This window comes from Pipistrellus hanaki (assembly GCF_964339955.1).
Source record: "Pipistrellus hanaki genome assembly, chromosome: 15".
NCBI classification, from domain to species: Eukaryota; Metazoa; Chordata; class Mammalia; order Chiroptera; family Vespertilionidae; genus Pipistrellus; species Pipistrellus hanaki.
The window spans coordinates 2226550-2295111 of NC_140517.1; the positions used below are offsets into that span (position 1 = coordinate 2226550).

Below are 68562 nucleotides of genomic sequence, written 5' to 3' on the forward strand. Positions count from 1 at the left end.
CCCCTGACCACCAGGTTGCTTCCCTCCTGAGGGCTCCCGGACTGTGGGAGGGAGCAGGCCGAGCTGAGAGACCCTCTCTCCAGTGCATGAATTTTCATGTGCCGGGCCTCTGAGAGTCCTATATAAGAAAAGCCTAATAATGCAGATTGTCCCCTTGACCGGTTATTGACCGGGAATTCGACCAGGGGGCGGGGCTAGCTTGCCAACTGCCTGTGGCCTCTGCCCACCTGGCCAATCGGTCCCGATTGGGGTGGGCAGGCCGGCTGGGCCCCACCCGTGCACGAATTCGTGCACCCGGCCTCTAGGGAATAGTCCTTAGGCTACTGTGGTTTACTTTCTATCAGATTTTGAGGGTTAGGATTGCTCAGTCAAAGACACTCTGCACATGTGTTTAAATGCAAAGTTATCATGTCACCCCTGAAGCTTTGATTGGTGCTGCCAGACTCCGTCTCGAAAAGATCGTAATAATTTGCATTCTCGGCGACCGCATGCGAACGTAGCCCTTCCTGCCGTCCCTGCCCGAGATGGCGCGATGGTTCCTTTAGATTCCCCTCTGCGGTATCTCACTGTCCGCTTCATTTGCGTTTTCCCTGACCACTAATGAGTGCGAGCATCTTTTCATTTGTTTGCGGCCGTTTGCCTTCCTTCTTTCGTGAATCGGCCCATTCATGCTCTCTGCCATCGTTTCTTTTTGGTGGTTTGCTCTTTTCTCTCTGCTTTGTGAGAGCCCTTTGTGTGTCATAGATGGAAGCCCTCTGCCCTCTGCCCTCCGCATCACGATCATCTTTTCCAAATACGTTGTGTGTCTGTCCACGATGCTGACGGTCTCTTACCCGATCAGAGAGGAGCGTCTTTACCTCGTCACGTGTGTCTGTCTGTTTAGATTCTATGTTCTGGGTTTGCATGTTAGGAGGTTTCTCCTCACTGGGGGCCCTTTACGAAGCTGCTGTCCTTTCATGGCTGTGACCCGGAAGTGCCTCTCCCTTCTGCTGGGCGTCTGCAGCCACCGTGCTGCTCCGGCCCCGTGAGGACCAGGGCTCAGACCAGGGGGAGCTGAGGACCTGGCTCACACGGATGAAGGCTGGGAGGCAGCAGGACCCTGTAGGGCGGGCCCTGAGCTTGGGACCGGGAGCCCGGCCACCAGAACTGTCATGCGTCGCCGCTGTCACCTTGGCCGGATCCCTTGGCCTCTGTGCTGCTGACTTCCCGGGTGCCGTGGGCGGTGAACATGAGACACGGCGCGGGAGCTGAGATGCAGCGAGGACGGGACAGGGACATCACTGCGTCTAGGCCGTGAGCGGCGTTCTGCTCTTCATCTCGTGAACCCTCGGCAGTGCCCACAGAGGCACGTGCACTCTCCTTAGAAACAAAGAAAACACCTGGCCAGTGGCTCAGGGGGTTGGAATGTCGGCCCCCAGATGCCAAGGTTGCTGGTTCAGTGTCTGTCAGGGCAGGTACAAGAGTCAGCCAACGAATGCACACACAAGTGGAACAACACATCGATGTCTCTCTCTCTCTCTCTCTCTCCCCCCTTTTCTCTCTCTCACATCAATCAATAAAAAGAAAGAAAACAAAGGCACAGAGTGGCTAAGCTACATGCTCAAGATTGCACAGCAGATAGGTACAAAGCGAGAGTCCAGGATGTGAGTCATTCCTAACTTGTGTGTGTGTGTGTGTGTATGTGTATATGCGTGTGTGTGTATATGTGTGTATGTGGTGTGTGTGTGTGGTGTGTGTATAAGTGTTTGTGTGTGTGGTGTATGTGTATGTATATGTGTGTATGTGGTGTGTGCGTGCATATGCGTGTGTATAAGTGTGTATGTATGTGTTTGTGTGTGTGGTGTGTGTATGTATATGTGTGTATGTGTGGTGTGTGTATGTGTGTGTGTATGTGTGGTGTGTGTATAAGTGTGTGTGCGGTGTGTGTATGTATATGTGTGTATGTGTGGTGTGTGTATGCGTGTGGTGTGTGTGTGTATATGTGTGGTGTGTGTATAAGTGTGTGTGTGTTTGTGTGTGTGGGGTGTATGTGTATGTATATGTGTGTATGTGGTGTGTGTGTATATGTGTGTGTGTGGTGTGTGTGAGGCTGGTGAGGAGAACTTGACAGTATTTCAGCGAGAGGCCAGGCAGAGTTGAAGGCAGTGTGAAAAGCGTGGGAAGTTTTGTAAGGCACTCTGGGCATTTCCTGGGAGGGCACCTTCCTGGCACTCGAGTTATTAAAACTTGTCCAAGTGGACGGGGTGGCCTTGGAGCAAGACGGGTGCCAGGGAGGCTGCGGGAGCCTCTCCTATGACATGGACCCAGGAGAACGGGGCAGGCCCAGGGAGGACTGGCCGTGGCGGACACGAAGGCCCCAGGGTCTGGGGCTCATGGGGCTCAGCTGGGCTCACACCGGGCTGGGGCTGGGGCTGAACTACCTGGCGAGTGAGAGACAAGTGGCCCGTTTCCACGGACCCTACACCCCCACGTTGCCATGACAGTGCACACAGTTCACGTCAGCACGCACAGACAGGGGCATGCACCGCCCGTCCTGTGATCAGAGCCCCGGGTCTGGCTGCACTCATTCGCTAACAGGTCTCTCTTCTGGCACCTGCCACTGTTTAAAAAAATATTTTTATTGATGTCAGAGAGGCAGGGAGAGGGAGAGAGAGAGAGAGATAGAAACATCCATGATGAGAGAGAATTGTGGATCGGCTGCCTCCTGCACGCCCCCCACTGGGGATGGAGCCTGCCACCCTGGTGTGTGCCCTGATCAGGAATCGAACCATGACCTCCTTCTCTTTAATGCTTTCTTCAATGTGGCCGTATTCTTAGGCAGACTCTCCCTGAGAGATGGCAACGGGGTGCCCTAGCAGTGCTGGGCTGACATCCGTCCAGCTTGGCACCCCAGCCAGTGGAAAGCCAGTACCCATGACCCCGTCTGTCCACCCGGACTCCCATTGGCCCGCCATCCATCACATGACCAACTCTGAAGCCAATCCCCGTGGCCAGGGGCTGGGCTCTCTGGCTGGCTGGCCTCGATGGAGGCCTAGCCCTAGAGCCACAGGTGGCCGAGGGGGGCGTTCCCCAGAGGAAATGAGGGTTATTGGGTTCATGGGTGTTGTCCAAGGAAAACGAAGAGGTGCCCGACACCATCCCTGTGGGTTCCCCTGGCTTCGGGGACCGGCTGGGCCCCCAGCCCTGAGCCCATAAGGAGCACCCCCAGAGGGCCGGCCCGCAGCCCCCGCCTCCAGAGACTCACCCTGAGGGGCCTGGGGGGGAGGCAGCAGGAGACACGCAGCCTGCCCGCCCCTCCAGCCGCCGTGCCGAGCTCCTGGCCGGGCTCCTCGCAGCGAGCTGGATCGCAGAGCCTGGAAGTGCGTGTTTGGGATGGAAACACAGACACGCAGTTAATTATGGCGTCCTGCTCGGCGCCACCCTAATTAAGGCCATTCCCCGTGGGGGCCAGCTGTAATGCTCTCTCTCTTTTATAGTGCGCGGTGGCCAGGGGCGGCCCGTCCCTCCCCTCCCTCTCCCCTCCCTCTGATGCGTCCCGGCTGGCCGGCCGGCGGAGGGAGGGCCGGTGGGGAGGGCGGCCTGGCGGGCGGGCAGGCGGGCGGGCAGGCTGGGGAGAGAGGCTGTCCAGGCCCCAGTGGAGGGACAGACAGAGCTGCCCTCCCGGACAGGGCACTGGGCAGGGGGGTCAGCGGGAGGGGTAGTCCTGTTCATGTTGGCCGGCTCCGCCTGGGAGGGGCTGGGTGGGGTGGCCGGATCCCACTTGGAAGGAAAATGCCAGGCCTCTCCGGGCTCCGGGGCCTTCCAGGAAGCGGGCAATGGCCTCCAGGTGGCCCGGCGACACGGCCGGCCAGGAGGACACTCAGCGGCCGGTGCCCGGCTCCACGGCCCCCGGGATGGAAACGAATCAGGGAGGGCAGCCCTGCTGCCAACAGCGCCTTAAAAACCCCGCGGGAGTCTCTGGGCGCCAGCGGGTTCCCCTCTGCCGTCCACGGCGGAGAGCGGCCCAGTCCTCTCTCTGGAGTTCATCGGGCCGCAGCGCGGTGGGACACAGAACCACCCCACGCCCTGGGCGGAGAGGAGGAGCCACGGCAGAGCCATCTCCCCGAGATTCCAGAGTGCAGGCGTGAGGGACCAAGGATGGGGCTGCCGATGGGTACGGGTGACCGATGCCAAAGAGTGGATGGGTGAGTGGTGTGATCGGAGGCCTTTTTCTTGCTCAGTAGGGCACAGACTCTTTTTTTAAAATTTTTTATTGATTTTTTTACAGAGAGGAAGGGAGAGGGATAGAGAGTTAGGGACATCGATGAGAGAGAAACATCGATGAGAGAGAAACATCGACCAGCCGCCTCCTGCACACCCCCTCCTGGGGATGTGCCCGCAACCAAGGTGCATGCCTTTGACCGGAATCGAACCTGGGACCCTTGCGTCCTCAGCCGACGCTCTATCCATTGAGCCACACCGGTGAGGGCACAGACTCTTGATCGATTAGTGATGCCTACCACGGGCACTGGAGGGGGCGCGGTGGTCCCTTTGCCACGTTGTGGCCGTCCTCCCCGGGGGTCAGAGGGATGCGCTGAGACAGGCCCCGAAGGCGGGCGGCCTCGGAGGGTTTGGGCTGGGAAGAAGCCGGAGGCGGAAGAGGACGGAGGAGAGAGGCGGGCGCCCACGCGGCTCCCGGTGGACTGCCATCGGGCTCCAGCGGGGTCCGTGTTCGGGTCTGCACAGTGGGAGCGTTCTTGCTCTCTGACCGGCAGGAATCCCCTGATGCAGCGTGGCTGGGGGTCTGCGGTCCTGCCCGTGCAAAGGCTTCTGGGAGCACTCCTTCCCGGGAGGGCGCTGTGAGTGGGGGTTTCTGCTCCTCGCGGCTGAAGGCAACCTAACCACCTAACGCCGGGGTCGGCAAATCGCGGCTCGCGAGCCACGTGCGGCTCTTTGGCCCCTGGAGTGTGGCTCTTCCACAAAACACCACGGCCTGGGCGAGTCTGTGTTGAAGAAGTGGCGTTAGAAGGAGTTTAAGTTTAAAAAATGTGGCTCTCCGAAGAGATTTCCATCGTTGTCCTGTTGATAGTTGGCTCTGTGGACGAAGGAGTTTGCCGACCGCCGCCGTAGTTGGAGAGAAATAAAAGCCCACGTTCAACGGAGAAGCAGCGAGGTGGGACCCTCTGCCTCTCTCATTTTGGGGGCTCCCTTTGGCCGTGGGGAAGCACCGGGCCCCCTGGAACCCTCCTAGAAACGCCTTCCTTCTGAATCAGTGCGCCAGGGGGTGCGAGTCTGTTTGGCCCGGCTGCCCTGCTGGGCACGGGGTCCGGGTGCCAGGGCGGCTCGGAGCCCCGGCCCGCGTGGAGAGAGGCGGCGGCCCCTGCGGCGTTTTTCCCCTGGTGCCTTCGAACCCCCACTGGGAACCGGGCGCCCTTTTCCATCCCAAATAAGGGCCGGGGCTGCGGGAGGCGGGGAGGCCCGGCCAGCAGGCATTCCAGGCCGCCCCTGCGCCTGCCAGCCGAGCTGGACCTTGGCCGGGACCCTCTGCGGGAGCTACTTTTAGCTGGGAACATTCTTCCCAGACTCGCGAAGGCCGCTCTGGAAGGACGAAGGCTCACCCCACAAAGATGCCAAACTGGCGGGGGCATTCCTTCGCCGAGGCGCATGCCCACCTCCCCAGCCTCCCCTCGGAGCCGAGGAGGCCAGGGAACCGGGCTCTCTCCGGGGGTCTCTCTCTTATTGACTCTGGGCCAACGGCCTCACACGCTGGGGTCTGCTTCCTCACCTGGGAAGCGGAGATAATAACAGTCAGGCCCACCTCCAGCGTCGTGGCGAGGACGCCGCTGGGGATTCGTTGCACATTCTAGGGTTTGTATCCGTCAGTCGGGGCGAGGCTGTGCTGCCGTAACAAACATCCCCCGGAGCCACAGAAGTCTCTCTTACGCTCTTGCCAACTCTGCTGTAGGGATCCGCCAGCCACACCCTGCAGCCCCATTTCCCATCGGTGAGCAGTGGTGCACGGTCATGAGCTTGTGAGAATCCCCACGGACGTCAGAAGAGCCCAGAGGAAGAGGCGCGAGGCGGGACCCGCCTTGCTTTCCGTGTGAACCGTGTCCGTGAAGCTGTGCGCGGCCGCCGCCGGCCCCTGGGCTTCGCCCTGGCCCTCCCAGCCAGGCCTCCCCGCAGGGAGCCAGAGCCTGCTCCTCTGTCTGCACAGGACCTGCTCCCCACACCCGGACATTGTTTTCCACTTTTCAATTAAGGAATTATATGTGTGCATATCTTACCATTGCCCCCCACACACACACCCAGACATGCCGTGGACGGGCGGCTCGCAGGCGGAGGTGGGTGAGCGGCCCTCCCCTGGGCGGGCGCAGGCTGGGCGGGGCGGGTGCAGACGCTGCAGGGGTGTCCCATGCGGACCGGAGGCCCCCAGATCTTGCTCTGCATTCGGGGGAGCTTCCTCTTTCCTTCTGCGCCTCCCTCACCCATGGCCCTCCGGCTGGTGGCCGCCAGACGCCACCCTCAGTCCCGGTGCCTGCTCCGTCCTTTGTCCTCCTGGGCTCCCCACGGGTGCTTATCTCAGGGTGCCCGCCCCTCTGGTGCCCCTTCCCCTAGAAACGCCGTCACCGTACACTCCCCGCAGCCACCCTGGGGAAGATGCCATCTGTTCCTGCCCGGCCCTCACTGGCACACACAGGGAGGATGGGGGGACCTTGTGCGTTTATTTGAGCCTTACTGTCGACATGCCGGGAAGCAGAACCTCAACGGATTGAGATAATGCTCCGAAGGATGGCGGGTTACATTTCTCTATTTATACACTGAAATCAAAGGGGGGACATAGGTGGGTGACATGAAATTCATCGGTGATGGAGTAAGGAGGCGGGAGAAAGCCAAGCGGTGGGAAACCCCTGTGATTGGCTAAGAAGTAAAATGACGGACGTGTACTCAGGTGCGTGCAGGAACAATTAACAGGATAACGAAGGAATTTGAGGCATCTGTCCTGGTGCCCACCCCATTTGGTTGTGCCCCAGGGGCTCCGGAAAAAGGGAAGTTACAAGTTACCCAGACAGCTCATAGATTAAGTTGGTAGTTTTGTTTGGCCCACAGATGATGCCACGGCCCACCGATGTCCAAATGGCCCTTGGCAGGGCAAAGGGTCCCACCCCTATTCCAGGCCCTTCCCAGCCTCCTCCCTCCTCCCTCCCCCTTCCTCCCTTCAGCTTCCCGGGCCCCATCAGCCATGTCAGAGAGTGCCAGTCGCTCCCTGTGCCTGCCGGCACTTGGTACTGTCACGTTTCAAAAAATGTAGCCGTTCTCCTAGGAGCCAATGTCATCTCCTTCGGTTTTAATTTGCGTTTCCCTAACGACTCATGATGCCGAGCATCTTTCCACTGGTCATTTGCCATCTGCGTGTCCTCTTTAATGCCGGGTCCAAAGCTCTTTTGTTTGGTTTGTTTTCAATTAGGCTTTGGAAGTAATTTATATTTTCTGGATACAATACAAAGCGTTTCTGTGTGTGTGTGTGTGTGTGTGTGTGTGTGTGGTGTGTTTAAATCAGAATCTGTTTATAATATTTAAAGAGATTTCAAGTGAAAAAGTTGGATTTCTGGGTTAAAGCTTTTGACTGGAGGTCTGGCAGGGTAGAGGCCAGCACCCCACATGGCAGCAGTGACCGCGCCCTCCCGCCTCCGGCCTCCTAGGGGCCAGCCTCGCAGGCCTTTGAGCCGGAGGCCCTCTGAAGGCCTTCTTCCTTGTCCCACCTGTGCCGTGTGCTCTCCACACGGACAGCGCCCCCTAGGGCTGAGCTCAGGTTCTGCACAGTTTTCCCCGCCATCTTCCCCAAGGCTCCTTACCAAACCCACTTACTCAGATAGACCCCCCGTGAGCCCCTCCGGTCCTCGATGTTCCTCTCCTGGCTGGCCCTGTGGTGCCATTCACGGGCTCATTATGCGGATGGCGCCCCCTGGAGTTGTGCATACACGCCAGCCCGGCCCTTTGTCCCTGGACCCCAGCCCCATGCCAGGAGGAAGGGTCTGATTGGCCCGGCTTGGGTCAGGTGTCTACCTGGTCCAATCAGCTGTTTCAGGGGGAGGTATGGGTGGGGGTGGGGATAGATGTGTGCTGAGGGAGGTGCAGGCCTGGGAGGAGTGGGCTCTGAGCAGGGGACCCCACGTTGTGTACGCACCCCTGGGGCTCTGAGAAGGAACCACTTGCCCCGTTTGGAGCTGGGCTGACCTGGGTCTAACGCTCGGCCTCACTGTGTGAGCCCCTAAGCCCGGGAAAGGGAGAAGCTAGAACTCACCTGAAAGGCTTGTAGTGAAGGGTACCTAACGCCGACACAGCCAAAGGCCCTAACAGGCTCCCAGCATTAGCGTCAGGTGGCCCTAGGCTATGGGAAGGCCCCTCACTCTGTTTTTATTTTATTTTATTTTATTTTATTTTATTTTATTTTATTTTATTTATTTATTTTTTACCAAGAGCCACATGGACCATAATATAAAATGAAAGAGGTAGATCCATGTTAGTCCCCTTTGTCTTCTGAGTCTTATTTCTTGAGCCTGCCATGAACCTCTCTGTGACCTCGGGCTGGTTACTTGAATGCGCCTCAGTTTTCCCATCTGTAAAATGGGCACAGCCGTCTCCCCACTAACCACCGCCTCTTCCAATGCAGAGGTGAGGTTCCCGTCGTGGGCCCAGGGGTATAAAATCTGGGACGTCCAAGGAAACCAGTCGTTTGCAGGATTTGTTAAAGAGAAACAAAGGTACTGGATAGAGCTGAAAACTCAACGCCCTGAAGATCATGAAAAAAAAAAAAAAAAAAAAGTTCAGAAAACTGGTTACTTCACTCCATTGAGGCCCAGGATTGCCAGATATTTAAAGAGAAGTTAGGAATAAAACATTCTACTTCTTTAAGAAATATTTAAGAGCTAATTACACACACACACACACACACACCCACACACACACATATATACAATATATATATTAAAAGGCCTGTGGCCATAATGCCATAACAACCAAAGACCAGCATGAGTGGGCAGGGCCATGCAATATTGATGTCAGAGAGGAAGGGAGAGAGAAACATCAGTGATGAGAGAGAATTATTGACCGGCTGCCTCCTACATGCCCCCTACTGGGGACTGAACCCGCAACGTGGGCCTGTGCCCTTGACCAGCATCGAACCTGGGACCCTTCAGTCCAAAGGCCGGTGCTCTATTCCCTGAGCCACACCAGCCAGGGCAAGACCTGATGCATTTTTAAACCTTTTAATATTTGCATTAGTACTTAAGCAAAAAAAAATCATCACGGGGTCACATAAGACCTCCGGAGGGGCCGCCCATGTGAGACGCCCCCCCCCACCCCCCGGGACTGACGGGGTCGGGGGAGGTTTGGGGTTTTCCTCTGACAGCTCTCTCCCCCCCCCCCCCCCCCACTCTGGCTCGGGTCCAGCCTCCCCCAGCCGCGGAGCCCTCCCCCACGCAGCTGCCTCCGCCTGGTGCCAGGGATGACTTCAGCGGGAAGACAAAAGGGCCTTCATGTTCAAAGGCCAGCACCACGCTCATCCTCTGCCCTCCGCAAACACACAGCCCTTTGATCCGGCGGGGGCGGGGCCGCGCTCCCTTCAGGAGGCCAGCCCGGACGGCCGGAGAGCGTGTGTCATACAATAAGAGCGCCACGTCTCATGGCAAAGCGGGTCCCCGGGGCTCTGGGGCTGTCCCTTTGGAAGTGAGGAACCCACTGGCATGGGAAGGGGGGCTGGGGGGCCGGTGCCCCCAGGCTGGGGGCCCGGAAGAGGCAGCGGGACCCCGTTTCCTGAAGCAGGCCCCTGCTCACCTTCGCAGACAGTGCCCCTTCCTCCGGGGGTGACCGCAGCCCCTCAGGGGAGGCAGGGGAGCCAGGACCTGCCCCAGGGCCCTCCCGCGGGGCCGTCGCCCTGCGGTCCCTGCCCGTCCCGTCCCCCGGCTGGGGGTGCTGGCCTGCTGGAGCCTGGCCCCCAAGTTTGGTCCCCCTTCCCAGCAGGGCACGGGACGGCAGGTCTCTCAGCGTGGAGGGAGGGCCCGGGGAGACGCTGAGCCGCAGTCCGTGGGTGCTGTGCCAGTTTCCGCGGAAGGAGGCACAGCCTGCACCTCCAGCGTGCCAACCGCTCTGTGTCCATCGCCCGGGCTGCCGCGCTCGGCTGCTCCGAACGGCTGAGGGTGTGACTCCTTCCACAAATCCATTGAAGAACATTTGTATTGCCGAAACCGGTTTGGCTCAGCGGATAGAAGGGTCAGGCTGAAGGGTCCCGGGTTCGATTCCGGTCAAGGGCATGGACCTTGGTTGCGGGCACATCCCCAGTGGGGGGGTGTGCAGAAGGCAGCTGGTTGATGTTCCTCTCTCATTGATGTTTCTAACTCTCTCTCTTCCTTCCTCTCTGTAAAAAAATCAATAAAATATATTTTATATATATATATATATATATATATATATATATATATATATATATTTATTTATTTATTGATTTCAGAGAGGAAGGAAGAGGGAGAGAGAGAGAAACATCAACGATGAGAGAGAATCATCCATCAGCTGCTTCCTGCACACCCCCCACTGGGGATGGAGCCTGCAACCCGGACATGTGCCCTGACTGGGAATCGAACCGTGACCTCCTGGTTCATGGGTCCACGCTCAACCCCTGAGCCATGCCCACCAGGGCTCTTCCCCCCCCCCGTCGCCTCCCCCTTTAATCGGTGATTCCATTCACCTGAGAAAGCCCCCTTGAGTTCTGTCCCAGACTGTCTCTGTCGCTCCTCCCTGGCAGGGACCCTGAGCAGACGCTTCCTGGGGAGATGGGGACCCAGGTCAGCCCGCCGGCTCCTGGGGCTCCGTGGAGAGGGAAATCCAGGAGGAATTCCACCCCTCTCTCCCGGACCGGGGTCCGGCTCCCGGGGAAACTGAGCTCCGTCTGGGTTTATTGGTAACGGGTGACTCTGAGGAGGCGGCAGCCTCCCATCTTGGTGAGGGGAAGAGGGGGTGTCCCAGAAACGGGGTTCTGGAGAGGGCACCCTGATTTAGCTCTTGGAGCCAAGGAGGTCCCTGAGCCTGGGAGGTGGAGCCAGTGCCGGACAGGGAGATCCAGGAGGCCAGCCTGGAGGCGGTGGCAGACACCTGTGGGGTGTTTTTTTTTTTTTTTTTTCTCACGGGTTGCAGATGTTTGAAATCCATCCGCTTCTGAGTGAGGCTCGAGAAGCCTGACCTCTGTCCCCTCACAGGCCACCCACGTTGCTGCGTGTCAGCCCAGCTGGGACCCGGGGCACAGAGCGGAGGGCCCCCGCCTCCCCGGTGTGCTGGGTGCTGCCGGCTCCTTTGCTGGTGGATTTCAGCGGGCTGCCCACCCCCACCCCCGGCCTGGGGAGGCCTCTGCTTCACCCGGGGGCCAGGTTGGTATTCTCATCCGAGCCCCCCCACTTCACACCCAACGTGATGGATGAGCAAGCGTCTGGCACCCCCGTGGCCGAGTCCATGACACCGGGGGGAGGGGCTGCGGAGGGCTGTTCTGCCCAGCTCTCCTGGCGGGCGGGGCGGGGCGGGAGCTTGCCCAGGGTCCTCCTGCCACGTGGCGCCAGGCAGTCCCGGGCCCAGCTCCGCTGACCCGCACAGAGCTGTGTGCCCGCTCGCCCGCGGCCCTCCGGGTAGGGCCTCTGACGTCTGTGCAGGAAGGGCTGTCCGGCACCATCTCCCTGCCAACCGCTGCCCCGGCCCCGGAGAGACAGGACGAGAGACAATGTGGTGAGTTGTTTGCGAGGCTCCGTGCCCTCGGTTCAGCAGCTGCGTTCCCTCTGCCATGATGTCCTTCTGCTTTTTGATATTCAAATGCCTTAGGAGTTCAAATGCTAGATGCCGTGCGTGTGCACACGTGTGTGTGCATGTGTGTACGCATGCGCATGCATGTTCGTATGCTCATGGAAGGAAATGCTGAAGAGGAACTTGGTGCGGTCTGAGAAGGCCTGGGTCCCCCTGACCTTCTGTGGGGTTGGCAAGTCAGAGCTAGCTTCCTAATGACACTGAGACGTCCTGTGCCGTTTTGCTGTGTGGACATTTGCCCTGATGGTGCAGGAGCCGGGGGTGCAGGAGGTGGGGGTGCAGGAGCTGGGGGTGCAGGAGCCGGGGGTGCAGGAGGTGGGGGTGCAGGAGCTGGGGGTGCAGGAGGTGGGGGTGCAGGAGGTGGGGGTGCAGGAGGTGGGGGTACAGGAGCCGGGGTGCAGGAGCCGGGGGTGCAGGAGGGGGAGTGCAGGAGCCGGGGTGCAGGAGGTGGGGGTGCAGGAGGTGGGTGCAGGAGCCGGGGGTGCAGGAGCTGGGGGTGCAGGAGCCGGGGGTGCAGGAGCTGCTGCTTTGAGAAGTCCCGGGCCCACGGGAGCCCTCCTGTGCAGGAGATGTCTGATCACCCATTTTTAAAAAAATATATTTTTATTGATTTTTTACAGAGAGGAAGAGAGTGGGATAGAGAGTTAGAAACATCGATGAGAGAGAATCATCGATCAGCTGCCTCTTGCACACCCCCGACTGGGGATATGCCCGCAACCAAGGTACATGCCCTTGACCGGAATCGAACCTGGGACCCTGCAGTCCGCAGACCGACGCTCTATCCACTGAGCCACACCGGTTTTGGCTGATCACCCATTTATATTTCTCTCTCCTCACACTCTAGTTCCCTTTCCCAGTCGCCAACTCCAAAATCCCGGTGCCATTCCCGTGCAGGGCACTTCCACTGGCTCCTCACACAACCAGGCCGCTGAACCCTGCCTGCCGCCGGGGGCTGTGCAGGGAAGCGCTCCAGGGCCCGGAGGGACCAGGATGCTCAGACAGCACATTTTTCTTTAGTATTCTCCAGGCCATAGTCGTCTTCTTCTTCGTCTTCTTAAAATATTACTTTATTGATTTTTAGAGAGAGAGGAAGGGAGAGATAGAAACATCGACGAGAGGAACATCAGGCCTGCCTCCTGCATCCACCCTTACTGGGGATGGAGCCCCCAACCCGGCATACGCCCTCACCCCGACTGGGAATCGAACCAGTGACCTCTTGGGTCAATGCTCAACCGCTGAGCCATACCAGCCAGGCCCCCAGATCATATTCTTGGCAGCTGCCCACTCTCTTGCTGACCACTGCACACCCAAGGGTCGGAGGTAGGGCTGGGCGGGCTTCTCTTGTTCTGTGGAGAGCGCCTCCTATGGGCAGGGCTGGGCACTGCATCTGGAGCTGCCGGTCAGGCAAGACGCCAGAGGCGCACCCGGTGGAGAAAGAGGAGGAGGGACCTGGCCTATTCAGAGTGTCAGAGCTCCTAGGTTAGAAGGTCAGAAGGGCTTCCTACAGGCAGTGGGTTGAAGGGGGCCCGATCGGATGGTTTAACCCAGGGGCCAGCATGGGGTGCTGTCCTGTCCCCCCTCCACTCCCCCAGCCTCCAGCTCCGCGTCTGACAGACTTCACCTCAGCCAGCCTCGCCGAATCTCAGGCCCCAGGAAACCGTTTCTGCAGTAATCTCTCTCTTATCGCTCCCTCGCCTTCCTTCCCCGTTCTCCTCCCCCGAGGAGGGGCGATCTTCAAAGGAAAAGATGTGCCACTGTGAGTGCTCAGCCCGAAAAGTGGGCCCGATAAATTATTAAAACATGAAAAGACAGTGCGCCGTGGCTCCGGAGGCCGGCGGGGACCACAGAGCCACCCCGGGAGGGTGGTGGGCTGCTGGCCCCTGGGGAGCCGCTGCTCAGAGCCCTCACTGGGCTAAGCTTCAGCACCAGGCCCATCGCCCTGTTTCCTGCCCAGGGCCAGGGGCGGGGGGGTGGGGGGGGTGTCCCCATGCCCCCACAGCCAGGGCTGGGCGCTTGCCGGGCTGGGGGGCCGGGCTGGGGGGCCGGGCTGGGAGGGCCGGGCTGAAGGGGGGGCGGCTTTGTGTCTGGCTGGACAGTGGGGATTTACCTCCCCGAGACTCAGGCTGGTAACTGCGGAGTTTGAGTTGCTGCTTTTATCTCTGTTTGAACTGCAGAGAGAGCCTCCCGGGGGCGGGGGCTCCTTTTCTTCACGAAAGAAGAAAGCTGCGGCCGGTCTAAGGAAGGAGCGGGCGCTGAGCCCCATGAGAAAGAACACGCAGAGCGAGGCTTTCGTGTCCACGCGCCCTGGCCCGCGGGGGGCGGCGGGGGGGGGGGTGAGAGAGACACACAGCAGCCCCCGCTGACGCTGCTCCCAGACACGTGCCCGCCCCCCCGCCACCGCCCTGCCGTCCTGCCCTGGCCGCCCCCCAGAGCCCAGGCTGCTCACGTGGGCACTGCGGACCCGTGGGGCTGGAGGCCCTCTTTTCGGGGCCCCGTCTTGTCCACTGTGGGGTGCTTAGCAGCAACCTTGGCTTCTTCCTGCCGGATGCCTTCAGACCTCGCCCACTGTCCCCACACACGTGCGTGCGTGCGTGTGTGTGTGTGTGTGTGTGTGTGCGTGCGCGCGCATCGAACCCCTTTCACAGGGGCCGCCTAAGGCCATCGGAAAGCACAGATATTTACATTACGATTCATAACAGGAGCAAAATGACAGTTAGGAAGTAGCAAGGAATATCGTGTTGTGGTTAGGGTCACCACAGCATGAGGAGCTGTGTGAAAGGGCTGTGCATTGTAAGGCGGAGAACCACTGGTCTAAGGGAAAGGAGGTCAGGGCCCTGACTCAGTAGTCAGGTGTGGGTGTTTGAAAACTTCTTGCATGGAGACTGGTTTGGCTCAATGGATAGAGCGTCAGCTTGGGGACTGAAGGGACCCGGGTTCGATTCTGGTCAAGGGCATATACCTTGGTTGCAGGCATATCCCCTGTAGGGGGTGTGCAAGAGGCAGCTGATTGATGACTCTCTCTCATCGATGTTTCTAACTCTCTATCTCTCTCCCTTCCTCTCTGTACAAAATCAATAAAATATATTTTAAAAAAAATTAAAAAAAAAATAAAAACTTCTTGCAGTACACCAGTTGAAATTCACTGACTTAGACAGCGGCTGGCCTGTGGTAGGTACCGATAAAGAACTGCCATGTAACATGGACAGCGACGTGCCTGCTCATGAGATCGGCCTTCGTTCCCTCCAGGAAAGCGTATGGAGGAAAAGGAAGCGTGGAGGAGGGCACTGAGCCCCCTTTGGGTGAAGGGTGCTTATGACTCCGGTGGCCAGGCAGCCCCCCCAGTCCTCTGGGGCCACGTGGCAGCTCCTGCGCCGAGCTGTTCGGGACAGTGGCCACCAGCCACGTGTGGCCTTGGGCACTGCCACGTGGTTGGCCTGTTGCGACGTAGTCTCCGTGCAGAACACACACCGACTTCAAACATGGAGCACAAAACAAAGAATGTGAAATCTCTCATTATATGCTGAAACTACAAAATTTTGAATATAGTAGACTAAGTGAAATGTAGTATTAAAATTAATTTCCCCTGTGTCTTTTAACTTTTTAATACCCCCCCCCCCCCCACACACACACAGGGAACTGAACCGTGTGGCTCAACCACTGGGCAACACTGGCTGGTGTATTTATTTTTAATATTTTTAAAATTTATTTTAGACAGAGGGGAAGGTGGAACAATAGAGAGAAACATCAATGAGACACATCCATCAGCCACCGCCCCCGCTGCATGCCCCGCACATTAAAATTTCTTTAAAAATTTTAAAGGGAGAGGGAGAGAGAGGGGGGAGAGAGAGAGAGAGAGAGAGAGAGAGAGAGAGAGAGAGAGAGAGAGAGACATCATGGATCGGCTGCCTCCTGCAAGCTTCCTCCTGGGGGATCCAGCCTGCAACTGGGCCCTGACAGGAAATGGAACCAGCGACCTCTTGGTTCATGGGTCCAAGCTCAACCCCTGAGCCACACCGGCTGGGCTCTTTTAACTTAAAAAACAAAAGTGGCTACCTAGCACATTGAGAATGACGCCTGTGGCTCACCTAGCTTCCCATTGGACAGGGCCACTCTCAAGGGTGGGCAACCGGGAAGACGCGAGCCCCCATTTCACAGATGCTGACACTGAGGCTCCGGGAGAGAATTCAGGCCCAGGGCAGCGCTGGCCTCCCCCGGCACAGGGTCCTTTCCCCATCCCCGGGCTGTCCGGTACCAGGACGAGCCTAACCCCAGGCCTGCGATGTCCCCAGCGGAGCGGCGTCCTCTCTCCTGAACCACAAAGGTGGGCTGGAACCCCTTGATGTCGCGCTCCCCGCGGCGCAGAGACCTCCCCAGACAAAACAAACAAGCCCTCGGTCTGGCGGACGGCAGCGGGGAGCGGAAACCCAGGGAGATCAAAGCCCCAGCGGTTACCCCCTTCCGGACCCGCGGCTGGCGGCGCGCCCTGACCCCCGCGGCACCCACGGGCCTCCGGGCGGGGGGACCCCAGCGCTGGGCTGGCACCGCGCGTCCCTCCAGCACTTTTCCCGCCGGGAGCGGGCTGGGCGCACCGGGCTGGGCGCACCGGGCTGGGCGCACCGGGCTGGGCGCACCGCCGGCCGTGGGCGCGGGGGAGCTGCGCCCGGACTCCCCGATCCAAGCCTGGAGGTGCCCCGGGTATGCACAGGTGCCATCTCGGTGCCATCGCCTGCAGATGGCAGCTCCGCGTCTCGCCCGGCCGCTTCCAGGGAGCACGGAGCGGAGGGAGGCGCTGGGCGGAGCGACTGGAGCGACAGGACAGAGCTGGTCCCCAAGCCTCCCACCAGGTCCCAGCCCGAGTCCCTGGCCCCCGGCACCCGCCTGGAGGGGGCGCTGTGTCAGGCTGGCAGCGTCTCGCCGCGCCCCGCCCCCAGCTCGCTGGCCACGCCCCCGCCTCTGGCCTCGCCCCGCCGCTAGTCACGCTCCAGCCACTGACCACGCCCCACACACGGCACGCCCCTCTGGCCCCGCCCCCGCCCCGCCCCCGGCGGCCGCCTCGCCTTTGATGCGCCGCCCTGGCCAATGGGCGCGCGGGGCGGCGCGGGGGCGGCGGGCCGGGGGCTCGGCGCCGCGGCGTCAGTCGGCGGCAGGAGCTGGTCCCGGCGCCGCCTCGGGCTCCGCTGGGCTCGGGAGCCGCTCCCGGAGGCGGAGGAGGCGGAGGCGGAGGCGGAGGAGGAGGAGAGCCAGGCGGGGGCGGCAGCCGCGGGCCCGCGGGCCGGGCGATGGCTTAGGGCGCCCCGCCGCCGCGCCCCCAGCATGGGGAAACTTCACTCCAAGCCGGGTCAGTGTCTGTTCCCCGCCGCGCCGGCCCGGCCCCGGGCCCCGGCCCCCGCCCCCGGTCCCCGTCGCCCCCGCCGCCCGCCGCCCGCCGCCTCCGCCGCCCGCCGCTAACTCTCTGCCTCTCCTTTCTTTCCGCCCCGCGATGTGCCTGCAGCCGCCGTGTGCAAGCGCAGGGAGAGCCCGGAAGGTAGGGCGCGGGGCGGGGGCGGGGGATGGAGGGGATGGAGGGGGCGGCCTAGCCCGCGGGATCCCATTACCAGGCCGCCCCCGCCCCAGCTCCGGCCGCCGGTCCCGCATACCCGCCCCGGAGCAGCCTGCGCGCCCCCTCTCCGCTCCCGCCCCCCGCCCCGCGGTCCCGCGCCCCCTCCCTCCTCTCACGGTCCCCGCCCTCCGCGCTCGCTGCGCCCTCGCTTCAGACCTCCCAGCCCTTTCCTCCCAAACCCCGTCCCCTCTCTGCCAGGGGGTGGCTCCTGCGCCCCCTGAACCCCGTGCACCCCTTCCCCTGACCCTCAGCTCCCTCTCCCCCCGCCCCTGCTCCTGCACCCCGGTCCCCGCGGTCCTGGCCTCCGGGAGGCTGGCGCTTCTGTTCCCCAGACCCTTCCTCCTTGGGAGGGCACTGCCCCCGCCCCCCTTCCAGCTCCCCTCTGGTCCCTGCTCTCGGGCTCCTCTGAACCCCCTTCTGGCTGCCTGGGCGGCCTCTCGGGTTGTGCCCCGGCTCGGAGCCCCCTCCCAGCCCTCGCCTCCCGGTAACTTTGGGGCTGTGTCCTCCCGCCAGGTGACAGCTTCGCCGTGAGCGCCGCCTGGGCCCGGAAGGGCATCGAGGAGTGGATCGGGCGGCAGCGCTGCCCGGGCGGCGGCTCCGGACCCCGACAGCTGCGGGCGGCGGGCACGGCCGGCAGAGGAACCCGGGTACGATCCCCACACCCCCTTCCTCCGCCTCCGGGTGGGTCTCCATCCCCACCCCAGCGTTCTGCACCCTCTGGGCACCGCTGAGCCCAAAGCCCCTCCCCCGCTGCCCCTGCCCCCCGGCATGCCCCCCTGCCCCCAGGCCGGCGGGAACCTCACAGGTGGCTGGGTGGTAGTCCTCTGTGTAGCTGGGGACAGGTCCGAGGGAGCAGGTGGGGCAGGTCCGGCCGATGATGGGGAGCTGGTCTGAGCTGCGGGACGTGGGGTTCTGCTCTGACTGCCTCTGTGGCCAGCCCTCCCAGGGGGGCTTACTGGTGGGGCTGGAGCGAGAGCAGAGGCTGAGGGGTGTCGGGGACGGAGCTGGCTTCCAAATAGGATCCGTGTGTCTGTGCGTCCATCAGCCCCGTCCGCCCGGGAGCCAGCGGGCCAGGCTGCCATCTGGGTGGCAGAGCGTGGGGGCCGCCGAGAGCCGGTGGAGCCCCCCGCCGGCCCAGGAGCAGAGGAGAGAGAGCTCTCCGCATTGGCCGCTCGCTGGGGGTCCCCCTCCTGCGGTCCCCGCGGTGGGATGGCTCCTGGCCCCGGTATGTGTGCGGGGAGTGAGTCTGCACCGCGCCCGGCCAGGGACTGGCGCTCACACAGGCCCGCGGAGCGCCGAGCGCGGCACGGGCTCTCAGATGGTCTGCGTGCCACTCCGGCGAGCCCAGATCAAAGCCGGATCCACTTTTTGATGTGACATTTAATTTTTTTTTTTTTTAACTTCGAGGGGAACAGGCTGAGTCTCAGGTCTGGTTAGTGCTTTGGTCTTGTCCGCGGGCTGGGGAGGGCCTGTGGAGTTCTCAGATGTGTGTGTGCGTGTGCGTGTGTGTGTGCGCGTGTGCGTGTGTGTGTGTGTGGTGATGGTGGGACCGGGCTGGGCGCAGCTCTGTGGCCGGGACCAGGGGTGGGAGGTGAGCCCAGGGAGACAGCCGACTCCCAGGCGCAGCTGGAATCGCCCCTGATTCCGGGAGAAGCTCGCACCTGCCCCCTCCGAGGCCTCCGCTTACCCCGCGGGGCCTTTTCCCGGCCGCACGTCTGCACCCCGAGGCCAGGCGGGTGGGGACGGGCGCTGCTGCTGCCCCTGGTCCGGTCAGAACGTGGCGGGTGGGGCACGGTCGCTGGGCTCTTTGAAAACAGACCCGCAAACCCCCCCCCCCCCAGCATCGCGAGTTTACAACCCACATCTTCGTTTTAAAGCCCAGTGAAAGCGACCCGACGGAGCCACACGCACACACGCGTTCGTGGCCCGAGACACAGGCCAGCCGAGTGGCTTTCCATTAATCAAGTTTGGTTTTTTCCCGCCTGTTTATTTTTACAAAGTATTCCTGCAGAATGACAGTTTTTTTTCCTGCAGGCCCTCCCCTCTCCCCCCCACCCTCCCCCCATCCCCACCCCCCTTTCCCCAAACGGCCGGCAGCCTGCCCCGCGCTTTAGGGGAAACCTGAAATACATCGAGGCTCCCTCCAGCCAACTTTTATCTTCAAAGCCGGAACAAATGTTCCCCGCATGTGTCTGGTGGGTCTCCTTGGCACCCAGGCCTGGAGGAAGGACGGGGGGAAAACAAAAGTCTGTCGTTTTTAATTAAATAGTGGCGCTCACGGCAGAAGGAATGCGGGCCAGTAAAAGTTGCCATGGGGGGAAGCCAGGGCGGGCGGGGAGGGGCCCCGGCTGGAGTCGGTGGCTTTGGTGGAGGCACGGAACTGTGCTGCCTGGTCTGTCCCCCAGCTGGGGACGGCATGGGACTGCCTGCCCTCCCCCCGCCCCCCATCTCAGAGAGACACGGAGGGGTCATTACTGTTTGTTCAAAGCACTTTTGAAGATGTGAGGCATAGAACCATGAGCGTGACACATGTTGGGTGGTGGGTGGAGGAGGGTGGAGGGTGGGGGTGGGGGTGGGGGTGGGGGTGGGGGTGGGCCCTGCCCTCAAGATATTAAGGGGAGGGGACCTTTGCTCCTTGAAGTTGTGCTTGGGACTGGGACCTGCACACCTGGCTGTGCACGGGCCCAGGCCCAGCTGCTGAGCTCACAGAGGGGGACGTAGAACATGCACAGAGGGAGGAGGTCACGTGCACAGAGGGGAGAGGTCATGTGCACAGATGGGGGAGGTCATGTGCACAGATAGGGGAGGTCACGTGCACAGAGGGGAGAGGTCATGTGCACAGATAGGGGAGAGGTCATGTGCACAGAGGGGAGAGGTCATGTGCACAGAGGGGAGAGGTCATGTGCACAGATAGGGGAGGTCACGTGCACAGAGGGGAGAGGTCATGTGCATAGAGGGGAGAGGTCACGGGTGCCCAAGGCGGCCCGCACGGTGGTTTCAGGTGGTACCTGGAGGAATATGCTTAATCCTGACAGTTCCGTTTTCTTTTATCTAAAGAAAAAGAGCTAGGACATCAAACCCGTGATGTCACGGACGCTCTTGCGACTCCCAGATAAAGAATGAAGTGCCAGGGGTCAAAACGATGGCTGTGGGGATGGAATGCCCAAAGTCTGGGAGACACAGGGACCCCCCCCCCCCCGCCAACAGGACGGCGGTGGGCAGCCCGCAGTCTGGTTTCTCTCCGTGACTCCCAGAGGCAGGGGGAGGGGCCGCAGGTTCTCCCGTAATGTCGTCTGGACGGGGCAGGTGTGGGCTCCCATGCCTGTGGCTCCTAGGGCTGGCGGGGTGCCCCCCCCACCAGCTGCCCCAGGCCTGCCTTGGGGTTGGCCTCTGTCTCAGCCCCTTCACGGGCCTTCCACCGAAGTGGCTGGGGACATGGTGGTGGCTCATTGGTTCCTCTGATTATTACCGCAATGGTAGCTACTGCTTATTAAGTGTCTGTCGAGCACGAGGCCCACCTTATCTTAACCCTCCCCATAGCCGGGGGCTTAGCAGCCAGCCGGGGGGACTCTGTCCCTTTCCGGAGCCCCTTCTAGGACGTCGAAAGCCCCAAGGTGAGGCAGGTTTTGGGGTGAGGCAGGTTTTGGGGTACACAGATGCGGGAGGGGCCCCTGCTTGCCCTCATTCTCCCTGATGGCGTCTGAGTGGCTTAGTAAGCGTTCAGGGCAGGTCCGGGTCACATGCAAGATCCTGGGGTGTCAGAGGGGGGCCCCCACTGGCACCGACCCAAGCCCGTCTTCCCGAATGCCCCACGAGCCGGTCAGCTCGGACGAGCCACGTCACCTTCGTACACCTCGGTGGGCTCGTCTGCAAAATGGGTCTAAGACGGTGGTCGGCAAACTCATCGGTCCACAGAGCCAAATACCAACAGGACAATGATTGAGATTTCTTTGGAGAGCCAAAATTTTTAAACGTAAACTTCTTCTAACGCCACTTCAACATAGACTCGCCCAGGCCGTGGCATTTTGTGGAAGAGCCACCCTCCAGGGGCCAAAGAGCCGCATGGGACTCCATGAGTCGCAGTTTGCCGATCACAGGTCTAAGAAAACCACCCCTGGCCGGCCTCCAGCAGATGACAAACCGGGAGGGTCACTGAGACACGGGGAGGGGTGGAGATGGGGACCCCAGATTATGAGAGCAGAGTCCCCCATCCCTTACCACTGTAGACTCCCTTGGAGGGACACAGGTGCTTCCGTGTCCTCTCCGTGGGTTCAAGGTCACGTCCAGGGGAACGTGAGCTCAGGGGAGAGAAATAATGAGGAACGGGAGGTGCATGCGTCCCACGAGAGGAACAATAAAAGGGGCGGTCATGTGCCCCAGCAGCGTGCCCGAGGGGAGGGTAAAATAAGCGCAGAACGGGGTCCCGGATGGTCTTGGATGCAGGAGGCAGCACCAGGCGGCCGGGGGAGAGCCTGCTGCACCTTTGGGATGTGGGAGCTGGACGGGGTGAAAGAGGAAAGCTTAGCAACACAGAGACCTCGCTGGAGCAGCCCTGAGTAGCAGGGCGTGTGTGCCTGTGTGCACACACCTGCCGCGTGTGCTCGTGTGTGTGTGTGTGTGTGTGTGTGTGTGTGTGTGTGCGCGCGCGTGTGTATTGGAGTCGGCCTCCTCCCCACGCCCGAGTGGCCCTTTTGTTCTTTAAAAAAAAAAAAAAGTATATATATATTTTATTGATTTTTTACAGAGAGGAAGAGAGAGGGATAGAGAGTTAGAAACATCGATGAGAGAGAAACATCCATCAGTTGCTTCCTGCACACCCCCTGCTGGGGATGTGCCCGAAACCAAGGTGCATGCCCTTGACCAGAATCGAACCCAGGACTCTTCAGTCCGCAGGCCGACGCTCTATCCCCTGAGCCAAACGGTTTTCGGCTCTTTTGTTCTTTTCCGTGCAGGGAGCTGGGTCCGGGCAGGCCGGGCTGCCTGGAGCAGAGGGGCTGCCAGGCTGTGTGGGGGTGTGAGGCGGGGACACCCCGTGCTGCCTGCTGTTTGGGGGAGATGGGGAGGGCGCAGGCCGGGCTGGGGCCCGCGGGTCCCCAGGGGCTGGGCGCTGAGGTTGGAGGCGGCCCAGCTGCTGCCCTCGCGCCGGATTCCCGGGGAATTACCCTTGAATGATACCAGTTGGCACAATTAAAAGGCCCATGTCTTCGGCATATGGAAAGTGTTAGGCCTCCTTACGTGGCTCCACAGCTATGTGCCGGGAGGTGGACTTGACATTTGAGGTAAAGCATAAATTAAATATTTGGTGTTTTGGAATTAAGAGACGATTTGCTTTGAGGCTGGCGGAGGCATGTGGGCCTCCGCTCGCTGGCATCTTGGGGCGCTCCCCGGAGGGCTCCCCTGCCCGGCACCCCGGCCGGCCGGTGTCCAGCCCTGCCCGGAGCTTGCGCTCCCCGGGGCGGCGGGAGGAGGGCGGGCGGCCGGGGCTGGGCCCCGCGCCAGGGCTGGCTTCTGGTTTCCAGCCCCTCAGGATGCCGCCCCCCTCGGAGAGCCTTTGGCCTGGAGGGTGTCCTTCCGCCTCTGGAAACTTCTCCTTTAAGAGGAGCCCTGCTCCCCGCGGAGTGCACAGTCCAGTCTCTTGGCCTCGGGAACAGTCCCCTGCTTTTTAAAAAATATGTTTGGCCGAAACCGGTTTGGCTCAGTGGATAGAGCGACGGCCTGCAGACTGAAAGGTCCCAGGTTCGATTCCGGTCAAGGGCATGTACCTTGCTTGTGGGCACATCCCCAGGAGGGGGTGTGCAAGAGGCAGCTGGTCGATGTTTCTCTTTCATTGACATTTCTAGCTCTCTATCCCTCTCTCTTCCTCTTTGTGGAAACTCAATAAAATATATTTTAAAAAAATATGTTTGTATTGATGTCAGAGAAGGAGAGAGGGAGAGGGAGAGGGAGAGAGAGGGAGGGAGGAAGGGAGGGAGAGAGAGAGAGAGAGAGAGAGAGAGAGAGAGAGCGGGAGAGAAACATCAATGATGAGAGAGAACCATGGACCGGCTGCCTCCTGCACGCCCCACACTGGGGATCGAGCCTGCAACCCAGGCCTGTGCCCTGATCGGGAATCAAACCTTGACCTCCTGGTTCATAGGTCGCCGCTCAACCACTGAGCCGCTCCGGACAGGCATGCATTTGTATTTTGTACAAACTGAGATAGACCCGGGGACAAGCCGAACCCGAGCCGGCCTCTCCCAGTGGGGATGGCGGTGAGCGGGAAGGTGGGCGGGGGGCGGACAGAAGGGTGCCTCTTTGTCCCAGGGAGCTCAGGCACCACGCTCCGGGACTGAACTGTCCCCCGGTGAACTCAAAAAGGCCAGGCCCAGCCGTCAGCGAGGACAGAACGGCCTTCTGGGTAACACATCTTCCCTGCAGGAGCCCGACGCACACAGTGGGCACGCACACACTGCTCGCTGTATGAATGAATGAATGAATGGGCAGAGGAGAGATTCGCTCACCATATCCCTCCCCCCCACCCCCCTTCCCCTGCCCGATGGCGCTGGATGGCGGCGGCGGGGTTAGGCCTCCTCCTGCAGGCACTCAGCTCTTCATTAATCACACCCACAGCGAACTGTCACTCACTGTGAATTCCCGCCCTGGGCCGGGCATGAACGATACGGTAGCCAACAGGAGAGGTGTGGTCCCTGGCCCCCTGCAGCTTCCGGTCTAAAGGAAGAAGCCAGAAAGCGGGCCTGTTGTTCGACAGCCGCTCAGGAGGAGCTGTGAGCCGCGAGGAGGCCGGCGTGGGCAGAGGGCGGGCACGTGAGTGGGGAGGTGCCCCCTCGCGCTCTCCTCTCCTCCGGGGGAATGGGGGGCGGTCGGGCTGGGCCTCCAGAGCATGTGGGCTCACCCTGTGTCCGCAGCCTGCGGGGACCGGCCCTGTCTCCTGGTGTCGGTCTCTCTGGAGAGCCCTGTGCCTCCGTGGCTCTCGGCACGTTGCCCTGGACAGGTGTGCGGGGTGAGCTGGTGGCCGCCAGCGCCGCCCCGGCCACCAGCAGGCGCCTCAGAGCGGGTGCCCAGGGAGTGTCGTGTGCGTGGGGCCGTCCTCCAGCTGTTCGGAGGGATCGGTGACCCCCGCCGCCCTGGGATGGGGGATGGGGGGGCTGATGGGGTACGGGGAGCTGGCAGGGGTGGGAGGTGGGGGGGGGGCTGCGGGGCTGGGATTGGCTGGCCGAGGGCCAGGGGGCTAGAGGCAGTGACAAGCCAGCCAGAGGGAGCTCACCCGCCCCAGCACCGCTGTGAGCCCCAGGGGAGAGGGCCTTTGTCTTGTTCACCAGATGTGCCCGAAAGGGGGTGTGGGGCGACCCTCGGGGCCCCTCTGAGGTCCCCTGGCTCTGGCGTCAGGTGCCCCGCAGCCTCCTCGTCCGGGGCTCCTTGCCGCCTCGCTCGCCGCTGGCTGTGGGCTCACCGTGCGCTTTGGTTTGGAAACCTCTGCAGTTTTCAGGTTGCCTGTTGGATTCCAAAGCAGGCACTTCTGGCTGCCTCCCCGACTTCCCTCTCCCCCTTTTTTTTTTTTCTCACTCACACATGTTCTTTTTGTGGCTCTTGTCTCTCACAGACATTCCTTCTCTTCCTCCCGCTCTCACTCCCCCTCCCGGTCCCCCCTGGAAGGAAAAAATTCAGACTCGCACAAACAAAATAGCTGCCATTCCATGAGCGAGCACTGAGGCCGGAGCCCAGAATACCCCGGAATCCGCGCCAGCGCGAGCTGAAGGCCCCGTTGTTGGACGGCCCGCGCCCGCCCTTTGATGTCCCGGCTCCGTTTATGCTGGGCCGCTGCCCGCTCCTTTACGGCGGCGGCAGCCACCCCACGCTCAGGCCCCCGGCCGGCCGCCGTGCGCCGCTCCTGCCAAGCCCAGGTGGGCGGGCGGAGGGCCGGCCTTCTCCACACACGGTGCCCGGACATAAGTGCCCCTGTGATAGCTTCCCGGGAGGCCCCGGGGCCGTGTCCGCGTGGGCCCTGCCGGGGCCTCGCTGCGAAGCCTCAGGTGCCGCCACCGCCGAAGTCACCCTCGGCCCCGGGAAAGGGTGCCCGCGGGCCCGCCCCAGGGTGGCCCCGGGGGTGTTCGCTCAGAGAGCAGCGTGCCGGCTGTGCTCCCTCGGTGAGCCGCGTGGGCCGAGGCCTGTGTGTGGTGTGTGTGTGTGTGTGTGTGTGTGGTGTGTGTGTGTGTGTGGCTGTGTGGTGTGTGTGTGTGTGTGGCCGTGTGTGTGGTGTGTGTGTGTGTGTGTGTGTGTGTGGTGTGTGTGTGTGTGTGTGTGTGGTGTGTGTGTGTGTGGCTGGCGCCTTTTGGGGGACCCTGGGGAGGCGGTGGGCTTCCCCATGGGGTGGCATCGGCCGGAGGGGCCCTCCCTCCTTCTGGTTCGGGTTTCCCAGCTGAGAAGCAGGAGGAAGCGTTGATTAGAGTCTAAGGTGACCAGACGTCCCGCTTTTGGCGGGACAATCCCAGTTTTTAACAATTTGTCCCGCATCCCCAGGCGTTTTGGTGTTTTTCTTTCCAAAAATCGGGACTTTTTAAAAACGCCGCGGGACGCGGGACGCGGGACAAATTGTTAAAAGTCGGGACTGTCCCGCCCAAAGCGGGACGTCTGGTCACCTTATTATAGTCCAGCAGCTCCCTATTGAATAGATACACTCCCTTCAAGTCATCTGTGCGTCTGTGCGGGACACCGGGGCCCTGCCTGCGGCCAGGCGCACGTTTGCTCGATCAGTCGATGAATCGCGTGTGATCCTCGCTCCCGTGGTGCTTCCCCTCCCGCGGGAAGTGTTTTTAAAAACAGATCGCACCGTCCTCGCGGTGATCGATGTGCCCCAGAGGAGAAGTCGGGGTGCGCTGAGAACATCTCACGGGGGTCAGACCTCGTGGGGTGGCTGTTGGTCCCACACGTCTCCGAGGCACTCGGGGTGCTGTGGACCCTGAGGGACAGGACCCCGTTCCTCCTCAGAGGCCGTGGCGTTCCGTGGGACCCGACGCGCGTCTGCCTCGCGCTGGTTTTTCTTGCCTGATGGCGTTGGCTGCCATCTCCCGTGCTGCTCAGTAACCGTGAGAAGCGATGGATGCTCGAAGCTTTCTTCCGCGCCTGGCTTGCTAAGAGCATGTACAAGCGGGGATGCTTGTGGCATTTTTACGAACGGCTGCTGGGGTGCTGATGGAGGCTGCCCTTCTTCCCAAGCTCAGGATCTGTGTGTGTGATTGGCACCGGTGGGCTTCCTAGTGCTCAGCTGTCCACACGCCCAAATCCTTGTCACGGGAGAGCGCTGTTTTACAACGCTTCTGTGTCTGATCCGCTGATACGTCACGTTGGGGTTTTGGTATGGAAATTCATGTTAGACCCGTGGTCGGCAAACCGCGGCTCCCGAGCCACATGCGGCTCTTTGGCCCCTGGAGTGTGGCTCTTCCACAAAATGCCACGGCTTGGGCGAGCCTATGTGGAAGAAGTGGCGTTAGAAGTTTATGTTTAAACAATGTGGCTCTCCAAAGACGTCCGTCGTTGTGCTGTTGATATCTGGCTCTGTGGACTGGTGAGTTTGCCGACCACTGGGCTAGGTGGTTTGGCTTGTAGCTTGGAAAGACAGATATGGAGCAACCAAGGCCCTATGAAGGGGCGACTAGAGGTCGCCCTGGGGACGCGGAGGCTCTGGAGCCACAAGTGGCAGCTGTTCTGGTGTCAGAGGTGGTCTCGAAGGGGCGGTGAGTCAAGTCCAAGGTGAGCGGGGGTGGAGCGCTGGGGAGCAAGGCCGGGGGAGGGAAGGGGACAGGCCCCCCGAGTGCCTGCGGGGTCGGCCGGCAGCACGTGGGGAAGATAGCGGTGCACCTGAGACGGCGATTGAAGCTCCGCCCCTCGTCTGCAGTACTTTCCTCACATCCTCTTTCTGCTCTTGACCTCTCAGCAGCGTCCAGGTCAGACCACCCCGTGACCGGGCTCCCTCTGCAAGCCAGACGTGGAGGGGCACCCCTAGTCAGCGCCCCGAAGCTAAGGGGACCAGACGTCCCGCTTTTGGCGGGACAGTCCCGATTTTTAACCATTTGTCCCACGACACGAGGCATTTTTAAAAAAAAAAAATATTTTATTGATTTTGTACAGAGGGGAAGAGAGAGGGATAGAGAGTTAGAAACATCGACGAGAGAGAGTCATCGATCAGCTGCCTCCTGCACACCCCATACTGGAGATGTGCCCGCAACCAAGGTACATGCCCTTGACCGGAATCGAACCCGGGACCCTTCAGTCCCCAAGCCGATGCTCTAACCATTGAGCCACACCAGTTTCAGCTGTCCCACGACCCGAGGCATTTTAAAGAAGTCCCAATTTTTGCAAAGAGGGCCCTGGGCAGCCGGTGGCAGGCCAGCCAAACAGCCTGCCTCCTGCCCGCCCCGCACCGGGGATGGAGCCAACCTGCCAGGCATGTGCCCTCGCCGGGAATCGAACCGAGGCCTCCCGGGTCATAGGCCATTGCTCAACCGTGAGCCGGGGGTCCCTGTTCCTAAAGCCCTCTGTACCAGCGGATGGGGACCTGGTAGGAAAGCTGGGGGCAGGGGGAAGGGATGCAGGCGGGGGGCAGGGCTGGGGCCGGGATGGCACTTGCCGCCTGTAGACTGTGGATCCAGTGCGTGGCCCGGTGGAGAAGCTGGCACGGTTCCTGGCTGTGCCATGCTCTCAGGCGGTGCCCGTCTCTCCTATGCCCTTCTCCATGGCTGTGGCTCCTTAGACCTGCCAGTGGCCTTGGCGCCTTCCGGACAGCCATGGTCACCCGGCCCCGCCCCCGTGGGCTGCAGGCCCCGCCTCCTCGCACAACTTCCTGTGATGGCGGGGATTGCCTGTCTGCCCCGCCCTGGGTGGGAGCCGTAAGCCACCCGTGGCTCCGAGCACTTGGAACTGAATGCAGATGTATTTTATTTGGATCGGCGTGGCTGTCCATTTACCTAGCACAGCTCTTGCCCTGACCGGTGTGGCTCAGTGGATAGAGTGTCGGCCTGCGGACTGAAGAATCCCGGGTTCGATTCTGGTCAAGGGCATGGACCTGGGTCGTGGGGACATCCCCAGTGGGGGGTGTGCAGGAGGCAGCTGATCGATGTTTCTCTCTCATCGATGTTTCTAACTCTTTATCCCTCTCCCTTCCATTCTGTAAAAAAAAAAAATAAAAATAAAAATAAAAATTAAAAATTAAAATAAAAAATTCTTAAAAAAAAAAATAAATAGCATAGCTCTGGACCGATGGAGAAGACCCTGGCACCGCAGTGCTGCTGGCTAACCCTGACCCTACCATAACCCTAACCATAACCCTAACCATAACCCCAACCCTAACCCACACCCTGACTAACCACAGCGCAGCTGATCCCCCTCCTGAGGGCCGTCCGAGGGGGTGCCTGCACAGGTGGCCCCCGGGAAGCCCTGGGTGTGCCCTCTGGGTGCTTCCCGGACCAGCTCCTGGGAGTCCCGGCTCTGCTCCGGGCGGGTCACCAGCGTGTCGGTTGATGGGGTGATGGGAAGGGTCCTGGGGCACCTTCTCCTGGTGCCACAGACCGGGCCTTATGACGTGGCGGTGCTGGTGGCTCCTGCCTCTGGGTGCTGGGTGCTAGGTGAGGACTCGTCCCCTTGGCTGTGGTCTGGGCGCTGCAGGCAAACCCCCGGCTGGGGTGGGGTGGGGCTGGAGCCGCGCCGAGGGGGCCGGCTTTTCTCCCGGCGGGAGCTGGCGAGTGTGCGGAGCGCGGTGGTGTGCCGAGTCTTCCCCCTTCTCCTGCAGCCTCCCCCCTCAGAGGGGCCTGGCGGACCAGGGCAGGGCTTCTCTCCCGGGACTTAGAGTGACTGACCGTGATGTCTGTGAGCCTCGGTTTTTCCATCTGGGCAGTGGGTTGCTGGGACGGATGTAAGACCTGCCGCGCGCTGTGTGCTGAGCGTGGATGTGGCTGGAGGCCCTGTGCCAGGACAGGGGTTTCTGCACCGAGAGCTGGTCCTGGCGGCTTCGCTGGGTCACGGCACACCCTCCTGGCCGGCCGTGCGGGTGTCCGGCCACCGGGGCCCTGCTGGGCTGCGCTGGGCATCGCCTCCCGGGGCCGCCCTCTGCGGGAGAGCCGGGAGGGAGGCGGGGCGGGCGGAGGGGCTGCCCGTCGGCTGCTGGACACAGGCAGTTGGGTTAGAGACCTTCAAGGCCTTGGCCGCGGTTGGTGACACGGGGACTGCGCTCGGCCCCTTCCAGTAACAGCACCACAGCCCCTCTCGGAGATCACGGAGTGAGAGAGGCTCCGAGGCTCCTCCTGGGGGGAGATGGAGAGGCCGGTGGGCGGCGGAGCGGGGGCCCTGCCCGGAGCACCCGGGCGCGTGGCAGCCTTTGGGGCTGCGGGGGGCGGGTCTTGGGAGTGTCAGTGCCTGAGACCGGTCCCTCCTGCTCGATAGCCCCCTCGGGGTCACTCACACGCTCCCACAGCACCTGCCCCCCCCCCCCCTCCTGCACCTCCCCGAGGCACGTGAACATCGCGGTCCAGGCTCAGCTCAGAGCCTGGAGGGCTCATCTCCCCGCCCTCCGTGAAGAGCCGTTTCTGGGACTCAGTGAGTCTCGTTTTTCCCCTGCTCGTGGCAAGCCCCCGCCTGAACGCACGTGGAGGATTCCATGGCCTCGGATTGATCTGTGTTCAGCCAGGCTGTCCTACGGTGCCTTTAGGGTTTTACAGAATCGCACTCCTACGTAACCCCAGAGCGACTTCCCAAGACCTTCAGGGGCCGGGCGGGGCGGGGCGGGGGCCTCCCCACACTCTCCCGCCTCTCCTCCCTGCGGCCTCCTCCTCACCACCCCCTACCCCAGGGCCTTTGCACATGCTGTTCCTTCTGCTTGAGATTTTCTTCCCAGTACTCTGTGCCCGGTTCTCCCTCCGCTAGTCCGTCAGGATTCAACATCCACATCACCACCTCCGAGCAGCTTCCAGGGGCCCCGCTCAGAACCAGCTTCCTTCCTCCCCGTCCCCATCCCCATCCCCGTCCCCGTCCCTGTCCCTGTCCCCGTCCCCGTCATCCTCAGGTGCTCACCACCCGTGCTCATCAGGGATTTATCCAGGTGGTGATTGAGTGACAGTTCCCTGCCGGCAGGAGCATCAGCCCGGTGGGGTGGGGTGGGGCGGTTACCCCGAGCCCCGAGCCTGGTGATTGAAGCTGCTTTGCTGTACCCTTTGGACGAGGCCCCTCTGTGCTCTCGGCTGAGCCATCCTGTTTGTAAATGGGGGGGGGGGGGGATAGGACCCAGGCACCTCTAAGGTGCTCCCACCTTGGACTTCTCTGCGAGTCACCCTGGGCTTTGTCCTGGGCCCGTGGGTCACTGGGAAGGTTGGGCGTTCAGGGTCCCGTGCCCCACCCCCTTCCTGTGTGATCTGGCTGGACAGGCTTGGGGGTCTGCTGTGGGTTCCCGGGAAATAGCAATATTCTGTGGCCCGGCTGGTGTGGCTCAGTGGTTGAGCGTCAACCTAGGAGTCAGGAGGTCAGGGTTCGATTCCTGGTCAGGGCACATGCCCGGGTTTCAGGCTTGATCCCCAGTGGGGAGGGGGGGCGTGCAGGAGGCAGCAGATCTAGGATTCTCTCATCATTGATCTCTCTCTCTCTTCCTCTCTTCCTCCCTCCCTCTCTTCCTCTCTCTCTCTCTCTCTCTCTCTCTCTCTCTCTCTCTCTCCCCTTTACTCTCTGAAATCAATAAAAGCATATTACTAAAAGTAAGTAAGTCTCTGTGCACCCACTGGTCCTCCCCTCAGTGTGGGTGCTCAGCACCCCAAGGTTCCTCTCGTCCACCAGCTGGGGCGCAGCACGGCACCGGGGCTCCAGCGAGCCTGCGCCCGGCAGACCTGGGCGGGGATCCCAGAATGCGCTGACCGCCGGGCAGGAGAGGGGGACACTGGGCTCTGGAACCTGCCACTGGTGTGACCTTAATCAGCTCTCCTAACCTCCGAGGCCTCAGTCTCCATCTGTGAGACGGGCCTGGAGCTGCCCTCCCTCCTGGGGCTGGTGTGTGAGCCCCTAGGCCTTGCCCGCCAGCCCCCGTGGGCGGCTCCGTCCGGTAGGCGAGGTGCTCCGTCCGGCTGCGCGGTGACAGGAATGACATTGCTCTGGGGGGAGGAGGCAGAGTCTTTCTGGAATCCCCCTGCCGCCGTGGAAAGGTCTCTGTGACTTCCTTCTGGGAACCCCCTGCCCTCAGCACCACCCTCTCCCCGGCCCTCCACTGCCCCCCTGCACTCCATGTGGCCACCAGGTAGCTCATTGGTTTGTCCAGGTGGAGGGCTGCTGTGGGGACTTCCCAGCGCTGCATCTGCCTGCGGATGGGTGGATGTCCTGTCACCGCCCTGCCCTCCCCCAGGGGCTACGTTTGGAGTCTGGGCCTCCCCCCCCCCCGCCCCCCGCCCCCCTCCAGCTGCCCTGCAAGGCCTGGCAGCGCTCTCCTGGGTCAGAGCAGAACCCGCCTCTCGGACCTCCCGCGGGGCTGGCTCCTGCGGGTCCGCCCTGCAGCCCTTTGGGGCCTGAGACCCGGGATTACCCTCTGAGCGCCGCACGGAGCCCCCTGAGCGAGCTCCTGTGCAGTGGGTGACCTGGGGCCTTCTCCGGATCACCTCGCTCATCCCGTGGCGACACCGGCTCAGGGGTGCCCCGGTCCCTGTGGAGACGGCCAGGCCCCCCGCAGCCACGGGGACGGAGAGGGGATGGGGGCGGGGTGCCCCGCTGCACCGGCGACAGCTGCCAACTATCTATATCTGGGTGCGGCCCCGGAGTCTCCTTCTAACACACACACACACACACACACACACACACACGAGTATATGTGTACGTATGTGTGTTTACCTATGCATGTGTGAATGTTGCATGTGTATACATACCTAGACATCCCTAAATGTTATTTGTGCCTTATCCCAGCTTTTTGAACTAAACATCCTTGCTCCCATTTTACAGAAGGTAAAAGTGAGGCCCTGAGGGACAAGGTCCCTTCTTCCGGGTCATGGGTATCAAGTGCTGGATCTTTGTTTTTCTTTTAAGTCTATTTTTATTGATGTCAGAGAAGAAGGGAGAGGGAGGGAGGGAGGTAGAGAGGGAGGGAGGGAGGGAGAGAGAGAGAGAGAGAGAAACATCAATGATGAGAGGGAATCATGGATGAGCTGCCCCTGCACGCTCCTCACACTGGAAATGGAGCCCACAACATGGTCACGTGGCCTGACGGGGAATAGAACCGCTCTCTTCCGGTTCATAGATTGGCACTCAGCCCCTGGGCCCCCCTGCCCGGCTGGAGCGCTGGGACTTGACACTGGATTCTCACTCAGGACGGCCCGTGCTCCCTCCGCTCCCCACGCCCTCTCCGGGACTCGGTGCTCCTGCCTGTCAGATGGGCCCATGGCCCTGGCCTGGGCGGACAGCGCTTGGCCAGTGGGCATGGGAAGCTGCTGCCCACCCCAGGCAGGGCCTGGGAGGGAGAGTCTGTTTGCACTGGTTGACATTTCTGCGCGATGCTGGGCCTCACCCGTGTCCTGGCCGAGCTGACACAGCTCGTGGGGGGGGGGGGGGGGGAGGGAGGGGGCTATATTTAGGGTTCCTCGGCTGGTGGCCTGTTTCTGGAAAGTCGCCATTCTGTTCCTCCCGCTGCTGCAGCCGAAGCTCAGGCCCGGCCAGGGGTCTGTCCTACACACGCTGGGCCTGGATCGATCCGGCCGAGTTCAGCAGCAGCCGGCGTGCGGGCCTGGCGTCGGTGGAGGGGGGATGGGGGTTAGGGGGGGTTAGGGGGTGTGGGGGGGCCTCGCTGGGGGAGCAGCGGCCAGGGGGCCCTCCCCGCCGTGCAGGCAGGGGTGCAGGCAGGGGCCCTCCGGCGGAGGCGCCGGCTTCGCTTTGGCACCGCTGAGCGAACGGCTCCCTCCCCTCTCCTTCGGAGCCTGTGAAAATAAAACTTAAAAGACCCTCAGGTTCCAACAGTAAAACCAAATACACGAAACCAAGCTGCTTCCAGGCGGCGGGGCCCAGCCGAACACCCAGGGCTGAGGCTTCCTCCCGGCGGAATTTAAGGAAGGCTTGGAAACTTCTCCTTCCCCTCGAACGGCGGACTGGGCCGGCATTCTTTAAAAGCAGAGCCGGCTGCTCACAGCTTGGTTCCGTGCGGCCCGAGCACAATAGTGACTCTGAGCCGCTCCCTTCACAGCCCAGCTCCTTTCCTGACACCATCCGCAGGGTGTGTGTTCCTCCCCCTTCAGCCGAGAAGTGTATTCTAAGATTTATCAGATCCCCCCGCCCTCCCCTGTAACCCAGATTCTCGCTGGGAGAGGAGGAAGCTGGCTGAGAACACGTCCTTTGACCAGGGGCTCGGAGACGGGGGACCAGTCCTGGGCGAACATCAGCTCTAAGAGATGCAGCAGTGGCCCCGCCGGCGTGGCTCCGTGGTTGAGCGTCGACCTAGGAACCAGGAGGTCAGGGTTCGATTCCCGGTCAGGGCACAGGCCCGGGTTGCAGGCTCCATCCCCCTGGTGGGGTGTGCCAGAGGCAGCCGGTCTGTGATTCTCTCCCATCATGGATGTGTGTCTCCCTTCCTCTCTGAAATCAATGAAAAAAAATATTTTTTTAAAAAAATTAAAATAATAGCGGAGGCCGGTTTGGCTCAGTGGATAGAGCGTCGGCCTGAATACTGAGAGGTCCCGGGTTCGATTCCGGTCAGGGGCGTGTACATTGGTTGCGGGCATGTCCCTGGTGGGGGGTGTGCGGGAGGCGGCTGGTCGATGTTCCTCTCTCGATGTTGCTGGCTCTCTGTCCCTCTCCCTTCCTCTCTGTAAAAAATCAATGAAATATATTTTAAAAAATTAAAATAATAAACTAAAACAAACATAAAAGATTCCCGTGGTGCCCAGAGGCTGGGCTCAGGAGCATTTGCTTTGTAGACCAGACCCTCTGGGCTGGGGCCTGGGGCAGGGCAGCGGGAAGGGGGGTGGGTTTGGGGGAGGAGCCGGGGCTGAGGGGGGTGCGGACGTTGGGGAGGGAAGTCTGCCTTCCTGCCAAGGGGGGGACCTGGGTTGGTCAGCCGTGTTCACAGTCCCCCCCAGAACTAACTGGGGTCCTCGGGGTCTCCGCCGTGGTGTGTGTCTCAGGTCTGAGGGCTCCTTCCCGGGGCTGTGGGGCCGAGTTCCGCCTTTAGGATGCTCGGGGGCTCCCTGCTGGGGAGCAGGCCCTGTCCTGTCTCTCCCCCCCCTCACCCCCCTCCATGGAGCCGGGGCTCAGCTGGGGACCTGCACGTGTGGTTCTGGCTCCTACAGGATAAAGTAATTGTTTTTAATCCGTTAGTTGCCAGCATTTAACGATTGGACATTTTACATAAAAGTCCAGATAGGAGAGGACGGGAGATCTGCAAACACCGGGCATACGTGTGGGCGTGGCCACCAGGGGGCGCCATGTGGAGCAGGGCTGCTTAATGGGACGGGGGGGGGGGGGGGGGGGGGCGCTGGCATTCGGGAGACATTCCTGGTTATGCTAGCCTGGCGGGGGGCTGTTACTGGTACCTGGTAGATGGAGGTCGGGTGCTGTAAACATCCTGTAGCACAGGATGGCCCCCCAACCCCCACATCCATTGGGTTCCCCTTGGCTCCAGAGCTTCCCAAACCCACTCCTGGCTTCTGGAAGATCCTGAGTTCCCGAGATTGGTTGCTAGCCCCTTGTCTTATTCCTGCCTTTTGTTCAAAGTTGAGACGAATTGCCCACCCCCTCCAACAGCTTGTGAATAACTGTTTTCCCCCAAAATAAGTTCTTAGTCCTGATCAAGGTAGGAGGCATGGCTGAGCGCCCCGGGGTCTCGGCGCTGACTGTACTCGGAGCCTCGGGGGGCTGCGTGGAGGAGGCAGGCTGACCGGTGCAGCCAGGGAGCTTTCCTGCATTGCTCTGGCCTTGAGCTGCCCACCGGGGGAGGGTTTGTTCTCTAGACTCACGGCATGACTTTTTTTCCTTTCTTCCCCTGATGTGGTCTGGGTAACCCTAGTTGTTATCGATACCAATAAAAGCGGAATACGCTCATTAGACCGGACGTCCTTCCGGACAAAGCCGGGCCCGAGGGAAGCCCGGGTCCCGGGTGCCGGAGGGGCAGCCGGGGGAAGGAAGGCTGCTGGCACGGACTCTGTGCATCGGGCCTCTCGTACAAATACATCTTGGTACTATGGCGGCTGAATACATCAGCACAGGGGTCGGCCACTGCGGCTCACCAGCCACAGGCGGCTCTTTGGCCCCTTGAGTGTTTAGCAAAGGCCAGCTGTGGAAGACCCTAATGAAGTTAATAACAATGTACCTACCTACATAGTTTACGTTTAAAAAATGTGGTTCTCCAAAGAGATTTCAGTCGTTGTCCTGTTGGTAGTCGGCTCTGTGGACTGATGAGTTTGCCGACCCCTGGCCTAGGATTGTACGTGCGCCTCACATACCTGTCTGAAGCAGGCCTCCTGGCGGCAAGGTGACTGCCACTCAGGTCCTGATTTCGTGGCCCAGGCTCCTTCCACCTTCTGGCTCACTCATCGGCCAGGGCTTCCGAGTTCTCTGCCTGGAGCTGATGAAAGGGGAATGAGAGAATGGAAAATCTCTACCTGCTTCTCAAGATCCCTGGGTGCGAGGTGGCGCATAGCACCTCATCCCATGGCCCCATGATGCAAGGGGTGCTGGGAAATGTAGTCCCATCCGGGCAGCCACCTCCCCGTGACCCCCCCGCACTGTGGAAGGGGGAGAGTGAAGGAGTGAGTGGCTCAGGTACCTAACGCCGCCCCAGCCCCACGGCAAGTCCCGGGATGGGTGCAGCCGCTGCCTCTTGCATTCACTCCGCACGGGTACCACACCCGTGGGTGTGCCTCTCTCCTGCCCGGTGCCCCGAGGGCCTCTCTGCCTTTGCAAAGGTGTTGTCTTCTTCGAACTCCTCGCAGAGATTTCGAGTCCTCCTTGCTGTGTGGGAGCCCCCCGCCCCTCTCCCCAGCCTCTTGCTCAGAAGCAGCTGTGTTGGGAGAGCTGGCGGCCCAGCCAGCGCCCGCTCCCTGTGGTCGGTGTGTGGCTCTGGGCACTTAGTGGGCTGCCACAGAGCCGGTGGCTGGTTTTTCTGATCCGGGATGCTCTTGGTCTGTTCTGCAGCCCCGCTCCGCGGCTGTGAGTCTCCAGGGCTGGAGGAGTGGGACCTGGAGGAGGGGTGCAGGGGGCGGGGGGGTTAGGGTTAGGGTTGTGGGGGGATCGTGCAGAGGGAGGCTGCCAGCTCGGTCGCCCTGAGCTGAGCGGTGGGAAGATGTGCTTCCCGCCCAGCGATGCTTCTGTCTCTCTGCCCGGCCGTAGCGAGGCCACTGCTGGAGCAGATGCCAGCCTGGATCGGGGAGCTCCCCGGGATGCTTCTGGAGGCCGGAGTGCATTGCCCGCCCAAGGATGTCTCCGCTAATTAGCCCATTAGAGCCGACGGCCTCAGATCGTGCATCGGGAGCTGTCTGCTCATCACGCCTCGGAAGTGATTTCCGCTAAACGATTGAGGGCCCTCCTGCGCCCTCCCGGAGACAGCCCCTCGGGCCTCTGCCTGAGCTCCTGCCAGGATGCGGCTCCGACTCCGCTCTGTCCCGGGAGAGACCTGCTCCCCCCACCGGGGCCGGGGGAGGCTGGGTCTGACAGGTGGCGTCTCCAGACCCCAGTCTTTGCAAAGAGCCTGGCGGCCTCACACCTTCCAGCCTGGGGGGTCCTTCCCGGGCTCCCCGGCAGGTCAGGCACGCTGCTGCCTCCGGGAGGTGCCGCTCTGGAGAACAGAGAGGGGTCGTTTTCTTCTTGTTGTTGTTGTTCCCTTTCCTTCAAAACGTGGCCTTTCCAGAGATTTTATTCCAGCGGATTTGGACCAGGCGGTGCCGGCCCCCGTCCGGGCGCCAAGAGGCCGAGGCCCTCGCTGGCGTTTGTGCCGAATCTGAAGCCGGGACCGGGGCTGGGACAAGGGCAGTTTCAGGCTGGTCCGCTCGGGAGCGGGGGGCTGGCCGGGCCGGGGCGGGAGCAGAGACGGCGCCCAGCAGCTGGGCTCTGTCAGCCGCTCGGAAACGTGGTCCCCGCGGCCAAGGAATGCTGGGCCCGAGCTGGGATGAAGCTGCCCTGGACGCACATCCCGGGCCCTGGAAGGGGCCGAGCAGCCCGGGCAGCGGGCCGAATGGGGACTGGGGCCGGGATGCCGGGAACTGCGAGCTGGCCTGACTTCTGAGGCCGGGCTGGCTCTCCAGGGGCCTCCTGCCTCCAAGACCCGCCGCCAAGCGCCGGCTCAGGCGGCCGCCCCTCCTCCCAGCGCTCCCCCCTGCCCCCCCAGCCCCCACCGCAGGCGGCCAGCCCTCATCCCTCATCCCTGTCTCTGTGCCTCAGCCTCCCCCTCTCCTCCCCCCCCGGGCTGCATCGGAAGATCACGGGCACCGAGTCCTCTCCCTTCTCTTCGGGGAGAACCTGCGATGGTAAAACCAGAGCAGCCGAGCGGCAGGAACGGCTGCCGTGTATCCACGCGCCCTCAGGTTCCGTGTTTCCTCCCGCCTCTGGCTGCGGAACGCACACGCCCAGGAGGCTCTCGGCTCCTCCGTGGGCTGTTTATCGGATGGGGTCAGTCCGCCAGGCCCTGACCTCCGTCCTCCTGCCGGCTCAGCCCACCCGAGGCCCCCGCCCACGCACAGGACCACGGGCCCACCTCCCGGGACCGCCGGCCTCAGGGGCGGAGCTGCTGTGGGGAGCAGGGCGGCCATCTGTGGATCCGGATGTGTCCCCCAACCAGGCTGGACCAGCCCTGCACCCTGCTCTCCGGCCCCGCGTCCAGCCCCACAGAGACACGCAGCTCCAACTCAGAAACTGCAAACAGTACGTTTGTCCACAGCGTGTGTGTTTATCGGATGCGGCCCCACTGTGCGCCCGGCTCTGTGGTGCTGTCCCTGTCCTCGTACGATCGCTGCTCACAGTCAGGCTCCGGAGCACAGCGCCCCCTGCAGGCCTGGCGGGCGCCCCACGGGGGAAGCAGAAACACCCACGTGTTCATGCCTCCTGCATGCCAAACCGACACACGCTAAAGGCATTCCCGCGGGGTCATCCCTTTGGGGGGAGGGAGGCCATCCTGCTTTTCTGTTATCCTTCCTGCACTTCCCACGAGCGTCGCTCGCACACAGGTCTAGAGTGCTTCCAAGGAGCCAGGCGCTGTCCTCAGTGCCCTGCGAGTGTCACCGAGGCCCGGCCTCCCGCCGCCTCCATGGCGTGGGTGTTGCTGCCCTGAGGAGGGAACTGAGGCAGGGGGAGGGGAACACCTTGCCCAGCATCACACACAGAGCCAAGACCCAAACCCCAGGCAGCCCGGGGCGGACGCTGGGCCCCAGGCCCCTCGGCAATGCTGCTGGCTCCCTGTGGCCCCACTGTGCGCTCAAGACCGTCAGCACTCAACCCGCTGTGGGCTCAAGACCGTCAGCACTCAACCCGCTGTGGGCTCAAGGCCGTCAGCACTCAACCCGCTGTGCGGGTAAGGCCAGGGGGTCCTTCCTGGGTGCTTCAGGCAGCGGTGTGTCAGCCCTTCACTCCACGCACAAGTTGGTTTGCAGTGTCTGAGTTGGAGTTGCGTGTCTCTGTGGGGCTCTGTGCCCACGTGCTGGCTGGGGTGGGTGGGTGAGAGGAGGCAGACTGGGCAGGACTCCTTCAGCCGTTCGGTTCGTAAGAGAAAAGCAGCGCACGCTGGCTCAAGCACAGGGGGCGAGTTAGTGGTTCATGTCCTCGGAAGGCCCAGGGCAGTGTTGGCAGACTGCGGGCCTGTGCCAGGCAGGTGGCCCTGACTGGAGGGACCCCATGCATTGGGGGGCAGATGACAGCGCCGTCTGTCCTAGCAGTCTGGCTCCCGGCCACCCTGCTCAGCAGGGCACACACGCCGGACCCTGGCAGCAGTGCCAGGCCTGTGCCCGGGCCAGGAGCCGCTGGCAGAGGCAGTGCCGGCTGCTCGGAGATCGGAGCCCGTCCCAGCCCCTGTGGCCTCTGCCGTTACCACCGCGCGGCCGCGCGGTGCGGGAGGCGGTGGTGGCGGCTGGCTGTGTGGCGGGCAGTGGCAGGGCGGGGTGGGGTGTGTGGGTCAGGGGCTGGGGCAGGAGCCGGGCACCTCCCTTCTGGAGGCCTGGGGCTCCTCGGGGGAGAGCACCGGCTCCCAGGCCGCGGAGAGCTTGGCCAGGCCCTCCCTGAAGGAGGGCAGGGTGTCCTCACCTCAGGGCTGTTGTGTCCGTGACCTCGGTCACTGCCACCAGCCCGTCTGACCCTGCTTCCCGCCGGGCAGCTCGGAGCACCGGGCGGGGAACCCCGGTGATGCCAGCCCCCGGGCCGCCCGCCCCGGACGGCCTGCCTGCCCCGGTCGTCCAGCTCCGAAGTCCCGGCGGCTGGAGGGTTCTAGGTGACACCAACCTGGCCCCTTCCCTTCGGCGCTGGCCGGTCTCCTCCGTGCCCAGCGGTCACATTCTGGAATCGGGTGCTGGGAGCCTCCAGCGCTGTCTCCCCCTCACCAGGTGCTGCCCCCTACGGCCCCCTTCCCCACCCCTTCCCACCTGCTGGAACCAGCCCGCTGGCTCAGGGTGGGGTGGGGGTGGGGGACCTCCGTGCTGGACTCTTCACAGCGCCTGGATCCCCGAGTGTGACCCACAGGACACGGCGTGGGGGTTGGGGGGCGGCTCGCGTGTTTCAATCCTCTTCCAAGGGCATTTCCGCCGATTTTTTTTTTTTTTTTGAGAGAGAGAGAGAGTGGAGGGGAGGGAGGAGGAGAAGGAGGAGAGAGAAACATCGATGGGTTGCCTCCTGCACAGGCCCGGGCCTGGGCTAGGGATGGAACCTGCAACCCAGATACGTGGCCGTGACCAGGAATCGAACCCGGGACCCTTCAGTGCTCAGGCCGGTGCTCCAGCCACACTGGCCAGGGCATGTGTTATTATTTAAAAAAAAACAAAAAACCCACTAGGACCTCACACACCTCCGATTTTACCCATCTTATTGCTTATGGCAAGAGTTTTTTTTTTAGAGAGAGAGAAAGAGAGAAAGAGAGAGACCCCACGGTGGCAGCCCAGATGGGACCCAGCTCTGGGGCTCGGGGGTGTAGGGAGGAGGGTGTGTGGCTGCCCTGGAAGCAGACTCTGCTGGCCGGCTGCCTGTGGCCCCAGGGCGGGAGCCCTTCCTGCTAGGCTCTGCCGTCAGCCCCCCACCCAGGCCCACCCACCTCCAGGCAGACCCTGGAGTCCAGAGAACAAGTGGGGCTGCACCCCCGGGTGCGGGAGGCTCCCCAGGACCAGCGGCTACTCTGCGGGGAGGGAGGGAGGAGAGCTTGGGAGCGGAGGGGGGAGAGCTCGCCAGGAATGTCCTGGGGCGGCTCCAGGGCAGGCTGCTCAGCGGGCAGGGAAGGGTTTCAGGGTGGCCGGCCCTGCCTGCAGCCCCCGCTCCCCGCTGGCCGGCCCAGCCTTGCGCATTCCTGGGGCCTCCGAGCTGAGCTGGCCCCGCTCTGCGGGCACCGGAGGTTCCTCTGAAACCGGGCACCCACATCTGGTAGCTCTTAGCGCGCAGAGAGGCTGAGGGAGCGCCGGGGGCGGGCGGGGGAGCCGTGCGCTCCGAGGACGGAGCCAGCCGCGCAGACAAAGGGGAAGGAGCCGGCTGAACTCCAGCCCGCTCCCCGAGGCCGCTTTGATGTGGTTCCCGTCCCCCGAGGCCTTATAAGGCATCCTGCCTGCGCTGTGGGCCGGCCTGGTGCTGGCTGCACACCCGGAGACCAGCCGGAAGCTGGCCTCTCCCCCTGGGGCCCCGTGCGGGCCGAGGGGGGCAGTGCCGGGGTTCGGGAGGGAGGCAGGTCTGGGCCCTGTGGCCCGAGAGGCCCCCAAGCCCGGCCACTGCGGGGGAGGCAGCCGGGCACCAGGCTGGGGCGGGGGCAGAGGGTCTGGGGGCCCAGGGGGTCTGGGGATCCAAGAGGCTTCTGATGAGAACGTGGAGCAGAGGCTGGGCTCACCGCCCTGGCGGCCAGAGCAGAGCGGGCCTGGCACCAGCGGTGGGGGCTGGGCAGGGGGTGGCTTCCTGTGGGGCGGGGGGAGTAGGGGGTGGGGGGTGGGGGCGAAGGGCGTGGGCGCTGGACCCAGAGGGCTTGCCTTCCCTCCTGGCTCTGACTCCAGCCGAGTGACTGTCTCACAGGCGCCTTCGGCCGGGCCGGGAGCCGCCGTGCAGCGAGCGGAGGGGTGGCCCCGCAGCTGCCGGCGTCTAGGTGTCCCGAGGACAGTCCCGGCTCCTGGAGGAAGTGCCGCCCGTGGCCAGCCTCCGGCGGAGGGAGGCGGCATCGCCCAGGGAGGGCGTGAAAGATCAGCCCCGCTCGGCTGAGGGCCTGCCCCTGAGCCTGTCCCCGTCCTGTCACCAGCTCCCGCTCCCCTGTCCGTCCGGCTCCGTGAACACAGACAGACAGTCCGCACGCCCCGGACATGGTCCGGGGTTCGGCCATGGCGGGGGGCGGGGAGGGAAGCCCTCCTGGGCCAGGAGGCAGGGCTGGTGCTGAGCCAATGGCCACCTCGCAGCCACCTTTAGGGAGGAGAAGGCAGGGCCCGGGTGATGTGAAAGAAGAAAAGGGAACAGACCCTAAAATGCCAGCTGTGTCCCCTCCCAACAACAGCAGACAGGAGAGGGGCCCCGGCTGAGCCCAGTGGATAAGACGGAGGGACCCCGAAAAGTGATTTTAAATTTTTAATCATTTTTTTGTTCATCGAGAGGAGCACTGGTCTTTCTTTCATTCTTAAAAATATATATATATATTTTATTGATTTTTTTACAGAGAAGAAGAGAGAGGGACAGAGAGTTAAAAACATCGATGAGAGAGAAACATCGATCAGCTGCCTCTTGCACACTCCCTACTGGGGATGTGCCCGAAACCAAGGTACAGATCCTTGACCCGAATCGAACCTGGGACCCTTGCGTCGGCAGGCTGACGCTCTATCCACTGAGCCAGACCGGCCAGGGCAGCACTGGTGTTTCTGTTAAGCATCCGAGAGGCAGGACTTTCCCCTGACTTTCTCGGAGAGGGTGCTTTCCTGCTCCTTTTGTTTCTCAGGAGGGAAGCTGGGACAGCCGCGGGGTCTGGGCTCCGTTTCTCGCTTGTCGCTCCGTGGGTGCAGAGCTCGGCCCGTGCCCTGGTGGGCGCCAGGAGCCGTGAGGCCGTGTAATCCCCCCAAAAAACTCACCGCTCCCGGACAAGAGGAGGTTTCTCAAAGGGGGCCCCCCCGGCCTGCTCCTGAGGAATAAACCTCGGGGTCTGACGGGGTCGAGGGATGCCGCGAGAGGGCCACATGATGCGGTTGTCCACGGTGCCCGTTGCCATAGTGAGTCCTGCAGGAAGGGGCCTGGTTTCACTTTGTTTAGAATCATCTTTTCTGATCCCAGAACTCCTCTCGGCAGAACACCAGTAAGTACAGAAGACAGTGTGTCAGCTCGTCTTAGCCTTCGGTCTGGAGTCGTCCTGCTGGGCTGGGGCCGAGACGTGGCCTCTGTGGGTGTCCCCATGGGGGCGGAGGTGGGGTGTGGATATCCCCAGCCATTGCCCAGCCTGAGGACAGACCACGCTCCTGGCCAACCAGACAGCCCGAGGGGCAGCCCGACCAGCTGAGAAAACTTACCCACACACAGCAGTGTGACAGTCAACTTAAAAAAAAAAATATATATATATATATATATATATATATATATATATATATATATTTATTATATACACACTTTTATTGATGTTAGAGAGGAAGGGAGAGGGAGAGAGAAATATCCGTGATGAGAGAGAGTCATGGACCGGCTGCCTCCTGCACGCCCCACACTGGGGATGGAGCCCACAACCCGGGCAGGTGCCCTGACCCGGAATCGAACTTTGACCTCCTGGTTCATAGGTCGACACTCAACCCCTGAGCCACACCGGCCAGGCTGATGGTCAGCTTTTCAGGTGGACGGGCCTGCCCCATGGGCCCGCATTCCCTCGGACAATCACGGGGCGGGGGGGGGGGGGGGGAGGCTTCCTCGCCACCATGCAGGCACATGCTCACGACCAGGCCAGGTGCCACCTGACCCCCCCTCCCCCCAGGCGCCCTTCACACCCTGTCTTCCCTTCCCCCAGGAGCTGGTGGGCGAGGTTTTCAGAGAGACGCTCAGCGAGGAGGAGGAGGAAGACTTCCGACTGGAAGGTACTGGCTCCATCACTTTCTTCCCCCCCCGGGGGGGGGGGCAGAGGGGGTGGGCCTTCTGGTCTACCACACGCCCTGCACACCCTCCAGAGCTCCGGGTCCGGGGGGAGGGCAGGGCTCCGGGGGAGGGCTGGGGAGCACGCGGGAAGTGTGGCTCCCACAGTGCAGGCCCCGAGGGGAGCGGGGCCACGGGGGTCCCCGCTGTGGGGCTCGGATGGGCTGTTTGACCTCAGCTGCTCCGCAGGGAGTGAGTGTAGTGGCTCCTCATGCCCCCTCCCTCCCCCCCATCACCCTCCGTCACCCAGCATCAGGCATGCCGTGAGTGCTCCCTCCCGGAGCTGTTCTGATCCCCACTCTCCACTCGTCCACTCCCCTGGAGCACACACATGTGGACTCTCTCCCCACCCCACCCCCATTTCACCTCCCTCCTCTCGGCTGTCACGCCTCCTCTCTTCGAGGGGAGGCCCTGCGTGGAAGACAGAATGGGACCCAGAGGAGGGTTTGGACCGGGTTGTTCTGGTCAAGCTGTTCGGCCCCTCCCTGCAGACGAAGGCTCACACAGGAGCCCGGGCCAGAAGGCGGTTAGAGCAGAAACACGCCACGTACAGACGGCTCTTGATCCTGTATGGAGCCAGGGCCCCGGACCCCCGTCCCTGTGCACAGGTGTAGATGCCTCGTGGGTGCTGCTGAGGAGCTAGAGGCCGAAACACAAGAGCAGCCGCTCCGGGCACGGGAGGAGGAGCCTCGGGGTGGGGGTGGGGTGGGGTGGGGGGCAGAGAATGGCGCAGGGGACGGTAGCGCTGGCTGTGACCCACGGGGTAACTTTTATAAGAATGCCGTCCACATTCCCTGTGACACGCAGGGCGGAGGACGGCATTGAACAGGGGACGCAGAAATCAGTCCGGCCGTGTGAGTGGCTGCTCGGGCTGGGCCCTGTGCGGACAGTGGCCACAGGAGGCAGGTGCTGCGGTGTCTGGCCGCCGGGAGGCACCCACCTGGCCGGGCGGGTGGGGGCGGGAGCGGTGGGTGCCCCCCGCGTGCCGGCCCGGAGGCGCGTGGAGTCCTGAATCTCCTCTTTGTCTTCCCGTTGGCCAAGTTCACGGCAGCTTGGCGGCCGGAGGGCTGTGCAGGGAGGATGAATGGCCGGCTGAGGCAGGAGATGAAAGGAGCCTTTAGCCGTCCCGGGAGAGGCGGGCGTTCGCTCCCGCGTTGTCTGTGAAGCCGGCCCTAATCCCGCGTCTTAGCGGCCGTAAGCGGCCAGCTGGGAGCACGCGGGAGAGGAGATTAAGGCCGGGCTGGGGCTGGGGCCATGGCGGGCTGCAGCTCCCTTTGAACTGCAGGGAGAACAAAGTCAACATCAAATGTCCGAGCCCGGCCGGTGGGGTCTGGCGGGCGGCACGTGGGGCTCGGGAGTGGGGCCCTCCCTCGGCTGACCGGCTGACCCGGCCCCGGGTGCGAGGCCAGGGCGAGGTCAGCCCCACGCCTCCCTCCAGCACCCGCCGGACTTCCCAGCCTCCCCGGGGATGGGGTTCAAGGATGGAGGGTGCAGCCTGGGGCCGGTGGCCTGTGGCCTGAGGTGCAAAGGGGGTGGGGGGGCTGTGCAGAGAGTGAGGCCCTTGGCATGCAAGCTCGGAAGACAGCCTGGTTTGGAGAGAGTGCCCCGTGCATGGGAGCTGTGCTGGTGCGTGTTGTTTTGGGGGTCCATCTTCCTTTCTTTTTTGGTTAATCCTCACCTGACGGTATTTTTCCCATTGGCTTTTAGAGAGTGTGGAAGAGAGCGGGGAGAAAGAGAGAGAGGAGGTAGACACGGATGGGTTGCCGCCCACACGCACCCCAACCGGGGCTGGGGATCAAACCGCAACCCAGGCCCGAGCCCTGGGTCAGGAACCGAGGACAGAACTCCGGCCTCGGGGTCCTCATCCGGGTACCGGCTGGGCGCCTGCAGAGGGTGGGGCCCGGGAGCCTGAGGCAGAGAGGCGCTCGCTGGGGAGCAGCAGGGCCCCCGCTGTCCCCCGCGGAGGGGCAGGTGGGCGGGCGCTGGCTCCTCTCCCTCTGCTCAGAGCCGTCGCCCGCTGCACCCCGCAGGCCTGCAGGCCCCGCTCAGCCCCACGGCGGCTCCGCTCGGTCCCCCCTTCACGCAGCGCGGCCCGCACGGCCGAGATGGCGGGTGTCACGTCCCGGGGCGCACGGAGGGTGCGTGCGGGAGGGGGGGAGCTCCCGGCTTCAGGAGCTCGGGGTGAGGTTTTAAACCCGAATTTCACCCCAGCTTTCAGCTCGGGTGGGGGTGGGGAAGGGTGGGAGGGATGTGGTATTTTTAGCCAAAAGAAGGCTTTCTTTCTCTCTCTCTCTCTCTCTCTCTCTCTCTCTCTCTCTCTCTCTCTCTCTCTTTCTCTCTCTCTCTCTCTGTCCCTGCCCCAGCATGTCCCCCTCCCACCTCAAACACATGTCCCTTCCCAGTCCGATCGCAGTGTCACAGCCAGAGGCCACACACCCGATGCTGCGAGGAGAGAAAAAGGCCGAGAGCGTTTGTGGGGAGGGCTCCTCCCAGTCTTTTTTCTTAAAAAAAAAAAAAGTTTTTACTGATTTCAGAGAGAGAGGGAGGGGGAAGGGGAGAGAGCAACATCCACGAGGAGAGAGAATCATGATCTCATGGACCGGCTGCCTCCTGCACGCCCCCTGCTGGGGATCGAGCCTGCAACGCGGGCCTGTGCCCCGACTGGGAATCAAACCCTGACCTCCTGGGTCATAGGTCAGCACTCAACCCCTGAGCAATACTGGCTGGGGTCGAGTTTGCTTTTTTTTTTTTTTTTAATATATTTTATTGATTTTTTTTTACAGAGAGGAAGGGAGAGGGATAGAGAATTAGAAACATCGATGAGAGAGAATCATCGATCAGCTGCCTCTTGCACACCCCCCACTGGGGATGTGCCCGCAACCAAGGTACATGCCCTTGACCGGAATTGAACCTGGGACCTTTCAGTCCGCAGGCCGACGCTCTATCCACTGAGCCAAACCGGTCCCGGCTCGAGTTTGCTTCTTAAGATCTGTCTCCCCTTCGGTCAAACGCGAGCAGCCACACTCCCCGCGTGGCGTTAGCGAGAGGAGCCGGTGGGATGGCGAGTCCCCACTCCCTTCCCCGGGTCCGAGCACAGCCCTCGGCCGGGCGGATCTGTGGGTCTCCGGGACCCCGCTCCCCGGGGAGAGCCTCCCGCCCCGCACGCGAGAAACCATTTGGCCCGGAATGCGCACGCGATACCTTTCTCCTTTTACACACGGCCGATTAGCCGCCTCATTATATTTGGCACCGGCTAATATTAAACTCATCTGCCTCCCCTCCGACAGCTGCTGCGGAGGGCTGGGGCGTCAGAAACATCTCGGCGATCCAGCCCGGGATGGAGATATTTGTGGCAGGTCATCTGCGCGAGGACCATTAAAAAGGTCGAGTGTGCGGAGGCCAGCGCGGAGGCCCGGCCGGTGTGAGCTCTGACATGGGGCTGGCTGAGCGCACGCCGGGCTCCTGGGCCGCAGAGGTTCCGCCGCGCCTCGGGGTGCCCTGGCCACTTCTGGTCTTTGCCGGGGCTCACGTCGTCACTGCCCTGTGTTCTCATATGCGGCTTCTTCCAAAGTTTAATGTCAACAAGGCCTTTCTGGATTGTGTCACAGTAACGGCCTTTGCTGTACCATTCAGGGTCTGGATTTAAAATATATAGATACTAAAGGCTCGGTGCATGGATTTGTGCACCCATGGGGTCCCTCTCGTCCTGGCCTGCGGGGATCCAGCAGAAACCTGCTCTCTGACATCCCCCAAGGGGCCCCAGATTGTGAGAGGACACAGGCCAGGCTGAGGAACCCCACTGGTGCACAATTGGGGCCGGGGAGGGACTGTGGGAGGCTCCAGGGTGTGTCCAGCTGGTCTCACCCAGTCTCAATAGGCCGGACCCCAGCAGCAAGCTAAGCTACCTGTTGGAGCACCTGCCCTCTGGTGGTCAGTGCTCGGCATAGCGACTGATCTAATGAATGGTCGGACACTTAGCATATTAGGCTTTTATTACATAGGGTATTTTATTGATTTCAGGGTGGAAGGGAGAGGGAGAGAGAATCATTGATCGACTGCCTCCTGCATGCTCTCTACTGGGGATGGAGCCTGCAACCCGGGCATGTGTCCTGACCGGGAATCGAACAAACTGTGACCTCCTGGTGCATAGATCGACGCTCAACCCCTGAGCCACACCAGCTGGGCAGGGTCTGGATTTTAGCCTACGAGCAGGATTCAGGAAGGACCTACCCCTTACCCCATATCCCCTTTCCCATGCCAGTCCCAGGCTCAGTCAGGCCAGGCTTTGTGGTGTGCTTGCTGTGTGGCCTTCCCCGTGTCCGCCTGGGGATTTGGTGCAGTGAGCACACCGTGGTGGTGGTGGTGGTGGTGGTGGTGGGCTGTCTGCTCTAGGCCCGTACAGCCCATGCCGTCCATGTGGGCAGCCCAGGGCCCGTGGCCAGCAGCCGCAGCCCTGCAGACACTTTGGTCGTGGCTGCGTGGACGTGGCTGTCCCCTGCGAAGCCACCAGAAGACCTGAGCCAAGACCGCACGGGATCGAGTGCTGGACGGGATGAGTTTATTTACTTACTTTTAAATACATTTTTTATTGGTTTCAGAGAGGAAGGGCGAGAGAGAGAGAGAGAGAGAGAGAGAGAGAGAGAGAGAGAGAGAGAGAGAGAGAGGAACATCCATGATGAGAGAAAAATCACTGATTGGCTACTTGGGATTGCGCCCGAACCCCGGGCTTGTGTCCTGACCGGGAATCGAACACACTGTGACCTCCTCGTTCACAGGCCGGCTCTCCCGCACTGAGTCACGCCGGCCCAGCCCGAGGGGCTGTGTGTGGGCAGCATCCCGCTGGGGACAAAGAGCGTTTGTGCAGATCGGGAGAAGGGGCCCTCCCTCCTCAGACACCTCTCACCGTCTGTTCAGAAATGTCCCCCACCGCCCGCAGAGGGGTGCCCCAGCACCGGCACACGCCGCCCGGAGCTGTGCCGCACGGCCTGCTGGGCTCAGCCGGGCTCCCCGTGACCCCACAGGCTCTGTCCCCGCGGCCGGCGAGGGAGGACGAGCTGCTGAGGAGGGTGGGGTGGGGCAGACGGTTTCCTCTCACAGCCCTCCCCCCGCCCTGCTGCTGGGTGGTGCCAGCTGTCAGCACCTCAGGCTGGGTCGGCCGTGCCATCCCGCTCCCCGGTCGCCGCTGTGCCAGGGCAAACAGTTCCCGGAAAGTGGCCGTGGCTCTCCGGCCTGCCGTCCCGCTCGAGCCGCAGGCCTCTTTCCCCGGGGGCCCGCAGGCGGGTGCAGGGACGGTGTTTACACCCGGCTCAGCCGCTCAGCCTAGCCATGTCCCCGTGCCTCCTCTCTGTCCCCGTGTCCCCGTCCTCCCCGTCGTCCCGGCCCCTCCTCTTCTTAAACAGGGGGAGGGGCGAGGGAAGGGGCCGCCTTTGATCTCCGCGGAGGAAAGAAGTCTGTTCTGTTCAGGCTTTTGGCGAACACAACAAACAGTGTTTAAAATTTAACTTTGCTTAATTAATTAGTAATTCTGTTTAATGCCGTCTGATCTCCCTCCAAAAGGTATTCTGGAGCCCGAGAAAGGGAACATCAAAGGGAGCGGGTGAGGATGGTCAAGTAATGCATTTAATCTGGCAGCCGCCCGGGGTGGAGCGGTGCCAGGCTGCGGGAGCGCGGGGCGGCATCGGCTGGTAAACACCGCGGCTCCGCTCCTCTCCTAAATCTGCTCTTCTCCTCAATCTGCTCCTCCCCTCATGGCCCGGAGTGAGGAGGGACAGAGAGGAGGGACGGGGAGCCGTTTTGGGAGAAAAGGAGCTCCGCCCGGCCGGTGTTGCTCAGTGGTGAGCGTCGACCTATGAACCAGGAGATCATGGTTCAGTTCCCAAGCAGGGCATATGTCCAGGTGGCGGGCTCCACCCCCTAGTAGGGGGGGGGAGCAGGAGGCAGCCGATCCGTGATGCTTCTCTCTCATAGATGTTTCTCTTCCTCTCCTTCTCCCTCTCCCTCTCCCTTCCTCTCTCTGAGATCAATAAAAACATATTTAAAATATTTAGAGAAAGAAAAGGAGCCCTCACCACCGCTGCGCCAGACTCCTCTGAGCCGAGAGCGGGTTCGAGGGAGGCAGCGCTGACATGTCTGTCCCTCCACGGCTGTGCGCGTGGCTGGGCAGGTGTGCGTGCCCCAGGCTCCCGTGGGGCAGGGGAGCAGCAGGTGGGACCCAGCCTGCGCCCTGCAGGTCCCGGTACCCGGAGCGGGTGAAGGCTGCGCCCCCCTACAGCGCCGTCACAGACTTCTCTGCAGAGAGCTGGGGGGGGGGGGGGGGTGGCGGGGACGCACGTCAGACTCTGTGGACCAGACCGTCTCTGTTGCAACGACTCGACTCTGCCATCCTGGAGGGAAGCAGCCATACACAACGTGTGTCCGAGCGACTGTGTCCCAATAAAATTTGATATATAAAAACAGGAGGCGGCCAGGTTTTGGCTGATGGGGGCGTGGCTTGCCAGTCCTGTTCTACGTCACCCAGGGGTACGCCAGAGGGAAGAGACAGGCTTTGCTTTCCTCCTCCTCTGTCCCTTCTCTCCCCTTTCCTCCCACTGCCCCCTCTTTCACATGAGCGGTGTCTCTGTGGCTGTGCCTTGCCATGGAAGCAAGAACAGACCCCCCTGCAGTTGTGCCCTCCAAGAGATCGTCTCGGGGAAAACAAGTTCCTGAGCTGAACAAGGAGGAGGACGAGACAGAGAAGGGGCTCAGAATCTGGTGCCAAAGCCCGTCTCCATTATGGTTTTGTCACTGAGGTTGGACCCTGGCAGCCTGTGGGAGGCACCATTCTCCCTTCTCCAGCCCTCCCGCGAGCCAAATGATGGGTGGTGGATGGATGGATGGTGGGTGGTGGATGGATGATGGATGGATGGAAGGATGGATGGATGAATGGTAGATGGATGGATGGTGGGTGGATGGCTAGATACAGATGAAGGATGGATGATGGGTAGATGGATGGTGGATGAGTGGATGGATAGCTAGATATGGATGGATGGATGGATGGATGGGTAGATGGGTGGGTGGGTGGAGGGTGATTTGTTCTGCACGGGGTAGATGGATGGAGGGGGATGGCTGGGGCGGGTGCTGGTTTGGCCTGGTTTGGTTCCAGAGGGTCCATGTGGACGTAGATGCATGACCCCTGAGTCCCACCCTGACCCTGGCCTTGGTGTCTGCGAGGCTTTCACCGGTGGGTTCTCAGACACCTACCTCCTCCAGCCATTGGATGGGGACAGAGAGAGGGTGAGAGGCCACCTTTGATGGGACAAAGGGGGCGCTGACTGTCCTTGTTCCGGGCCCCTGGCCCCGGGCAGGATGGCTCCCAGTCCTGCTCCCCGGTGTGCCCGGCCCCTGCTGGGAAGGGCCCCCTCCAGGGGCGACTGGGTGGCTTTCTGAGCCAGGATGGGGTGAGGCCCTGCTGATGGAGGACAAGCCAGGCCACTTTGGTCTTCAGAGAAGGCGTGACGTGGGGCGGGTGGGAGTGACGCCCCCCTCCCGGGAGAGGAGAGGGGAGGAGAGGCGGGGGACCTGACGGAGGACAGCGGTTTCGGCTCGGAGGGGCGAGGGGGCTCCCCCGGTGGGAGCCGGGACAGAGGTTTCTTTTCTTGGGTTTTATCAAGTGGAACTTGAAAGGCACCATTGAACCTGAAGGTGGTTTTCTGATAACTTCCCTTTGAACTTGGAGTTCGGTCTCGATAAGCCTGGCCCCTCACATCTCCAGCCAGGACCTGCGCGGGGAGCTGCCGCTTTGAAGACGGAGCTGGCCTTTGTCTCTTCTTCCTTTCCCTTCCCTCCTCTGCGGCCCCCACCCGCCCCCAGGGCTGTGTGTGTGGGGTTAGGGGGGCATAAAGGATGTTGCAGGCCGTGACACAGCCTGTCCCCCGTGAGCAGAGGATGGGTGTGCCCTGGAGGGGCCACGGAGCCGCTGGACAGCCCGGAGGGCAGAGCAGCTTGGACTCCAGCAGGCGGCCGGGGGCAGGGAGGCCCAGCACGAAGCCTCACGCTCCTCCCTGCCCCCCCGCAGTGGCCCTGCCCCCCGAGAAGACCAGCGGGCTGGCCAGTGGCGATGAGAAGAGGATGGAGAAGCCGAGCGGATCCTGTCCGGGATCCAAGAGGCAGCTGAAGCTGGAGGTAAGTTTCCTTTCCAGGCGCTGGGCCTGGGGAGGGTGGTTTTCTCTCCTCCGTGGTGCGTCTCTTCTAGTTCTCCTCCTCCTCCTCCTCCCCCTCCTCCTCCTCCTCCTCCTCCTTCTTCTCCTTCTCCCCCCCCTTCCTCCTCCTCTTCCTTCTCCTCCTTCTCCTCCCCCCTCCCCCTCCTCCTCTTCCTCCTCCTCCTCCTCCTCCTCCTCCTCCTCCTTCATATTTTTATTGATTTCAGAGAGGAAGGGAGAGAGAGAGAGAGAGATAGAAACATCCATGATGAGAGAGAATCATGGATTGGCTGCCTCCCGCACACTCCCTACTGGAGAGAGAGCCCGCAACCCGGGCACGTGCCCTTGACTGGAACTGAACCTTGTACCATTCAGTCTGCAGGCCGACGCTCTATCTGCTGAGCCACACTGGCTGGGGCTCGGTGGTGCTTTTGGAGGAGGAAGCTGAGGCCTGGCCAGATGTGGAGGCCGCTCAGCTCCTCCTGGACAGGAGAGAGAAGGCCCGGGCCTGGACGTCCCGTGTCCTGGGAGACAGGAGCGGGACAGGCTGCCTGCGGGACTGTCTGTGTCCATGGGGGGCGCTCCCCTCAGAAGTCCAGGAGGAGGGGGTGGCAGTAGCTGCCAACCTGTCTCTGAACCTCAAACCTTTGGAGCTAAGCAGAGGGCCAGGGAGAGGGAGGCAGTTAGACTCTATGAGTGCATGCATGAGTGTGTGGGCATGCATGTGTGTGTGAACACACGTGCAAACACACGAGCGTGTATGAGTATATATGTATGTGGACATACATGTGTGTGAGCATGTATGCACACATGTACATGAGCACGTGCGTCGGCATATATATGTAGGTGTGTGCGCATGCATTTGTTAGTTTGCATGTGTGTGAGCATGTGCGCATTTGTGTGGGCGTGTGTGTGTGTGTGAGAGAGAGCAGGTGTGTGCGTGCCCGTCTGTAGGTGTGCGTGTGCGTGTGTGTGTGTGTGAGCAGGTGAGTGCGTGCCCGTCTGTAGGTGTGTGTGTGTGTGCAGGTGTGTGCGTGCCCGTCTGTAGGGGTGTGTATGTGTGTGTGTGTGTGTGTGCAGGTGTGTGCGTGCCTGTCTGTAGGTGTGCGTGTGTGTGTGTGAGAGGTGAGTGCGTGCCTGTCTGTAGGGATGTGTATGTGTGTGCGTGTGTGTGCAGGTGTGTGCGTGCCCGTCTGTAGGTGTGCGTGTGTGTGCAGGTGAGTGCGTGCCCGTCTGTAGGGGTGTGTATGTGTGTGTGTGTGTGTGCAGGTGAGTGCGTGCCGGTCTGTAGGTGTGCGTGTGTGAGTGCCCGTGTGCGGGGTGAGTGCGGTGCCGCCTGGAGCACTTCCTCAGAGCGGAGCAGGCACTTGGCAGGCATCAGAGGACGTGCCACAACTGAGGGAAGCGCGGCTTTGAGCTCAGCGTGGTGCGGAGCGGGGAGCGGCCTGCACTGGAGGCTGGGCAGGGCTGGAGGCTGGGCAGGGCGCGGCGCTGGCCACGCTTTCTCTAGCGGCCGGGCCGGTGCCTCCGCCTGGGGGGCCGGGCCTGCCGTGTGCCCCGCCGGCCGGGCAGGGCGTGGGCAGGGCGGTCCGGCCTCTCTGCCGGTTCTCAGAGAACCTGTGGGCCTTCAAGGCCCTTTCCCGACGCTCCTTCCCAGCCAGCCGTCCTTCCAAACTCTCTGTGTCCAGCGGCCCGGCACTGCCCGCCAGTGCCAGTGCTCACTGGACGGCTCTGTGTGCCGACCAGGCTCCACACCCGTCACCAGCCCCCCGAAGCAGACTGAGACCAGGGCCTGGGGTGACAGGGAGCAGGGAAGGAGGGGGCCATTGAAGGGAAAGGGGTGGCTCACAGCTAGGGCAGCGGAGCTCCGTCCCCGGGTGCCCTCAGATTTGTCCTCCGGAGGGGCATGGAGGCTGGGGTCCCCCCACCCTTCGCCCCCGCCCTGGGCATGCAGTCCCTGGCTTTTCCTCCCGGCTGCCCTCGCACGGAAGCCAGGGGCTGGAGGTGGAAGGTGGGACCTGCCCCCCCACAGCCACGATGAGCACCGAGGGCGGAGGGCAGGCCAGTGGCTGCTCCAACACGGCTGTGAGGGCGGCACCGCCGTTTTCTGTAACACACAGGGAAACTGAGGCTCGGGGAGACACCCCCGGGGGGACGGCACACAGCGGTGGGGCCACACAGGCTGCTGCCTGAAGGACCTTTAGTTCTTTGTGCCCACCCTTCCCCTGCCTTCTGGCCAGGGGCCACCCCGGGAGCCGCAACACAGCTTCCCAAGTTACCATGCCTGCGCGCGCGCGTGTGTGTGTGCGCGCGCGCAAGCAGGTGCAGGTGTGTGTATGTGACTATGTGCACACACATGCATGTGTGTGTGGGGTGCACATATGTATAGGTATGCACAAGTGCAGGTGTGAGCACACACAGACGCACATGTGTGGGTATGTATGTGCATGTGTATGCAGGCATATGGGAAGGGTAGCTTCTAGCCCTTAGTCCACGCTAAGTCTTTCCAAGGCCACAGAGCCCCTCTCAGCCCCTGCCCGGTGTGCCCTTAGCCTGTGAGGTCCCGGAGCCCGTCTGACACCCTGGGGGCATCTCTCCCAGCCAAACCTCCCGCCCGGCCTGGCCGCTCTCCCTGGCCAGCCGCATCCTGGTCCTTACTCTGCAGGGGGGTGGGGGCAGCCCTGTGGCCTGGCCCCCGGGTGCTCCGGCCGCTGGGTGACTGCACCGCATGCTGTCTGTCTGTCTGTCCGTCCAGGAGCTGCAGTGTGACGTGTCCGTGGAGGAGGACAGCCGGCAGGAGTGGACCTTCACTCTGTACGACTTCGACAACAATGGGAAGGTCACCCGGGAGGTGAGCGTGCCGCCTGCCCTCTGGCCCGGGCACAGGGCACAGGTCCTGGGCCAGGCGACTCTGCCCGTGCCCTCCGCTGAGGCCGGGCCTGTGCCTCCAGGTGGACTGAGGCCGGAGGCGTGGGGAGCGGGGTGGTGGGAACGAGGCCAGGCGGGTGCTGAGCCCGAGGCTGCTGGGAGGAGGCACGCCCCCTGCTTCAGACGGCGTGGTTTCTGCCTCCCCTGCGCCCAGGACATCACCAGCCTGCTGCACACCATCTACGAGGTGGTCGACTCCTCCGTCAACCACTCCCCGGCGTCCAGCAAGACGCTGCGGGTGAAGCTCACGGTGGCCCCCGACGGGAGCCAGGGCCGGAGGAGCCTCCTGCTCCAGCACCCCGGTGAGGGCGGGGCGAGGGCGGCGGGCGCCGGGAGCTCCCCTGCCGGCGGGCGGGGCTGTGGGGCCCTGGAAGGGGTGGGGCTGGGATCCGGAAAGGGTTCCAGATGGAGGGCCTGAGGGAGCACCGCAGGGCTGTGTGGCCGGCAGCCAGGGCGGAGGCTGTGTGTGCTGGGGTAGGAGGACGGGCTGTGGAGCCCAGCCCTGCAGTGCGGGGAGGCGCTGAGCAGGACGGGCGGGGTCCCTGGGAGACCCCACTGTCTGGTCCTGGCTCGGAGAAGCCTGGCCACCGAGCCGTTGGGCAGCTGCTGGGCCGGCCCCGGAGGCGTCGGGAGCAGGACGGAGCTGCTCACCGGCTTGTCTGGGGCGGGGCTCAGACCTGCAGAGCGCCCGGCCCCGAGCGGAGACCAAGCCGGCGGAGGAGCTGCGCAGCTGGGACAAGAGGCAGCGGGCCCCGCTCAGGTACGGCGGGCAGGGCGGGGTGGAGTGGGGGGAGGCGGGCAGCCAGGGCACCGGAGCGCGGGACGCACCAGCTGTGTGCCCGCGTCTGAGGGATCCCAGCAGGGGGCTTCCGTCTGCGCTCCCGTCAGGAGCAGCGGTTTCAGACGACAGGCTCACCACGTTTGATTTTTTAAAATAGCTGAGTCTTGCCCGGCCAGTGTGGCTCAGTGGTTGAACATCAACCTATGGATCAGGAGGTCACGGTTCAATTCCCGGCCAGGGCACAGGCCCGAGTTGTGGGCTCCATCCTGAGTGTGGGGCGTGCAGGAGGCAGCTGATCTATGACTCTCTCTCATCACCAATGTTTCTCTCTCTCCCTCTCTCTTCCTCTCTGAAACCAATAAATTTTTTAAAAATAAAAAATAACTGAGTACAGGCCTACATCGCTTTATCCAAACGCTTCAGGCCAGAGAGGGTTGGCATTTGGCGTCGGCTGGTTTGCAAAGGTGCTCACAGTGACCCCTGACCCCTGCTCTGGGCCTGTTCTTCCATGAAAACCCAGGGCGGCCAGGCAGGGGTTGTCTCCACGGACCGCTCTGTCCCTCCCACCGTCCCCGGGACCCAGAGGGAAGCAGCAAAGGGTCCAGGAGGATTGGTCCGTGGCTTCCCAGGAGGCTGTGGGCCCCCCTCCCCTCCCCAGCGCCCCCTGCCAGCTCCTGCCACTCACTCACCTTCCTGTGACAGGTTCCAGGGGGACAGCCGCCTGGAGCAGCCCGGCTGCTACCACCCGTGCGTGGATGAGAACATTGAGAGGAGAAACCACTACTTAGACCTCGCTGGGATAGAGAACTACACATCCCAGTTCGGGCCTGGTAAGGTGGCTAAGGGGGGCGTGGCCAGGTTGAGGGGCGTGGTCCGGCGGAGGGGGCGTGGTCGGGCCAGGGAGGTGTGGCCTGGCTGAGGGGGCGTGGCTGTGATGAGGGGCGTGGCCAGGCCTCAGGTGAATCAGGTGGGTAGTGGTCACCGTCCGCCCTGGGCTGGGGGAAGGCAGAGCTTGGGTTGGTCAGGTTCAGGATGTTATTGGGGGCAGTGACATTAAAAACGTTAAAAAAAATAAGTAAAGTGATGCTGGCTGGTGTGGCTCCGTGGCTGAGCATTGACTCATGAACCAAGAGGTCGCTGGTTCGGGTCCCGGTCAGGCACATGCCCATGTTGTGGGTTCGATCCCCGATGGTGCAGGAGGCAGCCGATCCATGCTTCTCTGTCAAGAATAGCCGGCCCTCCACAGTCCCGGTGAACCAGGGCGGAGGTGATGTGTGGGGCGCGGTGCAGAGCTGCGCCTAGTAGGTGCTCATGACGTACCTGTTGCCTTGGTCCCCAGGCTCCCCGTCCGCCGCCCAGAAGTCAGAACTGCCCCCCCGCGCCTCCAACCCGACGCGGTCCCGCTCCCAGGAGCCAGAAGCCGTCCACGCCCCCCACCGGAAGCCCCAGGGCGCAGACCCCGGCCCGGCCCACGGCCCGGACGCCCCGTTCGCCAAGGCCCCGGAGGCCCAGCAGCGGCTCCGCGGCGCCCAGGACGGGAGCAGGCACTTCGTGAGGTCCCCCAAGGCCCAGGGCAGGAACGCGGGCGTGGGCCACGCCGCCAGGGGGCCCAGGGGCAAGCCCCCTCCGGGACCCGCTCTGCCCGCGGCGTCCCCGGCAGCCCCCCTGGCCGCCGGCCCGGGCCTCCTCCCCGCCCTGGCGCCCCTCGGGCACAGAAAGCACCGGCACCGAGCCAGGGAGGGCCCGCCGGGGGGCCGGGCCCCGCAGGCCCCGGGCCGGGACCACGTGCGGGAGCTGCCGGCGCCGGCCGCGGTGGCCCACGACGGCCAGGCCGGCCAGGCGGTCCAGAGACATGAGCACCACCACCACCACGAGCACCACCACCACTACCACCACTTCTACCAGACATAGGCCCGGCCGCCGCCACACCACGGACCCCCCCCCCCCCAGGCATCCTTATCCTATTAATTATTGTTATTACGACGACTATTGTTATTAATAATTATTGTTACTCCACTAATACCCAGCCCGCCTCCGTGCAGACGGCCCATGGACACACAGAACTAACCCTTATTTATATGCCGTGCGGACTGCGGGCCGGGGCGCGGCCGGGAGAGGCCGGAGGCTCCCTCAGGTTCCAGCTGTGGTTTCTCGCAGGCCCACGCCCTTCCCAGCCCCCTGACCCCCACCCCCGACCCCCCACTCCGCCCCGGAGCCCCGGGCCCGCGCCCTGCCGCGCCCCATGGCTCCCCGGAGAGAGAGCACCGGGTCCGGCCCGGCTCCCGGAGCCCCTCGAACTCTCCGAGAAGATACACAGCTGCTACCTCTTGGTTTATTCCGACGTCCTCCTGCCCTCCTTCCCGGCGGTCACGCGCTCCCAGGACCTCGGAGAACAGCGGGCCCCGCACCGCCTTCCTGGCCGCTGTGTGTGTGCGTGTGTGTGTCCACCCAGAGGCCTCCGCTGTCCTTCTGTGGGATCGTTCCCGAAGAGACACGTCTCCGCTCCCCCCTCCTCCTCCTCCTCTTCCTCCTCCTCCGCCTCCCCCTCCCCCTCCCCCTCGCCCTCCTCTTCCTCCTCCTCCTCCTCTTACTCCCCCTCCTCCTCCTCCTCTCTCTCCTCTTCCTTCTCCTCCTCCCCCTCCTCCTCCTCCTCTTACTCCCCCTCCTCCTCCTCCTCTCTCTCCTCTTCCTTCTCCTCCTCCCCCTCCTCCTCCTCCTCCTCCTCCTCCCCCTCCTCCTCCTCCTCCTCGCTTCTTCGGAAAGATACGCACACCGTTCAGACTGCCCTGAAACCAGACTTCCCGCTCTGGAACCCTCCGGGAGGGAGCCAGCCCCGTCAGCCCCCGGGGCCCCCCCAGGCCGGGCCGCGGGGTGTCGCCGGCTGAGGGAAGACGCGGGAACCTCGAGGTCTGCCCCCCGCAGACACCCACGCGGCCCGGCGCGGTCCCTGCCGCTCTCTGTACCCATAGCTAGACGCCGCCGTCCGTTCCGATGTATCTTTCTATAAATATACACTCTCAGGTACCTCCCCCGTGTGCCCGCGTCCCTGCTTCCCCTGTCCACACCCCTCCGCGCCCAGACGTGGCCCCGCGTGCCTCCCGCGGGGCCCCATCCGATGCCAACAGCCGCTCGCCTGTCCTCGGGGTCGGTCCCTTCTGTGGTCCGGGTCAGAGGTTTGGACAGGCCTGCTGGGGCGCGGGAGCAGCGAGGCGGGGGCAGTGGCCGGAGCTGGCCCAGGAGCATGCTCCGAAGGCTGCTGTTGTCTAATGGGGCCTGGAGGGGCCGCTCTCAAGCCATCGGGACACTCACAGGCGCTCGCTGAGGACGGTTTGATAAAGGAGGGAGCCACCCGGTGCGGGCAAAGCTGGCAAGAGGGCAGGATCGAGGCCAGCACTGGGGCCACTCCCAGCCTGCAGGGGGCGGGGACGGGGGTCCCCCTGAGGAGCAGTGAGCCATGCCGCCAGGGACCCTGCAGGGACCCGCCACCCGGCCTCCCTCTCCTGCCCGCCCTGCGTCCTGTTGTGCTGAAGCCATGGGGAGCTGGAGGGCGGGGAGCTGCTGATGGGGTTCCCCTGCAGGCGGGTGGGGGGGGGGAGCGCGGGGTCCTTCCAGGCAGAGCAGAGAGGGCAGAGTGAGCCCAGCTGCCCGTCTGTCTGATGCTTGGTCGCCCAGCTGCCACCCCTTTTCCAGCCTCTGATTTGGGCTCCAGAGGGCCGGCAAGGAGTTCTTTTTGAAAATACTGGGCTTAGTTGGTCCGAAGGTTGTGGGTTATTGTTAAGCTGAAAATACTGGGCTTAGTTGTTGTCCCCAAGTGACTGGATTAGTGACCCGTGTGCGTGGGCATGGCTTAATACAGTTCATCCTCAGGACAACCCTCGGAGGCAGCCAGCGAAGCGCGCGGAGCTGGAGCTCAGAGAGGTTGCGTGACTCACCTGAGGTCACACAGCAGGTGGCAGAGCTGGGGTCCTAGTCCTCCCCCGAGGTCCCTTAACCACTGCATCCAGGCTTCTGACAGTCGGTATCCAACACAAACTGATGGGAACGTAACCAAAGCCAGGAAGGCAGGGAGGGAGGAGGGGGGAGGGAGGAGGGAGACCCCCCCACACCCCCTAGCGTGTTTTGTCACCGTGTGGGGGACCTCACAACCAAGTAGGAAAGGATCCTACACTAGGCTAGTAGTCTGCAAACCATGGTTCCCGAGCCACATGCAGCTCTTTGGCCCCTTGAGTGTGGATCTTCCATAAAATGCCACGGCCTGGGAGAGTCCATGTTGAAGAAGTGGCGTTAGAAGTTTAAGTTTAAAAAATTTGGCTCTCCAAAGAAATTTCAATCGTTGTCCTGTTGATTGTTGGCTCTGTGGACTGATGAGTTTGCTGACCACTGCCCTAGGCGAAGCCATGGGGAGCTGGAGGGCGGGGACCTCGAGAATGTTCTGATTGGCTGGGCTCAGAGTTGGTACCCATCCCTGGGCCAATCACCGTAGCCCACTGGGATCACGTGGCCAACCTGTGGCAAGGGGCGGGGTCTGCACAGAAGGAGAGGAAGGATGCTGAGCAGACCTGTGCTCCTGGGCCCCCAGGCCCAGAAATGCTGCAACCATGGCAACGAACCAGGTATGGGGTCCGCACAGGGAGCCTCCCTGTGGCCTGGCGGCTGGGGAGCGGCTCCTCGGCCTGAGAGGAGGTCCCTGCTGCCGGCCCCAGCCCCACGGCTGTCAGGAGTCTTTCCTGGTCACTGTGATTTACTTTAAAAACCACTTTGAGAAAGGGTGGCGTGCGCAGATAAAAGACCCAAAGGGCCCGAAAAGGTGTGCGCGAAAAGGGCCTGCTTTCGGCACCTCTGACCCCCTGCTCTGGGTAAGCTCTGGGGCCAGTCTGTGTGGCCTGGCGGCTGGAGCACAGGCCCGGGGCCAGGCCGCCTGGATTCAATCCCCTCTGAGTGCTCCACGTGGGACCAGGGCCTCCCGAGCCTCAGTTTCCCCTTCAGGAAAGGGGATCAGAAAAGACTCCCCCACAGAGCTGGGTGAGAATTCACTGAGCTAACGCTGCGGTTGGAGCACATACAAGAATAAATGCATTCAGATACGGTATCTCCCCATGTGGAGTTTGTTAGCTTTGTAAAAAGACGCTGTTTTTGTTTTTCTCAGAGCTCTGTTAGGCTTGTAACAAACGGAGAGGAAGGGACAGAGTCCTGATGTCCCCCTCCCCCCCCAGGCACAGTTTCCCTGCTGTCACCATCAGTCCCCGGAGGGGTGCATTTCTAAAATATATGTTCGTATTGATCTCCGAGAAGGAGAGAGAGAGAAACATCAATGATGAGAGGGAACCACCAATGGCTGCCTCCCGCACACCCCCCACTGGGGATCAAGCCTGCAACCCGGGCATGGGCCCTTGACCAGAATGGAACCCTTCTGTCCACAGGCCGATGCTCTACCCACTGAGCAAACTGGCTAGGGCCAGAGTGGCACTTTTTTTTTTTTTTTTCCCCAATAATGAACCTACATGGACACATCATAATCACCCAAATCCACAGTTTGCCTCAGGGCTCAATGCCGGCGTTCGTTGTAAATCCCATGGGTAGTGACGTGTACCCATCATTAAAATATCACACAGAATGTTTTCACTAAATACTCTGCCCATTCATCTCTCCCTTACTTTTGTTCTTTTTAAAAGTATTTCTAACACAATTTTGTAACAGAAAACATTGTGTCCCAGCGACTCTGACCTCCCCCAGCTTCCAGAAGCAGCCTTTGGATGTTGATTTTGGATCTATTTTTAAGGAAGAAAACATGGCAGCCACGGCCTCATCCGCCTGCCGGGCCCCGACCTTTATTTTTACCCGAGCGGGGCCGTGTGTGTGAGCTCGGCCTGGTCTCTGTGACCTCATGTCTTTGGTGACCTGGCCCGTTGGCCGTGCCCCTGGGGGCCCTTCTCTCCAACAGCTGCTCAGACTCCGGGCGGCGGCCCCTCCCCTCCCTGCAGGCGTGCGGGGCTCTCCCTGGGCCGGCCAGGGCCCCTGGCTTTCCCCGGTGCCCACACGTGCCTTCCCTTCGGATGCTGTCGTTCCTGGCCCCCAGAAGAAGCTGCACCCGGGATTAGCAGGAAGGAAGAGGAGAGAGGAACGGAGGGGGGACCACAGGAGGCAGCAGTGCTCCTGGGGAGGCTCTGAGCCCATGCTCCTGCAGGCTGGGGTCGGGGGCTTTGTCCCGTGTGCACATCGGCCCCTGACACCTCCCCCCTCCCTGCCCCGTACTAGAGCCTGGGCCTGGCCCCCAGCTCTGAGCTCCAGCGCGGGGCCCTGAGCCGTTGTTGGGGAGACTGATCTCCTACCTCACCCACAGGCACTCGCTGGTGCCTGGCTGTCCCATTTCCGCTGACCTGCCGCCGGGCATGAGGTGGCCGGGGGTGTCCAGGTGAGGCTGGCGGCTGCCGTGGCCACTCCATCTCCTGGGGCCGGGGGTGCACTCCCCACCCGGCCTGCCGATTACACGCTTTGGCAAAGGAAACAGCAGGGAACAGGGTGTTGGAGATGTAGAGGGCCCCTACACATCCCTAACACCCTGATCCCCCCCCACCTCCCCCCTACACATCCCTAACACCCTGATCCCCCCCCACCCCTACACATCCCTAACACCCTGATCCCCCCCCACCTCCCCCCTACACATCCCTAACACCCTGATCTCCCCCCCCACCCCTACACATCCCTAACACCCTGACCCCCCCCTACACATCCCTAACACCCTGACCCCCCCACCTCCCCGCTACACATCCCTAACACCCTGATCTCCCCCCCCTACACATCCCTAACACCCTGATCTCCCCCCCACCCCTACACATCCCTAACACCCTGATCTCCCCCCCACCCCTACACATCCCTAACACCCTGATCCCCCCACCCCTACACATCCCTAACACCCTGATCCCCCCACCCCTACACATCCCTAACACCCTGATCCCCCCCACCTCTCCCCTACACATCCCTAATCCCCTGATCTCCCCCCCCACCCCTACACATCCCTAACACCCTGACCCCCCCACCCCCCTACACATCCCTAACACCCTGATCTCCCCCCCACCCCTACACATCCCTAACACCCTGATCCCCCCACCCCATCCCTACACATCCCTAACACCCTGACCCCCCCACCCCTACACATCCCTAACACCCTGATCCCCCACCCCCACCCCTACACATCCCTAACACCCTGATCCCCCCACCTCCCCCCTACATATCCCTAACACCCTGATCCCCCACCCCCACCCCTACACATCCCTAACACCCTGACCCCCCCACCCCCACCCCTACACATCCCTAACACCCTGATCCCCCCCCACCTCCCCCCTACACATCCCTAACACCCTGATCCCCCCACCCCCCCATGACACAGAATGCTTACTATTCACAGAGTGAACCGGTCCGTGCAGGAAGCCTAAAAGGCCATGAACTTGGTCTAAACGGGCTTCCTAAGAGCACGGCAGCCGCGAAAGGGAGAAATAAAAGAACCAAAGGACAGCTGATCACTAAGAAATAGTTTCAAAAATAATAATGCTACGTGACAGGAACACATAGCAATGTTTCAAAACACAAAACGCATAACTACTACTGATAAACAATATAGGAAGCCCCTAAAACATAAGAAATTAAAAAATCCACTGTTCCTAACTCATTCTCCAAATGCCCCCCTCTAGCATCAAACTGCCCCCCCGGGGGGCGTGTACCCCACGCTGGGAGCCGCTGGCATGGACGGTGACACGCAGCCACGCAGCAGCCATGTTTCATGTGAAAGTCTGACAGAGCCACACAGCCTGGCCAGCTTTCAGTCTTGCTAACTGAGAACAGAAAATAGAGAAAAAATGGCCTCTTACTGTGCAAAGAGGGAAGGAAACCCACCCGGACTGGGCTCGGCTTCAGGGCAGGAGCCCTCACTGTGTGCTCTCGTCCTCCGCCTTGGACTCTGGGGAACCTGGCGGAGGTGCAGGGCGCAGGGTGCAGGGCACAGGCCCGGGAGCTGAGGATGTGGTCCGGGGAGTTGCTCCTCGAATCTGAGACGGGAGAACTGAGGCTTCGGGGGGCGGAGAAGGAGTGGACACTCTCACCCCACCCGGAGCTGAGCCCAGACCAGCTCTCAGGCCCCTCTTGCAGGCCGTGGCCTCAGCTGCCCTGGGGACAGGCGGCTAGGCCGGCATCAGGCACCCGGATGCACACAGCACGGCCCTGCACGGCCACGTGCCCTCGGCCCTCAGCTGGCACCGCTCCGCTGAGTGGCCCAGAGTGCCGAGGGCCGCGCCCGCGCCCTGAGTGCGGATTGGGGTTCTGAGGAGTCTGTGACAATCAGGGGTGCCCGTGTGTACGTGCTGGGGCCCCTGATGGTTTGGTGAGCATCTGTTTCCTCCCAAAGTCATCGCGGTCCTTAAGACGGCCTGGCCGGCCCCAGCCACAGCACAGGCAGGTGCTCCGGGCTAAATACCTGCCGACGAGGCCCCGAGCCAGGCGGGCACGGCTGTTCCAGGCACAGCCCCGCGGACGGGGTTCACGGAGACTTGGAGGCCAGGACAGCCCGGAGGCCAGGGTGCCCAGGGGTGCCGGGCCCTGGAGGAGGAGGGACGGGCCCTGGGACGCAGCCCGCCCGGGGGCTCCCAGCGCAGGCCGGGTTCCATGGCTCTGAGTGGCCCCGTGCCCTGGCCAGACCCCTTCCAGATGGAGAGGCCCCCGGCCCTCTTACCCAGAGTCACCTGACCCCATTTCCTCTGGCTCCGTCCTGGAGAGGCAGCAGCAGCATCTGATTGTGATTTGCCTCGGAAATTCCTGGCCAGAATATTCTAGAGCGGCCCATGTGACCCCTTTTCCCGCCCTCCCTCTTTCCTCTCTCCTCCCTCCCTCCCCCTCTCCCCTCCTCCCCTCTCCTCCCTCTTCCCTCTCTTCTCCCTCCCTTCCTCTCTCCCCTCCTCCCTTCCTCTCTCCCCTCCTCCCCTCTCTCCTCCCTCCCTTCCTCCCTTCCCCCTTCCCTCCCTCCCTCCCTCTCTCCCCTCCTCCCCTCTCTCCTCCCTCTCCCGTCTCTCCCTCCCTCCTCCCTCCCTAAGGGTCTGAGTATCTCATTCAAATCCGTGCTGTGCCCTTTAATTCCTGTAAGTGAGTTGCTGGAGTCTGCCCACTCCCTGCAGACCCAGAGTTGCCCAAACAGTTTGCCGGAGGCCTGGGAAGAGCACAGGGTGACCCCACCTGGCACTCGCTGCCCAGAGAGGTCCTGCTCGGACCCCGCTGGCCTTCCCCTGGCCCACACCTGTCCTGAGTTCATCCCCAGACCCCTCTGTCCATCCGCACTTTCCAGTGTTTGTGTCAGGAGCCCGGCTCGGCACTAATGAAACAGACACCTCCCTCCCTGCTGCCTTCACCGAGCCTTCAGCCCAGTGGGGTGTGTGTGTGTGTGTGTGTGTGTGAGTGTGAGTGTGTGTGAGTGTGTGTGTGTGTGTGTGTGTGAGAGTGTGTGTGTGTGTGTGTGTGTGTGTGGCGTGTGTGTGAGTGAGTGTGAGTGTGTGTGTGAGTGTGTGTGTGTATGTGTGTGTGAGTGTGTGTGTGTGTGTGTGAGTGTGTGTGTGTGTGTGTGAGTGTGTGTGTGTGTGTGTGAGAGTGTGTGTGTGTGTGTGTGTGAGTGTGAGTGTGTGTGTGTGTGAGTGTGTGTGTGTGTGAGTGTGTGTGTGTGTGTGTGTGTGAGTGTGTGTGTGTGTGTGTGAGAGTGTGTGTGTGTGTGTGAGTGTGAGTGTGTGTGTGTGTGTGTGTGTGTGTGTGTGTGTGTTGGGGGGGGAGCTGTCGCACAAACATTACCTTGTTACCAACTGTGACCACTTCTGTGGACGAGGAGGAACAAGCCAGGTGAAAAGCGAGAGGAAGCAGCTGGTGCAAAGGCCCTGAGGTGGGCGGGGGCGGGCCAGCGGGTGACCTGGCCACCTCGGAGGCCAGCGAGGCTGAGTTCGGACAGCAAGCGGGGGGAGAGGGGGGAGAGGGGGGCAGGTGAACAGAGCCCGGGGGCCACAGCGGCGAGTTTGCGCATCATTCTGGGGGAAGCTTCCAGAAGGTGGAGGGTCAACAGGGCGGGCAGGACAGGACGTGACCGTCCGGCCACTTCGAGGAGAGTGGGTTGGCAGCAGGGGCCTGGCCAGCGGCGCCCAGTGGTGCCTGCAGGGTGGACATTGCTGATGACATTCCTGCCACCAAACTGCCGGGGCCCCGGGGATCAGAGATACCCTCCCCGCCGCTGAATAACATTCTTCTTCTTTTTTAAAAAAAAATATATTTTATTGACTTTTCACAGAGAGAAAGGGAGAGGGACAGAGAGTTAGAAACGTCGATGAGAGAGAAACACCGACCAGCTGCCTCCTGCACACCCCCTACTAGGGATGTGCCCGCAACCAGGGCACATGCCCTTGACCGGAATCGAACCTGGGACCCGTCAGTCCGTAGGCCAATGCTCTATCCCAGGGGTCCTCAAACTTTTTAAAGTGGGGGCCAGATCACGGCCCCTCAGAGAGCTGGAGGGCCGGACTATATGAACTACTAATCCCTACTGTAACACCTCGGCTGCGCTCACTGCCCAAAAAACCTGGCGGGCAGGATCAGACTCCCCTGGGGGCTGCATGTGGCCCGCGGGCCGTAGTTTGAAGACCCCTGCTCTATCCACTGAGCCACACTGGTTTTGGCTGAATAGCCCTCTTCTGGATCGGGGGAAGGGGTGGGAGTGAAGCTGGAAGGCGAGAAGGGACAAAGGCAGAGAGAAGGAGGCCTCGGTTTCCTGCCGAGTGGGGGATGCGGAGAGGAGGAGCAGGCCGGTATTGACGTGATGGCGGGGACTGAGAAGGCCCGTGTTCCCGCAGAGCCCCCGTCCCACAGCCGCCCGGGGCCTTTGAAGTCGGCGGGCCCAGCGGGGAGCCGGGCTTCCATGGAGCCAGGACGCTGGGGGGGGGGGGGAGAGGGGGGCGGGCGGGGGCCGAGCACCCGGAGGCCCTCCCCCCGCAGACAGGCAGGGCCAGTGATAATGTACATCTGTTTCGGGGAATTTATAAGCTTTGAACATTTTTTATGGGCAGATAAGTGGGTCCTTTCCTTACCAGAACTTGGAACTTCAAAGCGGAGTGTGTGGATAATGCAAATTGCTGAAACTCGAGCTTTTCCCCCACAAAGAGGTTTCCGAAGGAGCCGGGGCAGGGACGGGGAGCGGGGAGAAGACAAAGGAGGCTAATTGATGCCACGTCTTTTATGTGCGGACGCGCGCAGACATCGATTTTTATGGAATAAGACTCGGGCCGGCCGGGTGGGGGGGGGGGGAGGAGGAGGAGGAGGAGGAGGAGGAGGCCAGGAGGCAGGAGGGGCTGGGACCGGCCCTGAGGGTCAGGCCAGGCTGCTGGTCAGCCCTGAAGGCACGGTCCCCTCCATCTTGGAGCCCTCGCCCTTAGAGGGGAAGACAAGCAAATGGACACCAGGGACACTTCTGAGCCAGCCGAGGCCCGGCCAGCCCGGGGCCTGGTCCATCGGAGTGAGGCCCTAGGACTGTGGTCGGCAAACGGCGGCTCTCAAGCCACAGGCGGCTCTTCGGCCCCTGGAGTGTGGGTCTTCCACAAAAACACCTCGGCCTGGGCCAGTCTGTGTTGAAAATGTGGCGTTAGAAGAAGTTTTTAAGTTTAAAAAATGTGGCTCTCCAAAGAAATGTCCATCGTTGTGCTGTTGATATCTGGCTCTGTGGACGGACACAGGCAACCCTCAGTATGTGCCTGTGGATGCATGATTGAGTGAATGAACAACTGAATGAATGAATGGATAACTGAATGAATGAATGGATAACTGAATGAATGAATGGATAACTGAATGAATGAATGAACAGTTGAACGAATGAATGATTCAGTGAACGAATGATTGAGTGACTGAATGAGTGGTTGAATGAATTAGTGATGGGATAAATGAATGCGTGAATGAGCGGCATGGAGGGTCAACCAGCTGATTTTCCCCATTTTCAGGTCCGCAGCGGAAGATTCAGACGGGAAGGGGAGGGGAGGGAAGGTGTGTTTGACCTTGTGCCCTGTGGTTGACCCCAATGCCCCTTCTGCGCCCCGAGGTGAGTCTAAGCCAGCCCGCATGTGGCAGTGAGTGGGAGGATGGTTCTCACCGATGGCTGCACCGGGCAGTGACGGGGCGGCATGTCCTGGCCAATGGGCTGTGTGGAGCAGTGAGGGGGCGGCTGGCCTGGCCAATGGGCTGTGTGGGGCGGTGAGGGCGTGGCTGGTCCTGGCCAATGGGCTGTGTGGGGCAGTGAGGGGGCGGCATGTCCTGGCCAATGGGCTGTGTGGGGCAGTGAGGGGGCGGCATGTCCTGGCCAATGGGCTGTGTGGGGCAGTGACGGGGCGGCATGTCCTGGCCAATGGGCTGTGTGGGGCGGTGAGGGCGCGGCTGGCCTGGCCAATGGGCTGTGTGGGGCAGTGAGGGGGCGGCTGGCCTGGCCAATGGGCTGTGTGGAGCAGTGAGGGGGCGGCTGGCCTGGCCAATGGGCTGTGTGGGGCGGTGAGGGCGTGGCTGGTCCTGGCCAATGGGCTGTGTGGGGCAGAGAGGGCGTGGCTGGTCTTGGCCAATGTGCTTTGTGGAGCAGTGAGGGGGCGGCTGGCCTGGCCAATGGGCTGTGTGGGGCAGTGAGGGGGCGGCTGACCTGGCCAATGGGCTGTGTGGGGCGGTGAGGGCGTGGCTGACCTGGCCAATGGGCTGTGTGGGGCAGTGAGGGCGTGGCTGGTCCTGGCCAATGGGCTGTGTGGGGCGGTGAGGGCGTGGCTGGTCCTGGCCAATGGGCTGTGTGGGGCGGTGAGGGCGTGGCTGGTCCTGGCCAATGGGCTGTGTGGGGCAGAGAGGGCGTGGCTAGACCTGACCTATGGGCTGTATCGGCCAGTGAGAAGGTGACTCCTCCTGATTAATGGGCTGCATCTGGCGCCAAATGATCTACCTGCCCGCCCAGCCCCCCCCTCCACCCC

At 62.1% G+C, this 68562-nt stretch overlaps 1 protein-coding gene across 2 annotated transcripts; it reads left to right on the top strand.

Moving 5' to 3' along the window:
- The first annotated feature begins 16905 nt into the window (after window positions 1-16905).
- Window positions 16906-57740, top strand: NKD1 (NKD inhibitor of WNT signaling pathway 1). 2 transcript variants are annotated; one of them, XM_084905509.1, is made up of 10 exons: window positions 16906-17161; window positions 17315-17347; window positions 17936-18069; window positions 43551-43617; window positions 51726-51832; window positions 54605-54700; window positions 54932-55079; window positions 55453-55537; window positions 56261-56388; window positions 56898-57740. In XM_084905509.1, the coding sequence occupies exons 1-10, from the start codon at window positions 17137-17139 to the stop codon at window positions 57467-57469; spliced, it is 1395 nt and encodes a 464-aa protein (XP_084761635.1). In that variant the 5' UTR covers window positions 16906-17136; the 3' UTR covers window positions 57470-57740. The 2 variants fall into 2 exon arrangements, with proteins under 2 accessions (XP_084761635.1, XP_084761636.1); XM_084905510.1 differs by lacking the exons at window positions 16906-17161; window positions 17315-17347; window positions 43551-43617 and having other exon boundaries at window positions 17955-18069.
- The last annotated feature ends 10822 nt before the right edge of the window (window positions 57741-68562 follow it).

What these genes read in the sequence shown, in the direction of transcription:
- NKD1 (XM_084905509.1), top strand. Translation starts at nt 17,137, where the DNA reads ATGGGGAAACTTCACTCCAAGCCGG. An exon ending in GAAACTTCACTCCAAGCCGG is followed by an intron (nt 17,162 to 17,314) that starts GTCAGTGTCTGT and finishes ATGTGCCTGCAG; the next exon opens with CCGCCGTGTGCAAGCGCAGG. An exon ending in CACATCCCAGTTCGGGCCTG is followed by an intron (nt 56,389 to 56,897) that starts GTAAGGTGGCTA and finishes CTTGGTCCCCAG; the next exon opens with GCTCCCCGTCCGCCGCCCAG.